This window comes from Amblyomma maculatum, chromosome 5 (assembly GCF_055883805.1).
Source record: "Amblyomma maculatum isolate TAMU_Amacu chromosome 5, ASM5588380v1, whole genome shotgun sequence".
Classification (NCBI taxonomy): Eukaryota; Metazoa; Arthropoda; class Arachnida; order Ixodida; family Ixodidae; genus Amblyomma; species Amblyomma maculatum.
In genome coordinates, this window is record NC_139348.1 from 66,916,458 (window position 1) to 66,988,546 (window position 72,089).

Genomic DNA, 72,089 nt, shown 5'->3' on the forward strand with positions numbered 1-72,089 from the left:
CGGTGAACCAGGGCCTTCTGTCTTACCAGGTCGGAACAGCCGAGCAGGGCTGCCTCCCAGTTTTTCCTGGTGGAGTTGGGTTTGGGAGAGATGTTCAGGGTTGACTGGCATGCCGTAACATGTGGAAGATGTCCGAATACCTCCGCACAGTGCGGGAATTTTCCTGTGCAGGCAGGACCAAAGTGTTTCAAACGTGTGTGCGTTCCGCCACCTTTGTAAGGCCCTTACAAGACTTGGGATAAATCGCATGGCCGAATTGAAATATTCCAGTAATTTCTCGAAACGTGAGGGCCGGATTGGATTCGGGATCTGTATCAAAAGGGTCTGAAGGTGTTGCCGTAGAGTGAGCGCTCGGCCGGCGGCGTCTGCCATTCCTTGCCTTTGAGGCCGATGTGAGCTGGGGCCCATACAATCGTTCTAGACGCGGGGGCCTGGAGGTAGTCATTGTTTTGAAGGATGCTGTGCGCAAGAGAGAAATATACCCCTGTTTATTATTTTTGCAGGCCCCTCTCGAGTCGGCGATGATGATTCACGAGCCCTGGTCGGCGGCCGCTAAAGCGATGGCAACTTTTTCCGCATATGTTACGTCTTGAGCTCGGAACGTAGGCCATTCACCACAATTTGTCGATGGACGACTGCGGCCGCGTACCACCCCCCACGGTGAAGGCCAGAGGCGTCCACGTAGAAAATTCCGTGTTTGTTCCCATAGTGAGGGGCCAGTGCCTCCGCCCGCGCAAGGCACCTGCCACTGTGGTCGGCACGTGTCATGTTGGCTGGAAGAGGGCGTAGTGCAGGGCGTATCTCTATATTTCAAAAATGCGTACGCGCTCTTCCGTAAGTGGTGGGTGGTGGATGTGTAGTCGGGCTAATAGGCGGCGTCCCGACGGCATTTTGAAAACCTTGTGTATTGATTGGCTAGTGCATCTCCCGGAGCTCCGCGAAAGTTTTAACCATCCCCAGGCACATGAGGCGCCGGGTGGATGTGTTGATCGGGAGATCAAGGGCATGCTTGTACATCTTTCCGAGAATCACTTCGAGGGCGTTCTCATCAAACCTGCGCACGTGGAGGTAAGGAGTCGAGGAGGACTTGACTGGTCGCGAATGCATGCGCCAGCCGCAAAGCGCCTCTGCACCGTAACCCCCCGCGTTTGTTGGTAACCCGGCGGGCCCTACGGCCCGCCTTGTCCACCAACTTGCACAGTTTTCATAGTGTGGTATCAGCCCGTCGATGTTTGTGGATAAGGAGACCAAGTACTCTAACTCATAGTGCTCGGGTATCGGGCCGCTGGCCAGGGATAGTTCCATTTTGCTGGGGCACTTAGACGACGGGCGAATGTGCGCACATTCGGATTTGGACGGTGAGCATTGAATGCCGCGGCGGCGGGCATAAGCAACCACGATCTCCTCCGCTTGCTGCAGGTTAGCCTCAATATCTCCAACCGATCCGTGTTTGACCCTGATGGTTATGTCGTAGGCGTGCAGCGCGTGCTGAATGCCTTTAACCTTCGCTAGCTGAGCCGAGAGTTTTATCATGGCCAGATTGAAAAATAATGGCGAGACGACCGCGCCCTGTGTGGTGCCTCTCGTTCCCGGTTTACATGGGCCGTTTCTTCGTATTGCATTCGGAAGAAACATTCTTGATCCGGGAGAAATTGCTTGATATACTGAAATGTGTTATGTCCACAGTTCGTCTGGGAGAGATGTTGCTGGATGATTACGTCTGTGACATTGTCGAAAGCCCTTTTCAAGTCAAGTGCGCGAACTGCCTTATCGTTCAAAGAATATTCGACACGGTTGAGAATTCCTGGCTAGAGTTGAAGCAGAACATCCTGAGTGGACCTTTGCGTGCGGATACCGATCCTGGTGTCTGCGAATGTATGTTCAATTTCCAGAAACCCAGAACGCTTGTCCCGCACCATGGTCTCTATCAGCTTTCCCTCAGAAGACGTAGCGGGGGAAATTTCAGTATGGCCTGGAGGTTTTATTCCTCTAGACGGACTGTGCGTTGCTCCACAACGAGATCAAGGAGGTTGATTCTGCCCGCTACGAATCGCATCTTATGTTGAAATCTGAGTTCTGTATGTGCTGAAGGGCATTGTTTAGGGGAACGAGGTGTTCTAGACTCTCCGAGAACACTACAACGTTTATGTAGGCCTCAGCGTAGTAAACGGAGCGTCTCCAAGTAAAATCTCTATTACTCGCTGAAAAGGCGCAGGTGAATTACGCAAACCGAACGGCAGCCGTACAAACCTCAAACAAACCTTGATTTCAAGTAAAAGCAGGTTTCTCAATGTCCAGACGGTCAATCGGGATATGCATGATATCTCTGCTACCCTCGAGAGAAGTGAAAAACTGGTGATCAAAGTGAATACATGACCGAAGTCGACTGGTGGATAGGGGTAGTAGTCTGACTATTGCAGCGTTCTGCTGCCGATAACTGATGCACAATCCTGCTGTCCCATCTTGCTTAGGCGTGAGAACAACATGGAATGCCCAGGGGCTTTTTTAGAGACGCAACACACCGGTGGCTAGCATTTCGTAGAGGGCACCATCCAAGTGTGTTCGCTTGTGGACACTCGAGGGCCTTAGGTGAATCGGATCGGGTGGGCACCGCCAGTGTTTCCTGTCAGTCAGAACGTTTGCTGTTGTGCTCATCAATGCGACATACCACACCGCCGGCTTCTGGACTGGCGCCTGCTCGTCGAGAGCGCAGCTGCGGGGCGTGCACTTGAGAGCCGGAGCGCGGTGCGTGACTTTTCGTTCATTTCCCTTGACCCTGGATCGCGGATCGCCTGGCTGGCGCGAATTTCAAGTCGCCGACGCAACCCCGCCCGCAGGACGACTCCGGATGTCCCGCGTCGGGAAGGCGAGCAGCACTATTCCGAACCACAGATCATCCACGGTGTGTGGAGGTGTGTGTTTGCCTGTGTGCGAGCGCTGAGCTATTGTGTAAAGGAGCCGCGGAGGCCAGGAAGCTCATTCCCACGGGACTCGGGCTGTCCGGCAAGGACGTACGTGACCACGGCGGCGGATTTGAACTCTGGAATGTGCACGCGTGATGTTGTGCGTACAGGATCACGGGAGTGAGGAGGAACTGTGCTGAAGCCTATTGGCCCCTGCCCAGAGAGTTTACTGCGTCTCTATTGGCGCAATGATAGGGCTTTGTTTAGGGAGTCTATTTAACGAGCTGTCAGGGGTAATTTCAAAGGAGAAGAGACTAGTTACAATAAAGTTGCTGTAAACCTGGTTCGACTCCGGGTAGTACTCCAAGGTGCCCAGCAGGTACAACTCAACAGACCGCCGGTCAGCGCAACCGAGCACGGCGGGTGAGAGGAGAACCCTTTCGAATGCCAGCAGCTGAACAGACCGTCGCCCTCTGGACGAGCACGGCAGGTGACAGCGTGGAGAGCGGCTTCGAAACTTAACTGGCGCAGTCGACAGGATCTGCTGTGGCTGAACTGGAGTCTACGGGAACGACGACAGGGACACTACGAGCCTCGTCAACGACGACGCCTGACCGTGACAACCGTTTGGAAAGACAATTCGTAAAGGCGCTCCCAGCGTCTTGAATCCAGCGCAAGGAGACCCACCCCAAGGGACACCAGCGGCAGTCAGGCGAGTACCCCTTTGGCATCTGCGGGCGCATGCTATGTCAAAGCCCTGGGTTTTGAGGAGCGATTGCGCTAAGGAAGGGGGAAAAATGGCAGAGGGGGATCAGAGTGAAGAGTTGGCAGCCGCCGGCAAGGCAGGCGAAGATGAGGTAGACTCCGCACTGGAGGCTACGTCAGAGCAGTTGGCACTACTGCAATTGCAACTAAAAATTGTAGAGGCCCAGAAAGAGAATCAAAAATTGGTTCTAGAAACAGAGCGATTGGGCTATGGGCAGAGCGTGGAGCTTAGCGACAGCGGCAGCACCGTCGCGGCGAATGCTGGAACAGATGAAGATAGAAGGCTAAAATACGCGAGCCTATTGAAAGGCGTCCTGGCACCAATGCCGAATCAAGAGCAATTAGTGCCTGGATGGTTTGAGGAGGTGGAGGCGACCTTATGCTCGTACGACGTCCCGACCGAGTGGTGGGCTGGACTGGTTTTACCGAGGCTGAGCGAAAGGGCGCGAGGGCTCCTCGTACGGTTATCAGCAGGCGAGAGGAAAAACTTCGCTTCTTTGAAAGACAAAATTCTTCGCGGACTGCGACTGTCAGTCGCAGGATACAAGCGATTATTCTCGTCAAGCAGCAAAGAGGCAGGAGAAACCTGGGAACAGTTCTCCGTACGACTAGAGAATTATCTCAACTACTACCTAGACAATTGTAAAGTACGCACCATTGAGGAGTTCCAACAGCTGGCGGTGACAGACCGAATGAAGAAATGCTTAAGCACCAATGCAAGAGCACACGTTGCCTTGAGTGAGAAAGGAGGCTTTCTCAAATCTAGTGACCTCGTAGAGCTCACAGAGAACTTCGAAGAGAGTCGGAGGTGTAGGTCAGCGGTAGAACTAGCTGCGTCCGCAACGGCATACCACCATGCCGAGAAGCGATCCGCTACGTCATCTCAATTAGGAGGCAGCACGGCTGAGAGGCGTCCCGGGCGACAGTACTATAAATGTCACGAGAGGCCACTTTGCAAGAGAATGCCCGAGAAAAGAAACGGCCTCAACAAAAGGTGGAAGTAGCAGTCGCAGAGGCGAAAGGCAGGTTGTTGCTCGAGTGGAAATTCCAGTTAGCGAGGAGATGGTGACAGAGAGTGTCAGGCAACAGAACGAGGCAGGCGACAAACGTATTGTCACAATAGAGAGCACGGGTCAGCAGCTCAGAGCTTTGGTTGATTCGGGTGCCGATGTAACTGTCCTTCGTAAGTCAGTTTGCCTCGAGTATGAAGGCGCGGGGTCAACACTGAAGCTGAGAGGAGCGTTTGGGAGTGAGGTAGTCGCCGAGCTGGCTTACGTGCCATAAAGGCAACGGCGGGTGCTCCCCTAGTGTCGTTCAACCCGTCCGAACGAGGAGTGCTGTGTGCGCTTAGCGATGAGCTAGTCGCATGCGTAGATCCACTGACTACGCCAGATGACTACAAATAGCCTCTCGGGGAGAGAGCACTAACACCAGCAGATGAGTTAGTAGCTCTGGAATCAGATACAGATGAACCAGACGGGCCAGATACGGGACACGCTGATGCTGTGGCGTGCGTCGTCGAGGCGGAGCCTGCTGCCAGCCAAACCGAAACGAACCAAACAGTACGGCAGCTGTTCCGGAACGCTCAGCTTGCCGATGAATCGCTAAAATAAGCATGGGAACAGACTAAAGAGGGCTCGCATGGCATGCTTATACGAGACGAGCTGCTCTTCCATCGAGAGCCAGTTGCTGGACACGAGTATTGTCAATTGGTACTATCTTCGGAACGGCGCGCGGAAGTTTTAAGGTTGGCGCATGATTCAGCGTGGGCAGGGCACCTGGGCGAACGTAAAACGCTTCAGAGAATAAAGGGGTCGTTTTACTGGCCAGGCTTAGCCAGAGATGTCAAGCAACACTGTCGTACGTGCCATTCATGCCAGGTAAAGGCCCCTGCGCGCACTCTCGATCGTGTGCCGATCACACCCCTCTCTAGACCAGACAGCCCGTTTCAAATCATCAACGTCGATTGCATAGGGCCAATTGAACCACCGTCTGCGCGAGGGCAGCGTTACGCGTTGTGCGTTGTTGATGTTAACGCTCGGTGGCCAGAGGTCGTATGCTTGCGCGCGCTGACAGCGAAGGCTACGTGCGAGGCGTTGCTAGAGATCTTTGCACGCATGGGTATACCGGAAACGGTGTGCTGCGATCAAGGCACAAATTTCACGGCTCAGTTAACTAGAGAGATGCTGTCCAGGCTTGGAACATGCCCAACGTTCTCCACGCCCGACCACCCACAGAGCAATGGACTGGTTGAGAGCTGGAACGGTACCTTCAAATCCATGTTATTCCGTATTGTGGAGGAGCATGGCAGTGATTGGGAAAGATTTGTCCCATTTTTGCTGTGGGCATACAGAGAGGTACCTAACGAAACGACGGGCCGCTCTCCGTTTGAGCTGATATACGGGAGGGTGCCAGTGGGGCCTCTTTCCATCTTGCAGAAATCGTGGAGTGGGGACTGGTCCGTCCCGGACTCTCTAACAATCCCAGCTGAGGAATATCTTTCGGAGCTGCGCAAACGGTTAGCTGAGGCGCATGCAATAGCTGAAGGTAATTGCACAGATGCTCAGAGAAAGTACGCGAGTCGCTACAATCTCCGCGCGACGGATAAACAGTTCGCGGAAGGGGACGAAGTGTTGTGGCTGGAGAAGGAAGGCCAAGGCAAATTGATGGGAAGGTGGATAGGACCGGTCAAAGTTGTACAAAGGTTGCGGCCCTTCAGTTACCTAATCGAGTTGGAAGGCGGCACACGTCGGGCTGTGCACGCCAACAAACTCCGAGCTTACCACGCACGCGTCAATGTTGTAGGCACAGTTTTCGAAGGGGACAGTGACTTCGGCGATGTGCCCACATTCCCAACACCGTCTGACGAAGGAAGTAGCGTGTCGGGCGAAGCTTTGAGCCACCTTACTCCATCGCAACGGGAGGAGCTGACCGTGGTGCTCGCTAAGAACGGACAAGTGTTTGGTAGTAAACCGGGCAAGTGCACCGCTGGCATGCACAGAATAAGGCTGAAGGCAGGATCTGAAGTGGTAGCCGGACAAGCGTACAAGGTACCAATGATGTTTCGGAAGGAAGTGGAAAGGCAGATTAACGAACTGTGTGAGTGGGGTCTGATTTTTCCGGTAGAGAGCGCCCATGCCCATTCCATAGTCTGTGTATCTAAGAAGTACGGCGGCATAAGGCTCCGCTGCGACGATCGCAGGCTGAACAGAGTTACGGAACCGGACGCATTCCCCATGAGCATACCTTCAGAACTTTTGTTTCTGGTGGCAAAGGCGCGTTACATCACCCTCATTGACATGCTGAGGGGATATTGGCAAATACCTTTAGATGAGCAGTCTCAAACATTGACGGCGTTCGTAACGCCGGTCGGGCAATACTCTTGGAAAGAGATGCCTTTCGGGCTTCGGAACGCTAGCTCCACGTTCCAGCGAATCATTAACGAGGTATTAGCACCACACAGAGAGAATTCCTGCGCTTACATTGATGATCTCGCCATATTCTCCGAGACGTGGGAGGATCACCTGAGGCACAGCGATAATGTTCTAAGTTCCGTAGCAGCTGCTGGATTCACTGTGAATGCAGCTCAATGCCGATTCGCAAGAGGGGAGGTAAAGTTTCTTGGTCACATAGTAGGATCGGGTAAGCAAAGCGTGAATCCTGCAAATGTCAGCGCTATCCAGGAGATTCCCCCGCCACACACGAAGCGGCAGCTGAGGAGTTTTCTCGGGTTGGCAAACTACTATAGACAGTATGTCCTTGACTACTCGCGTATTGTTCTCCCGTTGACTAACCTGACGAAAAGGAGGACCCCTCATCGGCTACCTTGGGACAGCGAGGCACAGAATGCGTTCGAGAGCATTAAAGAGTGTTTAGGACGCGCGACATCGCTATATGCACCAGATCCTAGTAAGGAGTTTATACTATCCACCGATGCCTCCGACTACGCCATAGGAGCATGTCTCGCACAGTGCGACGAGGAGGGGAACGAACGCCCGATCGCATTTCGAAGCAAGAAGCTCAGTCCGACCCAGACTCGGTGGGCCACAATCGAGAAGGAAGCCTACGCGATCATATGGGCACTGAATAAGCTCGAGGCTTGGCTATTTGGAGCACAGGTGCGTGTGGTAACGACCACAACCCCCTTAAGTACCTTAGGCTTACCAGCCTGCATAGTGCCCAGCTAACTTGCTGGGCTCTCGCTCTCCAAAGGTTCAATCTTACAATCGAACATAAAAGGGGCACTCAAAATGCCACTGCCGATGCTATGTCAAGGCTGGTGGCGGCCAACTAAATGGAGCCTAGCGCATCGAGGGAAGGTAAATGGCCTAGGAATGTTTTGGGCTTTGTAATTGCGTGTGGGCGCGGATGGCGGGGGTATTGAACCTGACGCCAGCTGCGTCGCGGTGTTCGCTTGTGTGTTGTGTGTGGCTGCAGTATAAAGACTTATGCAGCACACTTAGTGGGGAGGTGTTGTGCTCATCAACACAACATACCACACCGCCGGCTTCTGGACTGGCGCCTGCTCGTCGAGAGCGCAGCTGCGGGGCGTGCACTTGAGAGCCGGAACGCGGTGCGTGACTTTTCATTCATTTCCCGTGACACTGGATCGCGGATCGCCTGGCTGGCGCGGATTTCAAGTCGCCGACGCAAGCCAGCCCGCAAGACGACTCCGGATGGCCCGCGCCGGCCTGGCGAGCAGCACTATTCCGAACCACAGATCATCCACGGTGTGTGGAGGTGTGTGTTTGTCTGTATGCGAGCGTTGGGCTCTTGTGTAAAGGAGCCGCAGAGGCCAGGAAGCTCATTCCCACGGGACGCGGGCTGTCCGGCAAGGACGTACGTGACCACAGCGGCGGATTTGAACTCTGGAATGTGCACGCGTGATGTGCGTACAGGATGACGGGAGTGAGGAGGAACTGTGCTGGAGCCTATTGGCCCCGCCCAGAGAGTTTACTGCATCCCTATTGGCGCAATGATAGGGCTTTGTTTAGGGAGTCTATTTAACGAGCTGTCAGGGGTAATTTCAAAGGAGGAGCGACCAGTTACAATAAAGTTGCTATAAAACTGGTTCGACTCCGGGTAGTACTCCAAGGTGCCCAGCAGGTACAACTCAACAGACCGCCGGTCAGCGCAACCGAGCACGGCGGGTGAGAGAACCCTTTCGAATGCCAGCAGCTGAACAGACCGTCGAACTCTGGACGAGCACGGCGGGTGACAGCGTGGAGAGCGGCTTCGAAACTTAACTTTTACCTTTCGAGGGTCCTCCGTGAACACTGTAATGAAGGGCGAAGTGTCCTCTCTATTCTACATATTTCAGCTGGTGATCCCCTAAGGACTTCAAACCATTGAGAATACTACTTCCAGGGGCGCCCCTTCGGGGTGGTGCAGGGATAAGACGCCCGACTACTGTCCGGAATACCCGTGGCACGGGCAGAAGCACATTAGTTTTGTTTTGGTAGCCTCACCATAATATATGTCCGGAATACCCAGGTTGGAACCCGACCTCGGCAGCTGCGTTTCGATGGAGGCGAAACGAAGAGGCGTGCGTGTGCTGTGCGATGTCAGCCAAGTTAAAGATCCCCAGGTGGCCGAAATTTCCGGCGTTCTCCACTATGGTGTTTCTCATAGCCTCAGTCGCTTTGGGACGTTAAACCTCACAAAAACAAACCAAACTACTTCCAGGGGCGGTTACTGAAGGGCTGTTTGTGGCAAGCAACTGTGACTGCAAAGCACGTGACTGGGCTGTGAATATAAATGCTGCAGTATTCGTGCCATACTGATAAGTCCGTTTTGAAGGTCTATCAAGATTCCCGCCTTGGTTATGAAATTATGGCCCGCTATCACAGGATAGGAAAGGCCGAGAAGGTGTAGAAAACGTTGTCTGATCTTTCGCCGATAGGTAGTGGCTGTCAAACGGGCTGCTGAGGTTACGGACCTACTTGAAATGACGCCATACGAAGGTTACTGTTTACACTCTGCAAGTGCAAGCGTTTCATATCCCAGTCGATTTTGACTTTTTCGCCAAAAACTGAAATTGTATAGCCTCTATCTAAAACGGCAGTCACTTCTATTCCGGTCACACGCACGGCAACCAGCGACGAATTATTAAGGTGGGCCTAATTACAAAGAGAGGTGGATGGAACAGTGCTCACCGTTTGCTCCTGAAGCGCTTTGGTTAATGCCAATGGCCTCCACGTTGAATTTGGTCGTATGGGCAATTCTCGTCTCTGAAAAGCTGGAAGTTATTCGCGTTTGTGTTTTATGGCAGCAGGGTAGTGCGGTGGGAAAAATATCTGGCTTCGTCCTGTGATTAAGCCCTAGCAGTCCCGTAATCGAGAGCGCGTGACGGAGACTTGGGCTCTACGCTTTACCCACAACACGTTGCAGCCACACCACCATCAGCGGCAGTGCGCGAACGAAATGCTGCACCCCTAACTCTGTGAGAGGGAGGGAGCTGGCGCACGTTCTACCCACAACTCCGATAGCTGCAGGAGACGGATGGCACGTTGCACCCACAACTTCGTTAGTGGCAGGAGGCGACGACCCGTGGCACCCAAAACTTCGTTAGCGGGAGGGAGCAGACGACATGTTGCACTAGCAAATGCGACAGCAGGAAGGAGGGGGCGTACAGCATGTTGCACCCGCCACTACGCGGCAATCGGCAGGGGCTGCCGATGATCCGAGCCATGCACAGGATGGCTTGAGGCAAGTCTCTGAGGGTGAGTTGGCTTGTTCTAAAACTACACTAGGAAAGACGACAGGATGCGGGCCGCTTCTCTAGCCCTGTCGTCTAAGTCCGTGAACTGGCGGCAGCAGAGGTATGGCTGGTATCTTGTACGGCGCCGATGTATGGTATGACCCACTTACTCTGGCTCCGGAGCTCCAGGGTCTGCCCGCTCATGCAGCCTTCGGGAACTGCGTAAAACTCGAGCAGACCCTCGTTTTCGCCTTGCATCCTGGTGCAAAGCTCGTCTTTTATGCCGATGACCTAGTCAGGCGGCAAAACCTCTTCTCAAAATGCTCATAAATCCTGCTTTGTTGTAAATGGCCGCTGTCGACGCCTGCAGGTTACTGCGGAAATTACTAAGGCTACAGAAATCATGCGGTTGAAGAGCACTCTCCGAAATTGTCATTGTCAGTTGACAGTCATCAATTTCATGAATGAAATCGCAAACAGATGTCTAGTCAGCACACGCAAAGTCGGCTGCAACTGAATATCGCGGTGCATGCGAGTGGGCGCTATTCAAACTCGCTCGGCTCCCAACATTTCTCTAAAATATACCTTCAGTTCAAGTAACTTGATTAGTAGGTGAAGCATTTGGCTATCAAAGTCTGAGGGTTCGTTTACCCTTTTTCTAACTGCTCTTGTGCGGAACCCACACGGTTGGGCGGCTGAACTGCATCTGTCAATTGGGTGATTAATCACGGTACATTGACAAAGTCCGACACGGTTACTCATGCAACCGCATAAAATTAGAATTGCCACACTCGCGTGGCAAAACAAAGCTCGAGCAGAGATCACGTTGGGCGCCAGATGAAGGCTCCGCTTTCTAGTAAACGGGTTCGAGAGAAGTCTTCTCGCCCGACGAGTTACACATTCACAGTTTTCACAAAAAACACCGGTTTATTCGGGATCAGCAAAAAGACAACATCGGAAGACACTGTAGAGTCTTGTTATGTTGTTGTTATGGATACATTCGAGGCTTGCGGCAGCGCTCTGCCGCAATTTCAAAAAGAATGGAGACTGTGCTATTACACGGACCGGCAAGGCATAACAAACTAGGCGCGAATAAGGCGATGCAGCATGACAAATTTACTCCTAGCGGTAACAGAGACATTGCTTGCCGCGTGGCAACAACTCACGCAAACAGCCAAACCCTTCTTCTTCTTCTTTTTCTTCTTCTGCCTTGATATATGGCACATATCCACGAAGTGGGATTGGACAGGGTTCCGTGTGGACTGCCAAATGTCCCACACAAACTGAATTAGTGCAATAAAGTAATTGACAACTAAACGAAAACATAAGACTTAAGATCACAAAATTGATTGAAGAAGAAAATACGAAGCAAAAATTTGGAATTTTGTAAATTTGGAATACAATTAGCAAGGGAATCTGTCCGTAGCTGTGATGTAGTTATGTAAGCACTGACAAATTTGAGGCAACGCAAATCATTTCACACTGACACAGAAGGAAAGTAGAAGCGGGACCGTCAACGTAAATCCCAAGCGTTCAATTGGAGTTTCTAAATGCACCCTCCTTTAATGTGAAAACCTTGGGCAAGCGAGAAGGAAGTGATCAATATTTTCATTCTCACGGGAAGCCTCACCTATGTTTGTGGGGCTGATCCCACATCTACATAAAGATTTAGGCGAGCAATCCTGCATCTCATGAGAGTCATCGTTACCTCACACTTCCGTGATTTGCATGAACGAACTTTCCATTAGTATATTAGATGCTGGTATTCGGCTGTAGATAGCAAAGGATCATTGCATGAAGCGGCTAGGTATTGATAACGCTGGAAACGGAACATTCCAAAAATGGTGATATTAGGTATGGTACATGAAACAGATGCAACAAGAGATGATTTAGCCAGAAAATCTGCCGCTTCGTTCTGGAAAATACCACTGTGACCAGGGACCCAAATAAAGCGTATTTCTTTCGCCCATCCCGGTATGAAATACTTTCGTGAGCGGCTCAACAGAGCATCCCGTGCTGACTCCAGGGACAACAAAACAGGAAGAGAGTCTGATAGAAAAATTATTTTTGATTGACTGCAGGGAAGCTTTAGTAGTGCTAGTCCAATTGCCATAAACGCTGCTAGAAATATCGGTGTGTAATCCGGGACATGCATCAAAAAACTCCAAGAAAGAGACTGAAAAATTTCCAATTGTTGCTTTCTGCGCAGTCACAGACGCATCAGTGGCAATTACAGTGTGATGAGGAAACCTTTCAAGGTGATCACATAGGAGATTGGATATTAGACTTGAAGGTAAGTGCTTCACATTAGATTGAAATATAGAATGATAATTTATATCCACAAAGGACGTTAAGCAACCAAGAGGGCATATAGAACCAAGGTCCACACCAATGTTTGCTAAAATGCTCTACGTGAAAACAACCTGGTGCATGCAGATCCTTGGCCACTGGTGAGTGAGAAAGAGGGCGGGGTTTGACTCAAAAATAGGTATAGCCACACCGGGTGTAGCCGCAAATGATCGCAAGAATGATCTAATAGTTAGAAGGCGGAAACGGGAGTTAATGTCCGGAATGCGCGCCTCAAAGTAGAGAACAGTAGTAGAGACTGACTGTGGAAGCCCTAGGCAGAGGCGCAGCGCCCGTCTTTCTAAAAGCAGCAAAGGATGCAGCTTATATTTTGGACATCCAGAAAAAAGAATGGAGCCAAATTCAAGAATCGGTCTCACATAGGCTTTGTACAAACGTAGAAGAGTATCGCAACGCATACAAAATTTCCTATTACTTATCCGTATGAGACTACCAAGGGCACGCTCACCTTTCCGAACATTAGACTTGATGTGAGGCCTCCAATACATACTAGCATCATACGTAATGCCTAAATACCGCACAGATTCCACTTGATGTATGACATCTGAGCGGTAGTTTAACGAAACATATAAGGAGGTTTTGGTTTTAAAAACTAGCACACTACTTTTGGACACATTTAAAACCAATTTAATTTTGTCCAGCCAGACCTCAAGTGCATTTAGGTAAGGCTGTAGTGAACGCTGGAGGTCATGAATATCTTTTGCAGAGGCGAAGAATGCTATGTCATCTGCCTATACATATACAGGGACATCAGGATGAACCCGAATATCGCACATTAATATATTAAAAAGAAGTGGTGAGAGCACAGAGCCCTGAGGCACTCCTCTTGTCGGTGCATAGGTGTCTGAGATTAATCAGCCATCAATGCAAAATAATTGTCGCCCTTTAAAAAATTTCCTGATCCACGCAAAAATGTAGAACGGAGGGCATGATAATGACAACATGTTTAGTATAATGGAATGTTTAATGCTGTCATAGGCCTTAGCAATATCATATTGAGCGTCACTAACGCTAATACCTCCTTGTTGCACATTGCAAGGTGAATCCTGCTGTCTAAATCTATATGTGCAGACCACATCGAGCGTCCATTGGGGAAATACATCTGGGAAGAACTTAAAGCATTAACCTCTGAAATATGCTTTGAGAGTCGGCCATGCACAATTCTTTCTATTAATTTTACTAGATTCAATGTCAAAGCTATCGGCCGAATGTTTTCAACATGAAATTCTTTACCGGGGCTTTGAAGAGCAATGTAATTTTCGCCACTTTCCAAACGTGCGGCAGCAATGCAGATTATAATGATTCGTTAACCAGATCCAGGAGATCCTGAGTGAATTCATTTGCTAAAATTTTGAGCATACTTACCGTAACCCCGTCCCAACCTGGAGCCGAGTTTTGCATGGAAGATATCACAGATAGGAGTTTTGACCTATCAACCTCAACATAGTTTGAGCAGGAAAGGGGAGCGTGCAAGGCAACTCTGCACTACTCCTGGTAACGTAATGCTAGCCCTTATGCAATTTGTTCCAACTCATCCTTTGCCTCCTGTGGAGACAACACTACTGAACTTAATGACTGAGAAATGTGTGTTTCTATTTCGTTCCATGAAACGACACAAAGCCTTCCTTTTCTTTGGGTTTGACAAATAAGTATTTAAATTTTCGTTGTACTCGTCCTTTGCCTGCGCTATGGTTCTTTTAAATGACGCCGAACAAAATTTGTAGTTTATCCAGTTTACTGGGCCCTGGTTATAAGAAAGGCTTTTCCATGCTGCTTTCCTAGAGTGGAAGGCTTTCTCACACGCATCATTCCACCATGGGGATGGCGACCATTTGTTTACTGCAGACCGCACATTGAACTGGGAATCTACAGTAGCATTTGCAATTGAGGAAAATACCTGTTTTACTTTGTCGGTCCTACTTGAACAAAGATTTGATTTGAGGGAGAAGCGTAGCGAAGCTGCATATTTGGCGTTGTTTACTAGTTTACGGTCAAAGTGCTATCTCGTGTTGGGCTCATCATGGTGGTGAATGTTATTCGAAAGTGGTCAATAGATGTACCACTGTCTACTGTTGACCATCCTCTTATACCTATCCCACCTGCTGCCAGGGAGAAATCGATGACAGATTGCGAATTTCCGCGCATGAAGGTTATAGCCCGAGAATCGCAGCAGCGCACAGCATTTGCCGACATCCACGTCCATAACAGCTGTCCACCTGCGTCGGAGTAGTTATCCCAAAGAGTATGATGTGAGTTAAAAACGCCTGCAATAACGACCCTATTAGAATTTGTAAGTAATCTGTCCAAATAGTCTATGCTACGTACACCTGTGAGGCAGTAGCCGTTAGCGACTGTGACAGGGCTACACTGCGGCAATGTAATATCTACAGCCAAACTCTCACACTCAGGATTCATTGTTGTTTTGCATACTTTTGCCCGGTGACATAATGTTGACGATATCAAAGTTGATAAGCCACCGCCCCTACCGTTTACACGATCCGCACGGAAAACATGAAATTTCTTAAAGGTAAATGACTTTGCGGGAGAGAGCCACGTTTCGTGCAAGAGCACTATGTCTGGCTTATGTGTTGAAAGAAGATATAAATCTGGAAGGGAAGATACAATAGAGCGACAATTCCACTGAAGAACTTCTACACCTTTTAATTGAAGCCCCAACAAAATTGAAGCCCCAACAGCCTCTTTTAACACAATGGACTGCGGTAAAACTTTGGAAGGCCCTTTTTTATTTTTGGTCTCGGAAATAGAGGACTTAGAGGGTGAGCAGAAGCGCGGCGCTTCTGAGTAGGGCATGCCATTTCAACATCATTAGAGCAAACAGCTTTGCGAGAAAGGCTTACAGGGACACTGTTAATAGGTTGCACTTGAGCCAGCACTAGAGGAGAAGCTGCATTTAAGCTTTCAGCACAGGTTTGAGATGAAATAGAAGCTGGAGTCATCACAGGTTGAGGTGGGCAAGATGACTACCAACAATCCCAGACAAGGCTTCAGTAAAGCTGGTAAGCATACACTCAACCCTGACAGAAAGGGCTTTTTCAACCGTTGTCACAATTGCGGTAGACAACGTGGCCTCAAAGTTTGGAGTAGAAGGGCGCACACAGTTGGCATAAGTGTGTCTTTTCCGATCAAGAAGGGCATACGCATCTGCTTGAGAGCAGCAATTCTCTTGAAATAATTCTAGTAACGCCTGCTCCTGAGAACGTTTCTCACAACTGGCGTCATCAGCCAAGTGCTCGTTACTACATAGGCAACAGCTAGGTTTTGCAGCGGTTCAGCTATTAGAAGTGTCCTTCCCCACACACCCTGCACCTAGTCGCAGATTTACACGCTCTTCCACTATGTGCAAATCGCCAACAGTTGGTACATTGAAGGGGGCGAGGACGTATCGGGTCAATGCGATAGACAATTGGCCAAATGTTTAACTCAGGTGGACACATGAGACCGGCCAAAGTTGTTATATCTGACTCTGTAGCAACACGCAACCCGGCCACCATGCGAAAGTAGCTATACACTGAAAGAACACCAGATCCTGCGTTCTGAAATTCCTCCAACATTTCTTGAGCAGTAGATGCAGGATCCACTTCACGCATAATACCCTTAGTACAAGCCAGCTATTCAGGAATAGAGGCTTTGACAGGAATCGAGGTAAAAGAACTGCAGCGTAGCAGATCTGACACACAATTAATGTTTGCAGATTTGGAAAGTATACCTAGTCTCCCGAAAGGTCGCACCTCAGAGATATCAAGGTAGTGTTCCGTCAGACTTTTGAGTTGCTGCTGAATAGTTTTCGGATTTTTCATTTTCAGCATTCCATATCGCCCATTGGGATGAGTGCGACAGGAATCACATCGACACCATTTTTAGCAAATGAGTCAAGAGGCAAGCTTTCAATCGGCAGGCTGGTGAACCAATCTGCCGAGCCCCCTCCCGGGGATGTGAGACATGCCTGTGCGCAAAGTAAAGAAGCCTTTACATTACCAAATCCTAGAAAGCTAGCCTGAACCCTGACCGAAACCCCCCTGAACGTGGAAAGGCCTCACCGCGAAGAAGCACCACGCACCGAACACCTTGAGGACTTCCTGGTTAATGCCAAGCGGACGCCGGCTCCGCTCTTTGAATGTCGCTCGCCGAACATCCAGAACACCTAGAAATCCTTGCTGTCTTGCTTGAACCTCACAGCCAGCTCAGCTGGTCATCAGCTGGACTCAACAACTTCTTTGGACGTCATGGCAGAGCAATAATAGGACTTCGGGAGGCTCTTCTTCCGCCTTCATCCTGGTACGGCTCCGCTCCGCCTAAAGGTCATTGATAATGTAACTCCGCCGCCCGTATTTACCAAGGATGCATCGTGCCGCGTGTTGACAGCATGACCGCGTCCCAGCCGCGCTCTCTCGGAATTCTCTAGGCGTAGCTGAGAGCGCGCGTAGTTCAAAAGCCAAAAGATAGTCGGGAGCCTGACTGGGAATCAGCCTATTGCGATGTGGCCTGCGGGCTAGAAGTGCGCCGCCGCGGTCATAGCAGTGGTAGATGGGAACCACTCCCAGAAGGTAATTGGATCTATTAATACGCTTAACGCTTAAAAAGCTGCCGCGGTCATAGCAGTGGTAGATGGGAACCACTCCCAGAAGGTAATTGGATCTATTAATACGCTTAACGCTTAAAAAGCTGCAGAGGCTGCGATAGCGGCAGCATGTACAGGCACTAAAGCCAGAACTATCCTTTCTGATAATAAGGCGGCTGTTAGGAACTTCGGCAAAGGCCTAATTTCCAAGCAGGCAGCCAGTCTACTGAGAAAGAACCCGCTAAACCGGGAGGTTTCAGTCATCTGGGTTCCAGCTCACGAGGGTCTTCCAGGCAATGAGGCTGCCCATCGCCTCGCTCGAGATGTATACACCCGAGCGGCAATAGAGACCGCGCTGCCCGGAGACAAAGACCCCCTCATCACCGACAAGGAGCTCTCTGAGAGTCCCAGACTAATCAGAAGGATCTATCCACCACCAGATAGGTCTCTATTACCCTCAGAATGCAGGGCCTGGCGAAAACTTCAGGCCAATTGTTTCTTCCATCATGTTACTCTGCATAATGAGTTGACAGGGGGCCCAGAGGCTTGCAATCTCTGCAACGTACCTCTCAGGTAAAATCACCTAATCTGGCAATGCCCAGATTTTCTGGGAGCTAAAGAAGCTGATCCCCTTGATCAAATTATCTGGGAGTCCTACATCCGTAGCCCAAATATGGATGAACAAAAGATCGTCCTACGCCTGGCGGAGGAGGCTTACTCCAAGACCTTCTCTGCGGCCACGGCGCAGGAAAGCCGGCAAGGAGACCCTCCCACTGGCTGAGCCCCTGCCCCGAGAACCACGTCGGCGTAAATAAAGTCTTCTCACTCACTCGCCTCACAAGGTGATGTTCAGACTAGCATAGCGAAATATTTTTCTGCGCGAAACATGACAGTTGTTATTGTTCATCATTAGTAAAATTTGAATTTTCTGTTTAGCTAATGAGCAAAACAAACAATTTGATCAGCGATACCTTTCAAAGACGACGAGGCATGTTCATTAGATCTTCGTCAAGAGATAAAATTGCATAGTCTCCAAGTATGCAAACAAATATTTCGCCACAGGAAAGCGTACGCACTAATGTTATCACAGAAAACTTTTTCTCATTTACTACACAAGCAAAACTAACCTGACTAGGAAGCTAATCTATAAACGCAATTTCTAAGTAATGCTAAATTACATCTGATCTCATAGCACTACGAACTGCTTTTCCATGGGGATGTGTTTCGTTACCTAGAATATCGTGAGACAAGTTGAGCTTTTCTGAAAACCGTTCTTTTTACGATTCCTTTTTATTTAAGCAACCTTTCATCTATTTAGAAACAAACGCACCTTTTGAAAACAGAGAGAAGAGTCTTTCTTATGTTGTTTGTCCCATATTTATTCAAATTTCAAGCCAGCTCTGTTCGCCATAAAAATGACGCAAAAATGCCTTCCTTCAACGCCGGAATTGTGCCCCCAACTTAACAAAAGTAGCCCGGACTACAGTGAAAAACTTGTCGGCAACGGTCTTGACATCGATGATGACTTTCAGATTCGCCCACAAGTAAACGGTAGTCTGGTACAGCAGGTATTTGAGGCTCTCGAGAGGAATTTGCCCTGAACGCTGCCCGAGCTCATTTTCTGCATAAAGAAAGAGATCGCTATCATCACTATAGTACATGTTAAGATCGTATGTAAATATGGTGAAGCCGTGAGCACTACTGCGATTACTGCGCTGACTTCAGGATGGCGATAGTAAAAGACGGATGAGGGTGAGGCAGATGAAGGTCGTAAAGTGAAGCGGTGACTTTGTGAGTAACGCGCCACTCCTGAAACGCATGTTTTCGGTAGGATACAGGTAAACATTCACATTTTGTGCTAAATTTGTCAGCAGCTGGTAATCTTGCAGGAAAAGTGCTGTCCTGAAGGAACCGCGTAATATTTATATGTCAATTTTGGCATAAATTATGTTCTCTTTGGCATTGGACAACGTATTCGAGTAACCAGAGCTACGCATCTAGCAGGTCAAAAGCTTTCCGGATCATAAATTCATGCTGTGTTTGTCAACGCTGAATCCGTCAGTTCGAATCACTTTTCTGAGAGCAGTTGTCACCATTATTCAAAATACGATTAAACTGCATGCACATATTTTACTTACTCCGATATTCGGAGTGCTTCTTTTTAGATGAAATTCTTTCATAAAAGGCAAACTCTCATTGAGAAGATAGAAATGGGTACAACCTGTGGCATGCTCGGTGTTTTAAAAACACCTCTGGATACGCCTTGGTCCGCTTGAACACGCTGCTCTTAAGTACATGTTGCAGGAATACTAAAACACAAACGCTCTTGTTTTTGCAGGCGATGCGTACCGTAAGAAGGCGCTGCCAGTTCTTAGCGCGATGCCAGAGCAGCATGCAGCTATTTATTTACTACTATTGTAGCTCAACAACGTTCTCGAATACTGTGTTCCAATTTCCGGTACTATTCACCATCTCAACAGGCGATTTTGCGTCACCTCATCACCACCGTTACTCTTAGCACCCCCACCAACAAAACCAGGCACACTGCAGGCCAAGATGTCTCTCATAACCCTCTAAATAATCTGTTAATATGCCAGCTGTACGCGCATAGCCCACGTAAACCTCCTCAAATAATTCGCGCACCTAACGTTGTGGTGCCCCCTGCTATGGTTGTCCTACCTTGTTTTATTATAAAGTCTACCTCCGTCAGCGGCCATCGGTTTTCTCGTCTTGTATTGCGTGCTAGACATATATCAATGTCGTGTTCTTGACCTGAACTAAAATATCATAAAATGTTTCTGCCTTGGTCCACTGTATAAGCTCCCTACCTAATTCTTACATCCACCTTTTCGCGTTCAATACTCCTGTGCATTGTATATGAATTTAAGGTAAACATTTTGTTACCTTCCCCATATGCGAGTACCGGTACGATACATGCTTCGTCTTGAGGAATAATTGTAAGCTGTCATTCATGATGTGAGAGTGGTTGTCAAATACATTCTTTCCCAGTCTGATAGTTCCAATTGGTTCCCTCTCGTAGTTCGGATCTCCTGCCACAATACACGTATCCCTTTACTGCTTGAATTGATTCCTCCCTATTTAAAATACTTGTATTTCGCTAGGCTATTGTTGAGCGGTCTTCGGCATATTAACGTAACCCCACCTTTATCGGTTTATGAAGCTAAGAAGCTATCACGCACTCCCGTTGGCTTAATATATATGCACACCATTTCGCAGTCTGGCAACTGGGCTCCGATTTTAAATGTTTTAACCGTGTTAAAAAATTACATTAGTTACACTCCACGCTGCCAATTGGCGATCCGAGCGGCATGAAATCTCTCACAACTTCAAAACCTCTTTTGGAATCTACTCCCGGAGTTCCGCAATAAGACAGAGGGTCCGACACATTCGTCGAGATGCTGCAGCTCACTCCCTGTTCCCTCTTCACTTGTCAGGTCTGATTAGTAATCCGCAAGAGACCACATGCTGGGAGTTCCAATCCCCTACAGAAGAGTTGGGATCTCTCGCATTTCTTCTTGAAACTTTTGACGCCTGGTTTCGGTGACTGGTTGAGAACGCAGGTTTTGGCTCCCTTTGTCGATTTTTTTTTAAAGGAATAATTGCTTGTATGTTTAATGTCTTGAAAAGCACTATCACATGGGCGCATAACATTATTTTGACTTCTTTTTTTTCTAGTACGAACTGTCAATTTACCAGGAAACAAATGCGCACTATTGCGCCTTCATATTAGTGCGAATGGCTTCGGTGGAATAAGCGTCAACATTTTTCTTACTTTTACTAACTGCACTGTGAAGCTATTCGTGGCTGGAACAAGAATAGGCTGTGTCGCATGGTTTGCGCGCTACAGCAAGCAGCAAAATAACTGTCATGGAACCTCTGGGGCGAACCATTTCTCGTGATCCTTTTTTCTCAGTGAACGGGGCCACCTAACCAAACACCCCAAGCGGACGTCGACAAGTTATACATACAGGGATCCGTAGCATAACAAGAGGATATTGAGGCCCGCTGTCGAAAAAGGGGCCCACTGCATTGCGGACAATGCGTTCAAAGGGATATGAGCGGTAATATAAAGAATAATGTCCCGATGTATCCTACTAACCTTCCTTATGCGCTGAATTTATTCTTAGGTCAATAGGCGGCTAAGTTTTGTATGCATGATAGAGCTACTGAGCTCATTTGGCTTTATCTGAATGAAGAAATTTGCACCGAGACTATATTTCCGTTTCTTTTTATCTGCAACTGTAAACAATCACATTTATAAAGCAACGGAAAGAGGGAATCCCGTGCAGTGAAGCCACCAAAAGCTGCTGCGATCCACAAAAAAATATTTTAAAGCCACGCCTTCAGCGAGAAAGCCGACCTTGTATCTCGTCGGGTAACATGCCGGAAAATTCTAATTAGTAGGCAATGTCATGATGACGATCTCAAACGGGATTTTCAAAGCCCCCAAAGCGCTTACTTGCAAGGAAAGGAATTAAAATGTCCGCTTCTGTATTATTCAAGCCATGTCATTATCCAAGGTCCTTCGAGATTTATATCTACCAGTCGGGATGCAAGTGTCGCTTGGTGGCGCATATTTGTCTCGGTTTATTGACGGCACTTCCCTGCGACCATGGTGAGAAATATCAAGCCTCAGAAATTCACTTCGCTCCTGCCAATGACCGAACTTAGTATCCAAGAACACCTTTCTTTTCCCGATGCGATTTTTTCTTACAGTTAACAAAAAACATGGCCACTTATATCTTCGGCAGGATAGCTAATGACAGAAGCTGACGGAGCCGGAATGTCGGGCGCCATGCTTCCCGTAAAATTCTTTCTTCTGCCGATGGATAGAGGTAAGCAGCACGTGGTCAGCCAAGCTCTTTTCACTACCGTACACACTGCGCGAGCGTGCCAAGTACGAAGTACACATTAAACAAAAGGTGCTCACCATTATTGACCTTCAAGCCATCCTCACGTGCATTGGGTGAATTTCTCTGACCTAGGTAACTGTAACCGAGATTATTAAACTATGATATTTCCTTATCATAACCAGCCTGAAAAAAACCGCTCTCTGAGTAGAGGCCCCTCCTAGACTCCTCTAAGTAATTGCCAGCCATCATTAGAATTTCGAAAGGTAGATTCGTGACTATATTGAAGACAATAACCCAACCTTCAGAACATAATAAATTTTCTCTCATGAAATTATAATGAGTGTGAAACGTTTTCAATTACTGCACAAATATGTTTTGCAGAAACTTCTGCGCCTCCCGAGAGGATATCTGAGGGTATATTGACTGGTATAGAGGAATAGTAACTTTTTAGAAAATGTGCTTCACCAAATTTTATCTATATGTCGTCCCCTTGAAAAATCACAATAATATTGCCACGAAGATGAGAAGTATGTAATTTTTGTTTTGAATAACTCCCAGCCTGTGGCCTTACACAGTACGCAGCCGACGGATCGATCATGCGCTCTTTCTTTTTCATACTCTGCAGTGAAAGGCGCGCATTTATCATTGTATTTGTGGTGTCAGGTGCACTGAGCTAGCGTGGAATGTTCGGAGGCAAATTCAAGCTTTTTCCTTATAATTAGGGAACTTTTTCATTATTTCGTTTATTTTCATGTTCCTACCCAGATTTCAGGTTTAACGCAGCCGCATACAAAGGATATACGTATTTCGATTATTGACAATGACGATTGCTCCTTTCGACGCAGCCGTGTTGCTGAATTCTTTTGCGGGCTTACGTAGGCGCAATAATATGTTTATTTCAAACTCTAGTACTTTCTTTTGTGCCTACCTGGCTTTGCGCTAATAAATTACAATTTTAGCGTTTTACAATGCTTCTCGCATGGTCTACACACTACGCGGCACTGCGAACAGTGGCCGGAAAATTTCTTTAACAGCTATCTGCACCATTTTTAGCAAATATGATTTTACCGGACCCTCGACATCAGCCTTCCTTTCTTGGATATGGTCCTTCCCGCTGTAACACGACTCAAGGGCGCAAAACAACTGCTGTTACCTTGAAATATAAAGTGTTCTATTGCCCGGCATCATTTCACAGGTCACAAGAGATAATACGTGTTCTTTGGTTGCAGTCGAGTGTTAGGCGGCTTATTTTTCAGCCGAATGTACGTTGCTTCAGCCTTCGTCTACTGCTGACTATTTTATAATCACTCACTCAGCTAGTGAATATATAGCCGGCTATACATAACAGCCAGAACAAAATGGAATGTGATAGCACGCGCACGATATGCGCAAATGTATCGAGTTATGCCTTTTTATATGCGCATGTAATATTTCTCCGTTGGATGTAATGCAATATTTGTCTACGGCAAGACGTGCTAGGAATACTGCCAGATTTCTGTTGCCAGAACTCTCAGTTTCAATCAACCGATGCGTGAAAATTGTTAGATGGCGTGCTCCGCTTACTTTCGTCAGCTCCTGCTTGTCATATAAAAACCCATACAAACCTCTTTTCGGAGCAGCGCTCACTTTCTTGCTTATGTTACGGAGATGAGAGGCCTGGCGCACACGAGACATTGGGCTGTTTGAGAAGAAAAAGAAAGGACGCTGACATCCACACAATAAGAGTGCGAAGGCTATAAGGCATAAATGCATTTTATGCTGCAATGTCTAAACTACGCCGAATATCACTGCTGGTGGACAAGGAATGTTGGTAATAAAACAAGCTCCTCTCTACCGACTCCTCTTCATGTACCAGCCTTTCGAAGACGCATACTTAGTTCATCATTCTACACTTAATACAATAAAGGACGTGATAGACAGCTCAATCACCAATTGCGGAAAGTAAACTCAATGCATTGCATTAACGGTTGGACGCAGTACTTTTTCATATGGTATGTTAGATTTGAACTGCATGTCTGGCGTTGTACTGGACGCACAAAAAGCATGGAAAACTCTTCAAGCGCATTCTTTTATGTAATAAGGCTTCTCATTGGTTCACCTTTTCCACGCACCGAGGCTTCCTTTTTCCGAGTGCTAAGCCTTTCATACGTGCAATAGTTTTTGGATATGTTTTCTCCAGTTCACGATAGGTAGAGTAATCGGATGGAGCTCAGCCTACAGCGGATATAGTGCCAAGTGTTCTTTCCGACAATCTGCATTTCATCCAGAAATACGTCAAACTTTATGTCCTATTAATACTTCGGTATAGCACTTTCATCTTGCCAATAGCTATAGTGCAGTACCGAAACGTTGAACGGCAGAGGCACTTAAGCGGCGTTTTTAAATATTTATAGCAATAGCATCAGTGGCTCCTGTGCTGCTGCCATTGAGGATTGTTGTTCGCGTACATTCACATCGCTACTGATTTAAGTACTAGCCTCCTTAATTGTGCTATCTCATCTGGTAAAATTATGTTCCAAGAACATGCATCTACAATATATGCAAACATATGTATATATAGTTACTTATATTTGCTAGCTAAACATAATGTTTAGATTGCAACAACGACGGCAAAATTTATATCCGTAGCGCTATAGGTCCTGTTCTCCAGAATTTCCGACATCGATGTTGTGAGCGAAACGTCGCCATTATGTCCTTGACTGCTAGTAACCGGCTGGTTACATGCCAACGCGGTTATTCGGCGCTGTGTTGTATTAAGTTATGATAACGTATCACGTAAATGAGACAAAAGAAGCCATCAACTTTTCATTGGAGAGGGTGAGGTGGGAATCAGACCCACGTTTGGATGAGACAAGCGCTTGCCATGCATGTACTTTTATGCCGTTTGGAAAGGTTGGGGCTTTATATTGATTTGGGCGGGTGATCTTTTAAAATGAGAAACTTTACTACTGTATGGGCTGTATGGGCTGTAAGGGCTGTATGGGTAGATAGCGGAACCAGATTTAGTAATGGTAAATAGGGGAGGAGCAAAGTGCATGTCCCCTTCGTGGATCACTGCCTTGTCGGGGCGGAGCTAGGGGCTTGCGAAACTCGATGAAGTCCTGAGCTCTGCTTTGTAGGGCCACCCAAGATAGACAGGTCACGGCGAGAGTTCTGACAATGTGATTCACTGGAGAAGGTAATGGCAACCCACGCCAGTATTTCCTGCCAAGAAAACCCTATTGCCAGTCACAATGCATTTAACGATATGGCGCCAGAAGATGAGCCCCCAGGTTGGAAGGCGTCCCATATGTTACTGGGGATGAACAAAGGGCGATTCCTAGTAGCTCCAGGACGAATGAACCGGCTAGGCTACAGCCAAAAGGTCGCTCAGTTGTGGATGTGTCGGGAAGCGACCGGAAAGTCCGACAAATTCTAAAGTTAAAGCTCAGCTACTTCGGTCATCTGATGAGAAGAGAGGAGTCGCTGGAGAAATATTTGATGTCGGAAAACGTTGAGGGTCGCCGGAGAAGGGGTAGGCAGCTAACGCGATGGTTAGATTGCATCCTCGAGGCGCTGCGGAAAGCGTGGCGTGACATGGTCCATAGGGTCACGAAGAGTCGGACACGACTGAACGACTGAACTGAACTGAACTAAAAGTGCATGTGCAGGAAAGTGGCTTCAGAAGAGGTCCCGCAGAATGCTGCTCGATATCCTCAATGGCGGAACTGATATGTTCGGCGTATTATATTTGAAGCGGTCATTATCTGGTGTCAAAACGTCCCATTTTTCTTTTTTTTTTTTGGCCTTCTTCGAAGCCCCATTCACTTTGTTTTCCCCTACGCAATATATACCCGAAAAGTTTTCTTAAAGCATGTCGGTGATGATACAATTGGCTTTACTCTACTTGACAAATGCGACATTCTCTCAAATCTTCTTTGGGATTTTCCCTCTGCACGCCGCACTAAGGCCCTTTGGGTCGCGAGCTCGCCGCTGGTGAGCCGACTCTCCCATTGCTCCGCACTCGGGTCTTCGTGTTGGTGGAATGCTTTGTTGCGTTCGCATTCCCACGTGATATGATAAAGTGTAGGTGTGGCATCGCACCAAGGGCAGGTGGCTCTGTATTGTGTCGGGAACATTTTATTAAGTATGTGTAGGTTAGGAAAGGAGTTGGTCTGTAATCTGCGCCAGCCGGTCGCTTCCTCCTTTGTTAGGGCCTTGTGTGGTGGTGGATATCTAATTCTAGCTCCCCTATGCAAGTGCAAGATCTCTGCGTATCCCCCCTCGCAAGCACGCGCGACTGATGCAGTACGACTCAGTGGAGCCTTGGAATAGGGGCCCAACCTTGCTGACGAGAAGCCTCAAGTCGCCAGCGCCAGACAAGACGACGGAGACTTCACAACCGCGACACCCTTGAAATATCCAATAAAGTTTTCACTCACTCACTCACTCTGCACGCCGCTCTCGCAAGCCAGAATATTTTTATGCACCTTACTCGGAAGAACTCAATCACTCAGTCAAAAGCTGGAAAAGACGATAGACAAAGCGAAGGTAATAATGAATTACAGGTGAAGGTTTACTACCACTTTCAAGATGCCGCAGTTTGTCCAGACAGCGTGCTTACTTCCACAGGGCACCCGGTTGTATAGCATGTGCAAATAATATTTCCATGGGCCGCTCTAAGGCAGCTTGCAGCGACTTGTGCGCGTTTGACCGAGCACTCGAGGATAATCATGCTAGGCTTCCTTACCTTGTATTCATCAAAAGCGCGGCATTCCTGTTGTGAATGAGGCCGAGCCGCAAACGGGACGCAATATTAGAGCGCACACGAATGTGCCGCCGTTTTGTGTTGCTTGACGCATTCTGGGCTTTCACTTGAGGCGTCGCATTCGTGAAACTGCGCCGCCCTGTTGGTGTCACCTGTACCTGCATGAAAATGTGGTAGCGGTGGCAATGTTCACTTATGAGATCAAGACTACTTATTGTGTGTGATCGCATTTTCGTGATGGAGAAAATACGGGCTGGTTGATACTTTTTGAAGAAGGGAATAATACTACGCTACGACAACGGGCCGTGCGTTTGTCCATATGTTGGTCTCGTCTTCGTAACACTTATTTGGTCATACATTGTTGCAATTTTAATAACCTTGAACACAGAAGACGAACGACACGAAGCACAAGTTCACAAACTATCAACTAAGCTGCATCCATGTCTTATCTGCTTACCGTATCTCATCTGGAAAATAAGGGCCATGAGTAAGCACGTAACAGTGATGCTATCCAAGAAACAGAATTTTTGGAAAAGCAAAAAAGGACAAATGATTACTCGTGTCTAATGTCACACGCAAACTAAGGGACAATAAGTTGCGGCACCTGAGTTTGTGGAAAAAGTAATTATGTGCAGTTGGGCAAATAGGGAGAAATAAATGTGCTGAGTCGCGAGGGGGCATGCATTCCAAATTCTGAGAAAAATAATCAGACGACAAACTAGCGAGGCAACGAAGAATGTTTTCTAACAAATCAGGTCCCGCAACTTTGTCCCTGATTCTACGTAGCGCGTATATATATATATATACCACAACAAAAATTGGGTTGATAGTTTGCGCACCTGCATTTTGTGCCGTGCTTCCTGTGTACACAAGTTTCTCATTCATGCAACGATGTATGAGTAAGTAAATAACCAAATAACCCAATTGTATGAAACCATTGTGTTGTTTTATTCCCATCTTGAGCATTTTCCTCTGCATATTCGCAATAAAAATTGGCTGGGCTTAGCTTTGGTTATGCCTGCTAGGTTGCCAAAGCAATACATCTTGGCTACGCCTTAGCACGGCTTGTGGTTATTCACTGGTAAATGAACACGTGGATACAGAGCCAGCTTCGCTGTTTAGACCATCGATCATGTTTCAGTCTGTGTAATCGTCAGATGAGCAGGATTGACGATAAGATCGACGTGCCCGCCTAGCTGTACCTTGAGCACGCCGTCGAGCAAGACGCTCTTCACGCTGTTCAACTGTCTCCGTAGCTCGCCGTTGCTTTCTAGCAGCAGCGAGGCGACACGTCTTCTCTTGCAGCGGCATGGCGTTGACTTGGCAGATGATGAACGCGTGTATATCCCCCCGGCTCCGCCACCTACCTCTGTATTGTGACGTCAAAGCGAGCGCAGCGCCTCCAACAGTAGGAACGCAAGCGCCGCGTCTTCACGCGTGGCTACCAGCCGCCGCTACGCGACGGCTCGACTTGCTAGCCCGTCTCTCGCTCCTGTATGACATCAGAGGGCTAGAGCTCAGTGACTCTAGTGGGAGGAGCGCGGCGCGCTGTGGCTACCGGCCGCCGCTACGCGATGGCTCGTCTTGCTAGCCCGTCTCTCGCTCCTGTATGACGTCAGAGGTCTCAGCGAGCTCAGCGACCTTAGTGGGTGGAGCGCGCCGCGCAGTGGCTACCAGCCGCCGCTACGCGACGGCTCGACTTGCTATCCCGTCTCTCGCTCCTGTATGACTTCAGAGGTCTAGAGCGCAGCGACTCTAGTGGGAGGAGCGCAGCGCGCAGTGGCTACCGGCCGCCCCTACGAGACGACTTAACTTGGTAGTCCGTCTCTCACCCCAGTGTGCCGTCAGAGGTCATTCTAAAGGTCAAACGTGGCTACCGGCCGCCGCTACGCGAAAGGTCGTTCATGAGCCGAGTATTGCATTCGAAATAAAATTAGTCCGACCTCACTTTAGAATGTTTACTCTAGGCTACCAGAGTAGTTCGACACGGAAAGTGGCGCATTTTTGATGCACAGATAAAAATTATATCCTGTGCGTTAGGTTTCTGGACATGTTTGCTCGGTTACTAGAGCTGAAACGTTCTTTGTTCATGGATTAAAAACAGCTCGGTTTTCCGCCGGTCACTGGAAAAGGTTCTCATTCTTAAGGCAACCATTTGTGAGTTATACAGCGCGACTGGTTTAAATGTATCTGAAAAATTTACTGCTACGATGAAGCATTTCTGTCGACCTGTATCTGTGTTGGTTAAGATATTTGAGCATTTTTACAGCACATTTTTATATACCTCGTGCTTCAAGACGTGTTGATAGCTCCGGCATAAAAAGTCGTTCTGTACAACTGCAATTACGACGAGAGTTTCTAGAAATCAGCGTTTGCCTGCATTACTGTTTATATGCTGTTGGCAAGACAGGTCTAAAACAAAAATAATGATCGGTTCATAGGAAGGGAAAGGCGCAGTATCTGTCACACTTTCTATGTGGACGCCTGAACCACGCCGTAAGGGAAGGATGAAGCCCCACCAGGGTGGTGCAGTGGTAAGATGCCCGACTACTGTCCGGAGTTCCCGGGTTCGAACTCGACCACGACGGCTGCGTTTCGATGGAGGCGAAACGAAGTGGCGTCCGTGTGCTGTGCGATTTCAGCGCACGTTAAAGATCCCCAGGTGGTCGAAACTACTCCGTAGCCCTCCACTACGGCTCCCCTTTCTCTCCTTCCACTTTCAAGACAGGTTTCCAAATTTCAAATTAAAGAACCAGTACTATCACAGAAGCAAGGTTCGGGCAGAATGCTTCTGTGAGACTGAGATATGCGAAAACTGTCTTAAAGACAAATTTTTCCCAAATTATATGCGAGATGTGTTAGCAATTCTTTTCCACGTACCTTCATCCTCTTGAATGAGCCCACAATTGCAGCGCCGCGCTAGCGTAAATTCACATCACAAAACAAACTTTCTGCTACTGCCTCACCAACAAAAAAGAACTAATGATCTTTAACCCCATGGTTTTTTTTCGGGATTATTGTTGTTTTCGGCATCACAGTTCTCGTATTTGTCTGCGCTGTACAGAATGACAAAGAAGAATCAGTAGGGAAGTAATTATTGAAGAGGCCTTTTTGTTAGTTGGTTGGATTTGCCTACGTATTTGAGGTTTTAACGTCCCGAAGTGAATCAGGCTATGAGAGACGCCATAATGGAGGGCTCTGGAAATTTCGACTGCCTGCGGTTCTTTATCATGCAGTGGCATCATGTTGAACACGGGCCCCTTGCTTTCCCCTTTGTTGAAAAGCAACCAGCGCGGCCCGTATTTGACCCTTAATTTTGCAGTGCAATAGTTGAGCGCCCTTACCACAGCATCGGCCTGGTTTGGTATATGAATATGCATGAGACGGAATCGCTTGCAGCATGCATAAAAAGGAGCCTCTGATCAATGTTCCAAATATAGATTACATTCACATTCGTGGATTTATCTATTGTGAACACATGTTTTGAGAGCGACCTAGCCGAATTGGGCCACGCGAACTGTGAGCATTTAAATGCACTCTGCTCTGCGCTAAGCATCATTAAGGCACTTCGTGAAGTCCGGCAAAATAGGGCGATTTAGACGCGGTGCACGCATCTGGACCACTAGCCGTCCAGGTTGGCCAAGCAAGTCTTATTCTGATGTGTCATTGTCCCGACCTATTATCGATTATAAGCACTTACCTTTCTAGGACATCAGTAATGAAAGCGTTTATTCTGGGCCACATCGTCGCTGGCAACTGGGGACCAGTAAAACGTTAACAATTCATTTACATGTACTGAGACCTATTTTAAGTTTATAAATGCCTGCATAGTGAACAAAACAATTTCGTGCGTGCTAATAGCATGCAAGCCATAACTGACACTTAGAGAAGAAATATGTGTCTAAAATGAAAATTCAAGTTCTAGAGGGTTAAAATAACTAGGGATGCAATATTTAAAATTATGGGTCTCGAGAGAAAGCACTTCACACTAGTCAACTCACTGCACCACCCTGGTAATATGGGTGGGCGAAAAATAGGACGAGCATAAAAAAGAACAACATTTATATGAAAAAAAAAACTGACCGACAGGGAGCAATTTTGCGTTTACAGCAGTGGTTAACTAAATAAGAGAAAACAAATGTAAAAATTGTCGGCAGCTACAACCAGACTGTTCGAGAACGAAAGCTTTCAGGTACCGTCCATGTAGTTATGCATCCATCTATCCATCGCAAAAATTAACGAAAAAAATAGTGAGTAATGTTTCAAATTGTCCACACTCTATTTGACATGGAGCAGATAGCGGGGAACTGTAACCACACATGTCTAGTTTGTGGTTTTCTTCTCAGAGGATTAGTAATTGGAGTCACAATAATATACACAGCTTGAAAAAATGAGGAACGGAAGTGAGTACGCAACAGAGTGCGCAAAAACATGTGGGGTCACAGCTTCTGCTCAAGGACTTCGTACCTTGACATGGTGCTTTAGATTATAGGCCGGGGACGTTGCCTCGAGCAAACGGGAATCATCCAGTGTGGCACTAGGAGTCGCGGTCCGGCCCCTGCTCATTTTTTCCCAGTGTCCGAGACCTCGATCTGTCGACCTGGATGAGCAGAAACCGTAACTTTGGGTGAGTTGGACATACATACTTGACATAAAAGGTAGGAAACTGCTTAATGCACTTCGGTGAAGCATTTTTGTACATTACCTGTCTTTACAATAGCTCTTTTTACGGATGAGAGCCGTTGTACGACATTGCTTCACCGTAGAGATGGGTCGCCCAGGAGCGCGCCGGATCATTTGAGCGGCGGCTCACCAAAAGTGAGCGGGCGGCTCTTTTGGAGAGCCGGCTCTCTCGTTTTGTGGTCCTATTCGTGCCGAATGATTCCTTGGGAGCCGGATCTTCTCCTCGGTTCGACTTCGGCGCCATCTATTAGTGATGCGAGATAGCAACAGCCCTCCCGCCCTTAATTGCAAACATCCCCTCGCATCCCCTCGCCTTCGGCTGTCTTTTCAACAACTCTTTCTAAAAAATGAAATCGAGCGGTGGCTCACTGAGCGATCACTCTTTTGGAGAGCCGTCGTTCATTGAGCCGTCAGGAGCCGTGCTGCCAGCGTTGGGCTTTCTGCTTGCCTCGACTTCAGCGCTATCTCTTAGCATTACGAGAAAGCAACTTCAGTGGAAAGGCATGGATGGATCGAGCCGGCATATAAAGAAAAGAAAAACGTCTACCATTTGCATTGTCCTCCGCACGCCATCGACTGCCGTCGGTCGGAGCCCGGTCGGCTGCTTTGCCAGTGTGTCGAGGCTCCACGCAGGCGACCTAGCAGTCGCAATTATGCGCGTATGCTTCGGTGGTAGCCGCCGGTTTGTGCGTCTTTTGTTTTGCTTTCCATGCGTGCTATGCGTAGTTTTTTCAATTTGCATTGCAACAAGGCGACTGTGGAATGCACAGCCCCTTGCGCAGCCAGCCCAGCAGAAAACAAAATCCAATTCGGACTGCCGCTTGTCGTCTGCACTAAACGAAGAACAGATGCATTGGAAATATTAAACCCACACCTCACAGCATAAATGGCGAGCAATACGGCTTGAAATAGACACAAAATTAATGACTGAATTACAGTTGCCGTGTGTATATGGCGAAAAAAGGTTGAATATCTTTTAATTAGGGAACTGGAGAAGGAACCTGTTGTCCGGTAGAAAGGGAGCAACGGGGGAATCCGGTGGCTGGGCGCCGTGGGCCTTGAGCAAACTGTCGCAAAGTTGAACAAGAGGGTTTTCAGAATATACAAAAAATCGAATCCAAGAAAACAAAACGGCCCCGCCGGGGTGGTGCAGTCCTTGACACTTCTAAATAAATTCGTGCGGCTAGGATGGCGGAGTGGGCTTAGGGAATTTTTTTCCGGCAGATTGTCAGCAGATTTCTGTTCCTGCCTGACATTCATGATCCATTTTTATTCACTGCCTGCCAAATTAGGTCCGGACGTGCAATACCAGATTTTGTTGTGCCAGCCAAATGTTACACGGGAGGCATTTTTCGTTACCCTAGAGAAGGTGTTCAAAGTGTGCGATTTTTTTCTGCAAGATTTTCAAAAGGATATTTGTCAACTGTGAAAAAGAAAACGTTGTACAGTTAAGAGGGGATCAAGGCACTGGTAGTGGGCACTGGCAGCGAGCAAGACCGGAGTGGTGGTGGCACAGCTTGTAGACAGCTAGTCCGCAAAACCCCTTCCACATTATCAGCGATCTGTCCGCATAATCGGAACTTCTTTACAATCTGTCCCCCGTAGAAATGAGGAGCCAACCTGGCGACTCAAGGAGACGAAAGGATAGCGGGATCGTAATAAGGCTTCAAACGGTCGACGTGAACAATCTCACCCCCACGGCGGCCAGCAGTTACACTAGGTAATTCACGGGAGAAGTCTGTTGGAGGACTAGATAGGATCCGTGGTACTTGGCAGTAAACTTGCTGGTCAGACCTGGTGGTGTCGATGGGAGCCAGAGCCATACGTGAGCCCTGGGAGATAATTGGTGCACAGAGTGGCTGCTGTCGCTGTGCACTTTCTTCTGGGCTTGCTCGTCCGAAGTAAGCGAGCGAGCCAGCTTGCGACATTCTTCGGCGTGCCTGGCAGCTGCTGAAAGTGATGTATACTCTGAGATATCAGGACAATAGGGGAGGGTGGTGTCGAGTGGAGACGAAGGTTCACGCCCGTACAGCAGAGAAAATGGCGAGAATCCGGTAGTTGCTTGAACAGCGGTGTTGTAGGCATAGTTTATGAATGGGACAATCTTGTCCCAATTGGAGGGGTCGGAGGCGATGTACTCGGACATCATGTCCCCCAGTATGGGGTTGAAGAGCTCTGTGAGACCGCTGGTTAGAGGGTGGTACGCGCTGGCTGTCCGGTGGATGGTCTGACATTGTCGTAGGAGCGCTTCGACAACCTCGGAGAGGAAAGACTTGCCTCGATCACAGATATTCACGAGGAGCTCGGTGCCGCAGAATAAAATAATGAAGAAGAAAGGACGCGATATGGGGTCCAGTGGCATCCTGAAGTGCTGCTGTCTCCGCATAGCGAGTAAGGGGATCGACGGCCACGATGATCCCACGGTTCCCTGCAGGTGTATATGGCAGAGGTCCATACAAATTGGTGCCAACACGATCGAATGGTCGGTATAGGCACGGAAGATGCTGTAGTGGAGCCGGCTGATGGAGAGGAGAAGGCTTGCGACGCTGGCAATCGATGCATGAACACACATGCTTACATGCCGCGCCAGTACAAGCGTTGTCGCAACCGTTCATAAGTTTTAAATACACCCAAATGACCACACTGCGGATCGTTATGGCGAGATGCGCGTATATCACTACAGATGTGGCGAGGTGTGACGAGCAGCCACTTACGGCCATGTTGCATATAATTGCGTCGATAGAGGAGACAGTCACGAAGGGCGAAATGCTGCGTTTGACGACGAAGGGCGCGAGAAGCCGATGAAAGTGACGAGTTCGCAAGAAGTTCGATGGGTGATGTTAGCCATCGATACTTGCACTGTTCTGATGGCATGTCGTCGACGGACAGGGAAGACAAGGCGATGCTGGAGGTAGGGGACAGCGGAGCGTCAGGCGGCATCGGCGAGCGAGATAAAGCGTCTGCGTCGGGGTGCTTGCGCCCTGTACGATGGATAACTCAGATATCATACTCTTTCAGTCTAAGCGAACAGCGGGCGAGACAGCTGGTGGGGTCTTTTAGTGAAGACAACCAACACAAACCGTGGTGGTCTGTAACAACATCGAATGGGCGCCCATACAAGTATGGCCGAAATTTCTAAAGCGTCCGAACAATGGCCAAGCATTCCTTTTCTGTCACCGAGTAGTTGGTCTCGACCTTGCTCAACGTTCGACTTGCGTACGCCACAACGTTTTCATCAACACCGGGTTTTCGTTGGGCAAGCACAGCGCCGAGGCCGGCGTCGCTGGCATCGGTGTGCACTTCGGTAGGAGCAGCCGGGTCAAAATGGCGCAATACGGAGGGTGAGGTAAGTATCGTGCGCAATTTCATAAAAGCAGGATCGCAAGCTGGTAACCAGGCAGAAAGATCTTTGTGAGAGCTCAGAAGTCGCGTCAGAGGGGCAATGATGGTCGCAATGTTCCGAACGAAAGGCCTAAAATAGCATAAGCCTATAAAGCTGCGTAGACGGCTTGTAGACAGCTAGTCCGCAAAAGAACTTCCTGTTTCTCGGCGATCTGTCCGCTTAATTGCAACTTCTTTACAGTACAAATATTTGTGTGACGTTGTTCTTCCGGAGCCTATCTGTAGGGCAATATACAGGGGAGGCCCTGTCGGGAATGTACTAAAGAGGGTAAAGAGAATGAAGGTGCCGGCAGCGGCTAAAACTTTGTTTTAGGTTGCACACTGGAACTTTGCCAGTGAAAGTGTGTTTTTTAAGAAATAGGCTTATTTCTTGCGTGGGGCTCACACTGCTTAATTTGTAAACAGCCAGAAATGATAGATCATGTATTTCTTCGCTGTTGGGAAGGGGTTTATGTTTGGGACGTACTTCAAAGAACCATAAAGAAAGATTAACCTATTAATCCTTACGGAATACGGTACTTACCCACTCAATATGAGGAGGTGGTTCCATATGATTTAGTCATGTTAATGGGCCTCCACAGTATAGGGCGTTCACGCATGGCAGCATATCACTGGGATCCTGTTGCGCGTCCTGCACGAATTGTTTTCCGCGAGGCTCTCCATTGGTTTATCGAGATTGTGACGTTTGTCGATGATAATTCTGAGTGGTTGCCAAAGGTAGAACCTTTGATGGATCTTAAGGAATTTTAGAACGACGAAGCCAGCCCCTGGCAGGCTTATTATATCAATGTCTTGTGTGTGTTTGTATTGTCTAGCAAAAGTCAGGCAATAAAGAAAAAAAGCCGGGGTGGTGCAGTGGTAAGAAGCACGACTACTGTGCCCGAGTACCCGGGTTCGAACCCGACCTCGGAGGCTGCGTTTCGATGGAGGCGAAGCGAATAGGCGTCCGTGTGCTGTGCGATGTCAGTGCACGCTAAGATCCCCGGGGGAGTCGAAATTACTCCGTTGCCCTCCACTACGACTCCTCTTTCTGTCTTTTCACTTTAACTCCCACCTTCCTTCCGTACCCCTTAGGGCACTGTTCAGGTGTCCACAGAAACAAGTGTGACAGATACTGCGCCTTTTCCTTCCTATGAACAAATTATTATTACCAGTAAAACAAAAGGGGGGGGGTGCCAAAGTTCTAATTTAGAAAGGAGAAAAAGGACTCTCCCAGACTTGAGCTAGACCGCGCACAATGCTTTAAAAAAGGGCCATGCATTTACATTTTACTTCAGACTCCTCCTGAATCCATTTTCTCCGGAAATATAATACGGAGCTCGAATCAGTTTATTATTTTTTTTTTCATATATACAATTCACTGTCTATATCTTTCTATATCATCACTATGTTTATTAAAAGTTAGTCCAAATGATATTTTGGCTCTTTTTACAGAATGAAGCCTCAGGTATTTATTAGGGATAATTCTCAGAGTGGTGCATGATGGTCAGTGTTATTCAGATATGTTTGAAACGATATCCTCTCTAGGGAATGGGTGCAACTGCAAAATATAGTGGACCTAAGGAGCAAAAATCGCGTCTAAAAAACGGACGATGGTTGGTCACCATGAAGGGAGATAGAATAAAGGCACAATTATTTCCGCAATTTCATTCAGTTTCGGGAGGTCGAACCGGTGCGGATCAGTGAATGAAAGACAGAGCCGTCTTTCTCTCTCTCTCTCTCTACAACAGACCACCGCTCACTCCTGACCAAAGTAGATAAGAGAGCAGGTGAACCGTTCAAATGAGCCGGCTCACTAAAGTGAGTTGAGCTGTTCTGAACCGCTCACTAAAGCGAGCCACTTTGTCCATCTATACTTCACCGATGGGATTAAGAAGCACTCCCATCATTTGACAGAAAGTAGCCTATGCCTTAAACTCTCGCGTCTCAACTCCGTGGTCTGCCACGTCACCTGTTAGTTTCAGCAGCCGAAACCCTACACAGAAAACAGAAAATTGAGGCATGTTGGAGAGCCGAAGCTCGGTAGGAGTTTATGGCGAATGGCAAGGAGCTCAAGGAAACTAAGGTGGCAGTGATACCCTATATACACGCGGTTTCTGATAACCTAAAAGATCGGAGCATGCGCTAAGTCAGACTGGTATGGTAGGCTCCCGTCAAGCTTTCAAACTTTTTCACGGAATCGTGCCCTGGCAAGAAAGCCAAGCCGCAATGCACTACATCAAACATATCAACAGATTTTAAGCCTCTCTCAGGAGGAGTTGTCTAAAATGTTCTCCTCGTGTGTGGTACATGACGCATAAGCGAAGCAGGAAACTGCATTAATGAGTGTGCGAGTGAGCATCGCACTAATTAAGGCAATTGGAATAGATGACACTTTCCAAGCAGTGCCGGTCCCCAAAATATAGAGCGCTCATGATATTCTCATTCACCTGCAGGCACAGTGACCAGCTAAACCCGGGAAATAATACAAGCCCAGGAAATAATAATAGCAGACAAAAAAGTGTCAGTGTTGCATCGAATGTTCTTTCGGATAAAGAACCGTGTTTGTTAACTGAGTGTGAGTGGTCACGAGGTAGCAGTGGCCATTAAGGGTTCTCTGCTGCCTCTCGTACAAGATCTAGGGCTCGTTGCATACAGGTTCTATTTTTCGTGCCTCTGTGGTGTCTTTGTTGCCTGTTTAGCTCTCTATTTAATGCGACGCGGTGTTGAACGGTAGTTATTAATATTCATTGTTCACTTTCTGCCTTGCTATTGCTGATTGTTCACTTCTAATTCCCATGTGTTAAACTCGACGCGGTGGTTTGCCATGTTTTTTTTTTTTTTTTACTGTTTAAATTTTGGTTCTATCGACGCGCTTTTAAACAGTGTTTCTTAAATGAATTCTTAAATTGATCGTGTTATTGGTGGTGTTTATCTTCAAGTACGTATGTGTTATGGTCGTTGTAGTGTTTTCTTTTTTGCTTGCCGATTTCCATGCTCATGCTTTTTGAGTTGTCATATCTTTCCGCCTTGTAGGTAAACTCGTGTTAGGTTTAAATGTAGCGTCATATTGTTTTTATTCTTTCTGACCATATTTCTTATTGCCTTTCTCTCTTGCTGGCCATCTTGTGGTCCATTCGTTTTATATTTCAGGTGTTGCTTCCAAACTGAATGATTTTCCATGTGCAGTGAACCGTTCCTTCCTTGCTAGCAGATTTAGTGCTTATGCACGAGATTTATTTCTTATCTCATTTAGCCTTCACTGTGTGGCCGCGAGTTGCATTCTACCTATTTAGGGGCGTGTTAGCTTGTGTAAATTCGGCGTTTCGTCAGACTATTAACAAAAGCTGAAAGTTGGCACCCTTGACCTTGTGCTTTCTATGCCGTTGTCTCCTTCTGCCGCTCCGTTCATTTCAAGTATGGATCAGTAAAGCCTCAACATTAAAGAAACCGATTGTATCAGGTTATTGTATCAGGTTCCAATATTTGAAAAAGGGCCCTGACGTTTCGGCCCCAGGGCTACATTGGTGTTTTGGGGGGACATTAGATATGGGGAAGACTACTTCAGTTTGCTAACTATATGTATTTATGATTCAACAGTTTTACGCTAGGGGGTACGTCGTATCTGCAGGATGATAATTGTCGTCCAAATACTGTAGCCGAGGAAACAATAATAAATAGTGCAGCTTTGCTTACAGGCCCCAAAATGTCACCCTGACACTAGGGTTCACGTTTTAGCAAAGCGCTAACCTGCTTTCGCTACAGGATAGCTACATCCAGATACTTTTTTCCTGTTTTAGTCATTGCCTGCGACCGGCCCCTTGACAACTTCGCTTCTGCCCATGCTCCACTGAGAGCCGCGGCGTCATTACATAGTTTGGTTGGTTTGGTTTGTGGGGTTTAACGTCCCAAAGCGGCTCGGGCTATGAGACGCCGTAGTGGAGGACTCCGGAAATTTCGACCACCTGGGGTTCTTTAACGTGCACTGACATCGCGCAGCACACAAGCGCCTTGCTTTTCGCCTTCATCGAAAAGCGGCCGCCGAGGCCGAGATTCGATCCCGCATCCTTGGGAACAGTAGTCGAGCGCCGTAACTACTGCGCCATTCCGGCGGGATTCATTACATAGTGGGCGCAGTCTTTTTAGTAGCAGTCAGACTTCAGAGCGGAAAAGCGCTGATATCTACGCCGAATACGACAGATGGTGCTCTTACGATATGAATTCACCTATCTGGATGACATCAGGGGGCCTTCAACGTGGGCTACATATTTTTAAGTTTTCTTTCTTTGCTATACTGTTCTGAGGACGGGCGCTTTTTCAAAAACTACTGTGAACCCCCTCATGTAAATATCAAATACTAAATTAACGTATTTAATGATCGGCGAGGTAATTCAACTACTCCGCTACTGACCTGCTGGCATCCGCCGTAGACCGCCACCTCCCGGGTGATATTCCTCCAAGACCAAATAAATAGCAATACCCGTCAACTTTGTTTAACCTGTAATTGCTTGGACGCTAGCAAAAAAGCACCCGTTGTGCTGTGTATTTAGTTCAACGATAATCTAGTTGAATGGGCTTGCACCCTCTGCGATAAGACCGACAGGTGAGAACGAACCAACACAGGCAGCATCAGCGCATTCGGCGCGGTCGCGTATAGAAGCAAAATTGCGCAATCGGGCAGGGGCCTAGAGGCGGTGCTTCGTGTCGTCTGCTACAGCACGGAATCGCATCGTCTGTCTGTACTGAGAGGCATACCTGTGTACTGGCAGTGGCCAAACGCGCCGGGACGGCGTTATCGCTGTTAACTCACTCCCGGGTTTACTCAGTTCTATGGAAGGCTATCAATTGGCACATCATACTAGCTTGAACATGGCGATGTCTTATCTGCAGACAATGCTGACAAGCTCCTGCAAATGAGTGCGAAGCTAAGCCGCTGGTCTGTCTTTGTGAGTGGTGCTCGGATGGTTTGACAAAGCTCGTTCCATGACACATTATGTTCGTCGTCTGACAATCGACACGCAATCAATTTTAAAAGTACGAAAGCCATTTTTCTCTTTTCTTGCTTAAACATTATGCTGTCGCAGTGCTAGAAACACTGGCAGTGTAAGAACAGTGCGCGTTCACGCTGCAGCAGACAATACGAAGACACCGCCTCCAGGCCCCTGTGTGCCAATTTGCTTCGATGCGCCGCCGCGCCGGATGCTTTGACGCTCTGCGGAGCGCGGCCACGCTTCGCAATGCTCGCAGATATTTAAGACCACCCTGTACATTCCCAAAGCAACTCAGCTTATGAGGAGGAAATGCCGGTTTCGAGGACTTGGAAAATTTAGACCACATGAGTTTCTTTAGCATGCACTCACCTCGCGCAGCGGACGGGTGCCATTCCTATTGTCCACGATTGATGAAGAAGTCGTCGGGTTGATCTCTGTGCAGCGGTCAGAGACTATAGGGAACCTGAACTGGCTAGCGGCGCTGCATTTGTTCCCCAGTATGCTTAAAACATGTTGCTGTTAGCCGCTTGGTTCGCGATAAATGGTCGAGCATATCCATGTGATAGATAAAGTCTTTGCTAGGCTCTCTCGATGTAGCCCATTTATGTGACACACGCAACGCAAAGCTCCCACGTAGCATGCAATATGATACCTGTAAGCTCATTCAGGTGGCGTGAAATCGCCCTACTAAAATGCCTATAAGTATTTGCTGTTCCAACTGGGACATATTTTACGGCGCGGCGATCGACAAAGCAAACTTCACTGCAGGTTGTCATATCCCTCCTGTTTTACACCCAAACAATAACCAGTGTCACATGGCCACGTCTCTGCGTGCGTATCCTCCTAGGATGAAAACGCAACCTACCTTTCCAACTCTATTTGTTGCACGCTCTGCTGGTCGAACGCAGTCGAGTCGTTAAATTATTTTTAAATTGGCGCATGTGATAATATATCAGGATAGTGTTTCGCTTGCTTTGGATGAGTACTAATAGCTTTCGGTGGAAAGGTAGTTGCCATTCGCTGAACAGCGTCTACGACGTCACTTGCCTTGCAACTTATGCAAAAGTAAGCCATAATATTTAAACTCCCAATAATGACTTAATTATAATCTGAATAATGATGGTAAATTTCTGATAATAGGGATGAAACTTTGGTGCCTCTGTCTCGAAAGCACCGTGCTACCTCTGTATCTTGAAGTTATACGCGAGCACAAGATATTATATTGGCCAACATAACCAATGTGCGGAGACATGGATTTAGAGTGTTTTTTTTGGGCCTACTGCCGCGCTGTATTTAGAGTAATTTGTTCTTGCCTACTGCCGCGCTAGCTGGATGAAAAGAACGAAAGCGAAAGAGATGCAAATCGGTTAATGTAAAAAAGAAATGTAAACAAGTCGACAATGAATGGTTTACCCAGGCTGACCGCTAAGAATTTTCAGGCTGAGGAATACCCGCTCGCTTTCGCACTGACATATCGTTCCGATTAGTAATGCGTCCTCGAAGTTCCTATAAGAGAATTTAGGAATAGGTGATTCGGCTTGTAGGCACTGTAAGTGTGCGTGACAAAGTTCTGATAATTTTCGGTTCATTTACCGATTCTTGAAGTAAAATGGCGGAGGCTTGCACCGCACGGTGCACAATGGCTAGAGAGGATATGACTCCCCAACATCAACCACCAGCCTCATCAAAGGTTAAATACCTTTAGAAACATACCGCCTAGGCAAAGACATGCACTATATATAAAAGTAGCCTAATTGACGCCACGCGCTCTCATCTGGATGCCAACTGGTTGTCTCCAGTGTCGTTGGTTGCGAGCATCACTTCGCTCTGTTGTATTCACCATTTCGTCTGTCCAGCCATTATTGAGCATGTTAGGCACGAGCGGACCCAACACGCGTATTACATTGAAGGTCAGCGATGAGAAACCGTACCTCGCACATAAGTCTAAACATAACTTTAATTTAGTGAACGTTATCTTACAGTAACAGGTCAGTTCGCCCACATATATATATATTGATTGTAGTCTTCTGTTAACTATCTGTTAGCTTCCATTCGTGTGCGTTTTGCGAGCGACTAACTTTTTCAAGCACGCCGTCCACACCCACTTTCATATTTCTTTGGCAGGGCAGCAACAGTGCTTACTGCTTGTTTCCCGTTAACTTCGTACTGTGTCTCAGACTGCTTGTTTTGCCGTCTTTCGGTTTTTCACGTCCATAAATGTTCGCCTCGATACGCGATATGTTAAGCATGACGATGCATGCGTTGACTTTTTCGAACAAAAAGACGTTTAGGCATATTGACTCCGATTTGAAGAGCACAGTGCGCACGGAAGTGTAATTTCACGTGCACAGCTGTCGCACAGATTTCCATGTCTACCTGTGGTCTTCCTATAAAAACCCGACTTGTCCAAATTTAAGCAATGAACACCGATGACTTCAGTTTCGATGCGTGTCAAGGACTCCTATAAGTTCGAGACCACACATGCGTTCCCAATGAAAATGTAGCCCAGCGAGAATTATGGATCGTAAACAAGAAGTCTGAACTGAGGTTGATCTATAAATGTATGTTTCGTTGCATTTGCCCCGCTAGCTGTACGCAAAAGGCATGTACGATGCGGCACCACCGGTGTTACTTCCTTATGATCGGTCGCCAACGAATCAATGCTCAAAGCGTTGAACCATCTAGACCGACAAGCACAACAGGACTTCTTGAACATCATGACTTAATAATTTGAAAACATCTTGAATTTCGTCAAATCGCAAACTCAAGCAAGAACTCCACTTGAGGCTCAGCGTATTACATGCCTAGTCTCACATGTAGTACATACAATTGAGATGTTCCTGAGCGGCTATGGCGACATAAATTCACTGTTTAACCAATCCTTATCGATTAATCGATCCATTCATCCATCATACTATGTGTGCGACCATTACGGTCCATCACTGCAGAGTCGGCTAATCCAAATGTTCGATACCTATTGGCAGGACTGCGCGAACCTCGCAACAGCGACAAGTTGCGGGGCATACCTGAATTGAATGGTCCAAAGGGTGCAGAACCCTGGGCGTTTTCGCTGGAAGAACCGCCGACGACTGGCAGCAGAACGGCCCAAGGATGTTCGTTGGCTTCGTTCTTACGTGTGGGCTCGCGCTGTATGAGAATGTGGCGCAGTTTGCACGCTTCGTCTTCGTTTGAGCGTAATCAAAATGGTACGGTCGTTGTCAAAACTTAACAGCCCACGAGTCTGTTTCTAATAAATATTGTCGCCTGCCCTTAGGTTAAAGGTAAAATTGTACTCTCAGCATCAGAAGTTTTGCAGAATCTCTATCGCGGGGCGGAGCGATGGAAAACTGCATTGCTGCGCCCTTTGGCGAAATTGCGTCCTATGACAAGGCTAACAGAAATTGCCTCTGAAGCATGTTTTGTCCATGCCTTTCATTTTGTTAGCTATGAAACATATCTCATCGCTTGCTTTCCCTTGATGCGTTTATCAGACTCACGGCAGAATCTGAGACGTTGTTTTAAATTCGCTGCAATGAGCACAGAATATCTTGTAGCCGTCTTGATATTGCCGCGAAACCTTCAAAACTGTATTTGTTGTATTTTAAAACCCCCGGCATGCGGGCTTATCACTGTGATCCTGGCACGCGTATCAATTCTGTACCCATGTTTGTTCATGCCTCGTTGTCGCGCTACGATGCGTTATCATTTTCTTTGTCGCGAACGATGCGCCGAGATCTGTCTCAAAGATTCTGATCTGCGTATGTTTCTGCAATTTTCCAGGTTGTGCTTGTAGCAGTTTGCGAATTTATCTAGATTGTTCTAAGCAGCCTTTAAATTGAGCAATGACGAGTGTGACGGGCATTCTGTGTTCGACGATGAACCCGTTTGTTGCTATCGCCGCCGCCGAGTTGCTTAGTTCTTTTGCTAGCGCAAGTCAGCCCAATAAAAAGTTTCTTCAGTGCAATCATCGACTCTTCATTTGTGTCATCGACCTTGTCACCACCACGTGACATGTCTATATTAGTCACAGATATCAAGAGCTACCAAAGATATCTGCAAGGTTTGGTTAGGCGTCGTTTGATGCTAGTCTAGAAGACCTCTTCGGCAAGATGTCTGAAAGCCCTTTTTAAGAATTTTTATGTCTGCAGCTACACAAGAGAGTTAATAGCCAGCTTACGCAAAATGTCTTTCAGAGTTCTGCTTCTGAAGTCTACCAGACTTCCTCACAAGACGTTTCAGGGTCAAATATATGCATCTATAGTGCAATATGTCCACACTTCAACTCTTGCACTGTGTCCAATGTTTGTTCTAGCAATTTTTCAGCTTGCAAAATGCTGTAACCAAAGTGCATGCTCTTCTGATTTAAGCGTGTAATCTAGGTTATTTCCAGCATGCAGGACCAATATGGCACCAAACAATGCTGTTTAGGCAATGGGTATCTGTACAGAATGTACAAAAGCCGCTCACACCTTCCTTTCTTCATCGGTTATCGTCACACCATGCAGTGTTCGACCTCACTGGGCGCAGTCCAGTTAGTCGGAAGACTCCAAACCACGAGTGTTCACTCTGGCAAAATAAGCTAGCAATGTATCCGCGTGAGATAAAAGCCAGTAGTAGTTCACACAGAGGAACAATGTGCTGCGCCGACGTTAATACGGAATGTACGGAAGGCCAGCAACGCACGCTTCGCCATTCCCAAACTTCGCGCGCCTTGGCCCTTTTGCACCTCTCCTCATTACGAGGGAAAATAGTGCACCAAAATAATTACGCAAGACGCGCAAGTTGTATTTACCGTATTGAAACAAGCACGTGTTAAGTAACAGTTGCATTACACTTGCATAGCCTTTTTTATGAATTATACCGCAGATCTTTGTATTGTTTTTGCAGTTATTGTATCGCTGCGCGTCGTTGCCGATGCCGCCGACCATTTCGTCCTGTCACGTCGTGTCTGCACGTTGTTTTGTAGCTGTGTTGCGAATGTATCCCACACAGCGGCTGCTACTTGTGGCTCCAAGGCAAGCTTCGCTGGGAGAGTAAGAAATAGGCTCTTCTAAATGAGTCACCTAATGGAGCAGTAAAGTGACTGAGTGTTTTGTTTTAGACAAAAAGCTGTAAGGACCGCTGTTTGCTTCCGCGGGCGCAGGCTGCATGGGCGAGCAAGATAGCGCGCGCGGATTGTTTAGTTGGTACGAAAGGCGGTGTTTTATGGCGCATATAGTTTTGTGCATGCAGGAAGGTTTTGCGCTTATAATTCGACACGTCGCGTTTCGTGAACTGCCACTAGCGGCGGATCTCGCGATGTAATTGTTCAAAATGAGCTTTGCAATTCGTCATCTTTCGTGGCACTTTCGCAGGAAACACAACTGGGCACGAAAGTCTGCATTCTTTGTGTAGCCTTCAGTCTGCAGAAAGATGCAGAGTGTACGCACCGTCGAGTGGAAGCCGTGCATTGTTTATGACAGCCTGCAGAGCCTGCGCGCAAAGTTATGCCGCGATTGCGAAAAAAAACGATCGCAATAAGCCGGCTTAGAGGCGAGGTTAAGGTGCGTTCTAACCACAGCGACTCTCCCTGCTGCTGGCTAAATACTCTCGGCCTTTTCACAGACACCAAGTTGAAACACATGGTGAGATAGGAGCGGTGTGCAAACATTCGGCAGGGAGTTAATTTTAATCGTTCATAAAATTTTTGCAGCCATGCATTACATGTTCACAATAGTACCTAGTTCGTAGATATGCAGTGATTAAGTTATGTTACATTTTCATATAATCAGGAAGCACAATTTAGTTCTTTTATTTCCTGAACTGCACGTTGTGAAACATTGTACTATGTAATGTGCTGGTGCCCTATTTGTTTTGGTTTTGGGGGTTTTTAATACGCAGAAATGTTTTAAAGAAATTAAGTTTCAGTTGAATTGGTACAGAAGGAGGTCGAAAGCAAAGTTTTCAGGCGGGCCTCCTATTACAAAAAGCCTAGTATAAATACACAAAAAATTATAAATTTCATTCGCTTCCTTGCTTCAGGACCAATAAACTCTTCCTGTCCAGAACTGGGAAAGAAAATAGAGTGTACTGAATCTTAACTGACTTTTAGGGCCTATACGTGTTATAGTATGGCTTCAGTGTATGCCTTCTGGCTGTCCTCAACAACAAAGCTGATAGCATATGGACTCCTCGCGAAGCGAAGGTGTTTGGCAGCAAATGTGAAGTGCCCACCTTTAAGTTAATGCCCCTCTTTCGCATTGTGCTGTTGAGTTTTTCTGATTCTCTTGTTTGTGTGTCTGTGGAAGTTTTCATGTAAACAAAAATTGCCAAACAACTCAAGCAGTGAGCTATGCGTTCCTTTGTTTTGCTCTCTGTGTGCACGCTCAATGTTTAAAATATTGCTTTCATTTGTTCTGGGAAATACTGGTGATGGATACATTAGCGTGATTTTTTTCCACTCTACATATGTTGAGTGAAGCCCTTGGCAAATTCAGAGGCGTACATCTTAACCAGGATAGAGAGTGACTCTCAATAAGAAAGAAAAGAATCTATAAATCAGGAACATGGTGGTTCTCTTCAGGTACGCTGGTTGGTGAAGACAAGGACATGTTTTAGCCTTCGAGGTCAAGGAGTTCTTAATGCCCATATAATATACTCAACACTATTTTTGCTGCTACTGCTTGTCTTGGTTAACCATATTTGTATTGGCTACTCAACTTTCAACCATGTGTGACGTATTTTGAGGAATCTGCATCAGGTTTTGTACTCAGTGGTTTGCTTTATTAAACTTCAAAAGCAATCAATAAAGCAGTTGAACACCTCCCTATTGCAAAAACCAGTGCCATTAGATCCAGTGTCTCATTGCTATACCTTGATTAGGGGCACAGTGACAAACACTGGACACTGGCATACTGTACACTGCCATACTGGGACACTGGACACTGGCATACTGGGACCCTGGCATACTGGGACACTGGCATATTGGGACACTAGACAGTGGCATACTGGGACACTGGCATGCTGGGCACTAGCATGCCAGTGGGCACTGGGCACTGGCACCCAGGCTAGAATTCCATAATGAAGGGCTTGCATATGGCAGGACTGGGTGCTCGAAAGATGGCAATTTTTTGATATGTTGCACTAATTTATTCATTTGGCAACTTTACTCCTCTTTCCTTGTCTGACTGTTTCTGAGAAAATGTCGAAGAAGCACAGCAATGACAGCAATGCAGACAAATGCTATAATCTGCATTTTCTGAACTACCTGTTTTATTCTACAGGGTGTCCAAGCGAACTTTAGACAAGGGTTACAAATAGAACATTTGAGGTAGTCCTGGAAAATGAACTGCAGAGATCCCATCCACCTTGCATATCACAGGCCTTTTTTTCAATTTGCAAGTAACTGAATGTAAATTAGTAACTATTGCATGTAGACAACAAATGCGATTTGCAAAGATGAAGGGCGCCTTCTGATACCCCCATTTCATTTATTTTCAATAAAGAAAGCCGCATGTGTATCTTTTTCCAAGCTCAAAAGAAAGCCCATGAAATACCAAAAATATCACGTGACTGGTGCATTTGCGCGCGACGACTGTGCTGCTCTCAACCAGGCTGTATTGAACACTATCAGCTGTGGCCGTGGCTCCATGGTCCAACTGCAGCGGCAGACCAATGTCTGCGATGTTGTTTTGTCCGTTTCAGGCAGTCGAGTCGGCACATGTGATAGTGCAAATAGCAGCGATCTCACACCAAGCTGACTGCAATCATTGCAACATATCATCCCACCACTGGAACTGGGTTGTTGTCACGACCGCAACTAATTTCGTTTGCTCAAGCCACGATTGAGAGAAGCACATTAGGGGCGCGCGAATGTGGGTCACATGATACTTTGAGTATTTATCGGGTTTTCTATAGCGCTTGAAAGATGGATACACGCTAGACTTTATCGGAAATAAATAAATGGGGGTTTGAGAACGTGCTCTTCAACTTAGCCAGTCATATTTATTGTCTAAATGCAATATAGTTAATAAAGCAAAAAAATTCCTAATTAACTATTAGTTGATTCCAAACAAAAATAGCCTGTGGTGCACCAGATGGCTGGAAGCTGTATACAAGTGGTTTTTCTGGCCTACCTCAAATGTCTTACATTTTACCTCTTGGTTAGCGAAACACCCTGTACAGTTGCCAACATATTTTTCTGACTCCAATAATTCGGACTAGCGGGATATTTCGGATTTGGATCTGGAACAGTCACACACCCCATAGGAGCCTATACATTTTCACGGCCGATATTTCGGACGCTATGTCTAAACTTTCGTTTTGTCGGACCAAATTTGGCCCCATGGCACCGAACTTGGTCCCAAGCAATCCCAAGCAAAAACAATCTCCACAATATTGCTGCAGCAATACTGTGGAGATTGTGTTTTGGCCGAAAGCTTTATTTTTCGGAATGATACGAGCAGACATCGTTGTCGCGAACAGCCCAGTTTTCTGCAACCGTAAAAGCTTAGGCGAAGCGAGTCATTTCGGACGAACTAGCTTGGCTCTGTGTGCATACTAGTTGGCGTCAGAGACAGTAACAGTAAGGAAATCCTCAGGCTTGTCATCGGGGTAGCCTAGAGCGTGCTGTCGGATCCGCCACGGGAAAAAGAAGGGGGCAACTAGGGCAGCATATTTGGTAGGCTTTCGTTAGATCTTTTTTTTTTTTTTTCACTTGAGTTCCACCTCACATTATTTGCCACCGTCGTTAACCATGAAAACGGAAACTGAATGCTATCGCGATTATTGCTTTGCACGGCGCGTGCATGGTCATGACGAAAGTGTGGCAAAAGCATGACTGGCCTAGATATTGTTATATTGTGTACCATGCTGGCATTCAGCAAGCGAAAAACGAAGTGTCTGGGTGTGTGGACGAAGACAACGCTGACTGTTGAGTTGTGTGGTTAAACGGTGCCCATCTATTCCAGAGTGGTGTTGCCGATCGGTGCGTGATTTCCACTCGTAACAATATTCTAACTGGAGGGCTTCAGTTGTGACAGCTTAGCACGACCAGCTTCTGCAGGGCACCACTGCACATGCAGTGACCACTTTGGGTGAGTTAGATGCTTCCCGTCGGTGCACACACCTACAGTGTCGGGACAAGTTAGCGCGCCCGCACTGGCGGCTGGGCCCAGCATATCAGATCGCGCTATCATGTGCGCATGAGCGGTGCGTAGAAGCTGATCACAGTAACGGGTCGTGTTATGCCTTAACTCGATCACATTATTCACTTATAAACATAACATATAGGGAGCGGCAAAGTTCGTGATTTTTGTAAAGCTGATTTTTCGCAGAAAAGTTTTTTTTTTTCAAGTTCACTGATTTATCGGACTGTGCGATTATTCGAAACATTTTCCGGGTCCCGCAGAGTCCGAAAAGATGGTTGGCGACTATATAATGCTCCAAATGGTCTCCCCATCTTAAGTTCAAGAACAAGTCAAAACTGATTTTTTCGACATCAACTATAAACAAAGCAGGAATACTACTTGGCCATCAAGCCTTATGCTTTCTCAGGCGTTGCCTGAAGCTTTGCGCCATTTTCCGGCGTACGGCGGCAGGACTCCCAGTTAGGCATCGCTATTTCATTTCTTTGGCTGTCCACAGATAGCGCGCCATTTCTAGTGCCACTTTCACCTCATTTTTTGTTTTTATTGTGAACGCGAACTTTTTTCTGGGATCTTGAATCCAATTCCAAGATCCACCTGGAAGTGAAATAAAGAACAGTGCATGAGAAAAAAGGTAAGTTGCTGGTATCCAAGAACAATGTAAATCTGATAAATTCAAGTTACAATATCTCACACACACAAAAGGTTAGGCTATTTTCAGGCTGCAGTTTTTTTAGCTATGATACTTGCTTTGCATGCTGTTTGGTTTATGACGTTAACAGCCCAAACGCTCACGCTATAAGGGATGTCACACTGGAAGGTTTCGGGTAATTTCGGGCAAGAGGTTCATTATACGTGGACAAATATTTAAGTGTACAATGGCCAAATAAGTCCACTCCATCGAAACGTGACCAGGCTCCAACTTGAGTACCAGAATCTCAGCAGCAGCACAGCAGTCAAGCACCACCACCAAAATGGGGCATTGCATAACATGATTTTGAACAGGGTAGCAAAGAGCACTCAGTCAATGATGCTATCTGAGACGCTTTATTTCTATATTTTAGCGTAATATTGCCGCATTTCTTAGAATGTAGCTCACACACACCTGTTCAACGCTTGAGCTATGTCACCAGCAGTGGAGTGTAACCAAGCAAAAGAAATTCACTAGCCAAAGAACGTATCAGCAGCATGCGATAGTTTGCACGACACATTGCCCGCGTTGGTCACGCCACTGCCAGTACTGCCTGCCAAGCAGAGCAATGCAACCAATGGCGATGCATCTGTGCTGCTGCTAAACGAGCTGCCCAAGCAGAAGCTCACTGCCACTGATGCTAGAATCCAGATGTATGCGCCGCCAAAGCAGCATCTCGCTAAATGCTGCTGCTGAGAGAACATTGCCGTTCGTTTCACTCAAGCACAAGCTAGTCGCCGCCTCCAAGTGAACCCTTCCTACTCCAGATGCTTGCAGTAACCAATCGTAGTAACCATCAAGGAGAGTAGCCGGGCCAGTTCGTACATGATCACAAAAAAAGAGCGCACTTTCGACAGGACACAGGGAGTAAGACAACCGCACTGCGCTTCACTAACAACTAAAGGAAATTTGTTGCATGCTTGCAATAAATAGGAAAAAGGCCCTGAAAATGAAGCCATGGAACCGTCCTCTTGTCACTCCTTACCATCGTTGCTGGTCCAGAGAGCTGATTTCCTGTCTTATTAGCGTCCATGATAGGGTGCATATATATGGGGGTGATTATAATGCAGCAAGCATTATAATCACCCCCATATACCGGGTGTCCCAACTAACTTGAACCAAGGGATACAAAATAATACATTCGAGGTAGGTCAGTGAAACCAATTGCATTCAACTGCCAGCCTCCTTGCGCACTACAGGCGATTTTTTGTTTTGCAATTACTTAATTAGCTAATTATGTAAATTTTTCTAATTGATTAAATATCGACTTTAGACCAAACATGTGAATTGGAAACTTGTAGAGCACCTTCAGAAACTCCCATTCCATTAATTGCGATAAAGAAAGTCTCACGTGTATCTTTTTTCTGGGCTCAAAAGAAAGCCCGCGAAATACAAATAATACCACGTGACTAGTGCATTTGTGCGCCGCGATTGTGGTGCTCTCAGTCGTGGTTTGAGCGAACGAAATCAGCTGCGGCCGTGTCTCCTTTGCCCCGTTAAAGCGGCAGGCCGATATGCCTGCGATGGCTTCTTCGCCCGCGTCCGACAGCCGGCCCACGTGATGGTGCAAGTAGCACCGAAAGTGGGGATTCTAACAAACCCTCCTTCTCTCCCATCAGCGAACTTTACGGCAAACGGATGAACGATAAGGTATCAGCCACTGAATCTGCGCATACAGGCTTGGGTAAAGGGGCGAGATGACATGTGACTCGACTAAAATTAGCGCTGCACCTTCATTTGCCGGTTCTTTGTCGTCATCCGCCGGTCGTAATGTAGGCTGCTGCGGTGCGCAGGCCTGGCCAAGATCGCGGTGACGACGGGCGAGCTCGAGCTCGCTCCAACCATCGCCAACATTTCTGCCTGCCGCTGCAACGGGACCATCGGGTCACGGCCGCAGCTGATTTGGTTCGCTCAAACCACGACTGAGAGCACCACAATCGCTGAGCTCAAATGCGCTAGTCACGTGGTATTATTTGTATTTCGCGGGCTTTCTTTTGAGCCCGGAAAAAAAGATACACGTGAGACTTTCTTTATCGCAATTAATGGAATGGGGGTTTCTGAAGGTGCTCTACAACTTTCCAATTCACATTTTTGGTCTAAGGTGAATATTTATTAAATGAGAAAAATTAACATAATTAGCCAATTAACTAATTGCAAAACAAAAAATTGCCTGTAGTGAGCAAGCAGGCTGGTAGTTGTATGCAACTGGTTTTACTGACCTACCTCAAATATATTATTTTGTAACCCTTGGTTCAAGTTAGCTGGGACACCCGGTATATGCAGAAACAGTTTGGGCCTTCCTGAAATCTTCCGCACTAGAAGGGCGGTACTGTTTGATTAGTTCAACCGGTAAGACTGCTCGTTCGCCGTCTTCGATATACTGCACGCATGTAAACATGCTGACTTTTCTTCGGAGCCTGCACACAATAAACAGAACTCAGCATAACAAAATGCCCCGGCTGGTGCTGTGTAAAGCTGTGCGCTAAGCCTGCTAAGCTGTTGGATAAGCCAAGGCTAAGCGCTAAGCTAGCTAAGCCTGCATGGGGGCATGCATGGCCTGCACCTAGAGCAGGGCAGCAGGTCATGACCTAAAGCTTCTCTTATTTTCTTTTTTTGTCCATAGGCCTGTAGTTGCGCTCAGTATATGTGTACGTATTTTAAAACGCTAGAATCGTGTTTTTATTTGTGCATAACAGTTTCTTTCTTTTTTTCAAAAAGTACTCTGCACAATAAGGGCTAAAATATGCAGGTCATCTGCGACCACTAATTTAGCTATATCTTTTTTAAGTTGTTTCGGTTTCGGAAACGAATATTGTGTTTTTCAAGCCTAATTAGTGCATGCACCAATGCACATTTAACTTTTTTTCGTCAAGTTTATTGCCTCGGGTCATGAGAGGAATGTTATGAAGGATGAAGGATATGGCAAAATAAGAACAGAACATCTTTATTTTGTTCAGTCAGCGGGTGGAGACCCTCAGTCCAGGGTTTCGTTGGCCGATGCTGCAGTGCAAATAAATAAAAAAAAGGTTGATTTATGCAATGAAGCCTGCAAGAGAACTACGGAGCGTTCTTTTTTTTTCTCTATGCTAGTGCGATAGCTACGATGGGGTTAGCTCCAGTTGAATATTTTCAGCTGTGAAGGACCAGCAGTGCCAATTAATTCAGGTGCAGAACGTTTTTTGGGGGTGTAATTATGGTGTTTCCATTTTAATATATGTCTAGCATATAACAGACACACATTCACGCATGTTTCATTTGTTTTCATCTTGCTTTGCACCTGTAACCATATGTAAAAAAAAAATACCTTGGCATTCACCTGCACGCGCTCATTAACCAAATATAGTCATATTGTAAAGAAACCATCCGCGAGGATGCAGCGTGAGGGGTCATTTCGAAACCCGGCCGCGGTTACTATCATGAATAAAATTCTTACACAAAAAATAATAATCATATGCAGTGGCGTCGCGAGAGGGGTGCCGCTGGATGAGAGGGAGGAAGAGATGGGGAGCAAAATGAATTAATTATTGTGTAAAGACGCGATAAGGCGCGCATTGGTGCAGCTGAGACACTCACCGGTAAGAGTAGAATGATCATTATTTGTTTGTTTGTTTTTTTGTGAGGATCCAGTACTTGAAAACACATGCTTATTCCTGGGACTCTACGCCATTTTAACGCTGCTGGACCTGTGTACGTACTATAATGAGCAATATGAGCAGGAACATGCGAGCGCATGGCAAATAGCCTGGAAACCCACTTTGCTGCCAAACGGCTGCTGATTGCGAGGCGCTAGCGATGATAAGGCGCGAGCGCAGATTGCGAAAAGTGGTGTCTGTAGTTAATTCTGCGCTTAATACCGCTGTTTACTATCTTTTTTTTTTCTTTTTCCATGTGGGTGTGCGGGTGTCAAGCATGCTCTAAACGAAAAGTTTCTGGTCAACGTTTTAAATTGGCCCAAAAATAAAATAAAGGGTTAACAGCGGTATTTGTCGCAGAACAGCAGACTGCACTGTCCGCTATCTGCACTCCATAATAACCGATAGCTGCGGGAGCCTTGCAATCAGCTGCCGCTTTGCAGCAACGCTAGCAAGGCGGGAGTGCCGACAGGAACCGCGGCGCCTTTTCTACTTTGTTTCCAGCAGCATAACGCCACAAGTGGGTTTCGAGGGCGATGCGCTCGCGTGTTCTTGCTCATATTGCTCATGATAGTATGTGTGTGTACCTACCAGCAACCCGATACCGATGGGAAAGGAGCGTGTTAGACGACATCCGTCGGCGGCCGCGCCGCCGCATCGCCTCTTTTTGTGCATGTGTAGTTCGCTCTCCTTTCCAAAGCGAGGACCGCTGGCAGTATCTCTTTCCGGCACTATTTTGCCTTGTTCATTTATGTCCTGTCTTTCTCGCTCTTCGACCCAATCACACATCCACCTCACTCTTTCAAAGCGCCGAAAGGCACGGAATGCCATTTGCTCAGTGGAATGGAAAGTCTGATCACTGCAGAGGAAGTAAAAGGTAAGCTGCGATCCGGTGCTTTAAAAGAAGAGACGGGGGGTGGCCGCGCCTAAGTGCGGATGATTGCCGACGCCTGATTAGGCGGCAACAATAGCGGTTGCTAAACCAGGACCGAAATCTCTCATGCGCCGCAGAGAGCATAGAGGAGTGAAAAGCATGCACAGAGCATAAGAAACAAATAACGAGGATGGCTGCAGGAAGGCTTATATAGAACCCTAGATATATCGGACGAGATATATCGAGGGTAAACCTCACATACCGATTCCCACCAGTTATGCACAATCCCGAACGTTGCATGATTATAGAGGATGATTATTATATAGATGCTATAATATAGGAATAACGCTATTATGCGGGCAGAGCAAAGGATTATCAAACCCGTCTGCGCGACCGTTCTTCAATGCGAATTAAGCTTCGACTGGCAAAGGCTGCCGCCGAGACCCAAGAATAACTCTCGGCCTGCGCTTATATGCAGACCAGACATATGTCCATGCATAGTTTATCGATCCATCCGTGCATCCTAACAATCTCTCTCTTGGGAGAAATAAAATCTATTTCCACCTCTCTTCCTCTCTCTCTCTCTCGATATTTACTCGATGTAATCAATAGACATATCGCGCGCGCAATTGCCGCAGCCGGTGCAATTGCGCGCGCGATAGGTCTCCAGACTTGAGTGGAACTGAGCTGTACAACGGAGACGCACGTCTGCGATGTGATCTTCCTGGAATCATAGTCACCGATTACGTCCAATGCAGATTATAAGTAGAGGTGTAACTCACAGCAGGCCGTACATACCTACGAAGGCGGAAAATTGAAGAAAGCCGTTTTAGGTTATTTGTGTCCGTGTGATATGGGGGCCGCGTGGCACATAAGCTGCGCGCAAATCCAGATGCGCGCTGCCAATTAAGTGCGTGCTTCGATCAGTGTGACAGTGCGACTATATATATATATATATATATATATATATATATATATATATATATATATATATATAAACAGGATGTCACACAACTTTCCCGATTATCTACTTTATTCTTATATATATATATATATATATATATATATATATATATATATATATATATATATATATATATATATATATATATATATATATTGACAATTCAAGGGCTTTGAGGGCGGGCTCATTATTATAAAATTTTTCAGGAGCTAACAGACTACGAGTCCAAGGCAACTGTTGGCGACATATGAGGATATATATGGGGTAGGAAAGATGCGCCTTCCCAGGCGAAAATGACGAGTTTTATCGTGGAGCTAGAGAAAGCCCTCACTCGCGTCCGCGGGTAACGAAGTACTCACCGCCCGGCCGACGAAACCTCGGGCACATCGTGAGCCTTCTCGTTCCCGGAATTGCCCGAATCGCCGGAACCTATACCAGTTCTATCGTCCTACCATGGACTGGACGGTAGCTTTTAAGGATATTCCTAGCGGCAGCCGACAGACGGCCCATTCCAAAGTTCCGTATGGCTGTTTTGGAGTCACTGAATATAGCATATCTGCTTCGGGCCAGCGCAAAACCCATGACGCGAGCGGCTTAACCCGACGCGAGTATACTACTTTTTGTCGGCGACAATGAAGTTCATATTTGAAACCCTCATGATCAGGGGGCCGAAATTAGTCCGGAGCCCTCCACTATCTCTTTCCGCTTTCATTCCCACCGTCCCTCCTTCCCTCAGGCGCAGGTCAGCTGTCCACAGAACAAGCAAGTGTGACAATGCGTGCGCTTGAATTCCTTTCCTGTGAAGAAATTAAAATTGATGCCTGAACACTTTACGACTCGAGCTTACCTGCCCATTTATTTTGTATTCTGTGTGAGTTATTACCTATTTTTAAAATATTATTATTATTAGTAGTAGTTGTAGTGGTAGTAGTAGTAGTAGCGGTAGTAATAGTAGTAGTAGTAGTACAGCGGCACTGGCTACTTTTTTACAGCCAAGAAATACCTCGTACAGTGCCTCAAGGAGCACTGCCTCGTATTATATGTCTCTACCATGGCAGGGGCGTGAATAATTCAGTGTGTCTGCCAGTGGGCTGCCATTTAACTTGTGTCTGCTCAGTTTTATATATCCTCCTTGTGACTGCTTTGTGGCGTGCGAACAGTCGAAAAAGCTTTTGTTGTGGCACTGGTCATCCTGCAAATAGTACCGCTACGGGAAGCGCTGAATCCCGTATGGCATAATGGCAAGCGTTCAACGGAAACGACGCAAAGAATATTTGCATCGCAGTAAAGACGGCGAAGCCTTCTGTTTGCCCAAAACGACATTTTACAGGCGTGAAAGGAAGGCCGATTTGCCAACAGTGCAGACTACGCAGCAAGGTCAGACCGCTACATTGCCCGGACCTTGTAACGATAGTGATAGTGCTCCAGCGGTTACGAACAGTCATGCCCCTAGAGACTGCAATTACCAAGTCGACCAAGACACTGACTCAGTAGGTGAGGCGACGAAGCGCCTCGATCTTCGGACTTTGCAGCACACAGCTCCGTGGGTGAATGTGATCCGCGTATGGACAGCTTCAGCGAAGAATTGTTGGGAGCAGCGTTCGCTGCATTTAGCTCCGAAAAGGTGCTCAACCTCGGCACGTCGAAGGTAGGGGTACTTTCAATGGCCTTGTCATTTGCAGTGGCTCATGGCCCTACTTGGGTGGCATTAGGCGACCTCTGCGTGTGTTGCAAACGCCAGCGGCCGCCGTTCGCCTGCCAACAGGTCGGCGGCGGCGAACCCGTTAGAGCCCAACGAGACTGATGGCTGGGGCAGAAAGAACTGGGTTTATTGTGTGGCTTGGGTTTTTATACCAAGTCAAAGAAAAAGAAGAACGAAAGGAAAGCTGCAAGCAGAGGCTGCCGTGACGCTTGGTGATGACGAGCAGAGCGGAGGCGGGCACACGTGGCGCTGATGAAGCATTTAGCAGTTCGCAGCATCCCCCTTTTCTTGGAATCCATATCTTACTACTGGCCTCCTGACACGTGTTGACCGCCGCAGCACCGGACCCTCGATGTCGCTGGCCGTGGGAGCCTCCCTTCTCTCCAGCTCCACGTCTGAGTGATCCGCAGGTACTCCAGGGCAAGCAGGGGGAGTTGAAGCAGCAATGGGTGCATCGGTGCTTTTTCTGCGGAGCTGGTCCATGTGACGGTGAACAACCCCGTTGTCTGTCTCCACTTTCACGACACGCGAGCCCGTGGTTTCCTTGACCTTGCCCGGCGTCCATTTCTCGCCGCTGCTATAGTTGCGGATGTATACCGGATCTCCTGGGGCAAAGCTCCAGCCGGCGTCTTCCCGTGACTGGGCCTAGTCGACTGTCTTGCACCTGGGCGGGAAGCACATATCTAGTCTCGTGCGCAATCTGTACCCGAGCAACATTTCGGATGGCGAGCGCCCTGAGGGTAGCGGCGTGCCTCTATAGCTGCACAATATTCTTGCCAGGGCCTTCGTTATATCCCCTTCTGAGCACTTTTTAAGTCCATCTTTAATGGTTCGTACAGCGCGTTCAGCCAAACCATTGCTTTGTGGGTGATACGGCGGTGTTCGAATGTGTGTCACGCCGTTCCGCTCCATAAATTGGGCAAATTCCCAACCGATAAAAGGCGTCCCATTGTCAGAGACAACTGTGCGGGGTAGACCAAACTGACTGAAAATTGTCCGGAGGGCCTTGACTGTGGTGCAGGAAGTGGCGTTGGATAGGGGTATGGCCTCAATCCACTTGCTATGCTAGTCTACGATGACCAGGATCATCTTGTTTTGAATAGGTCCCGCAAAATCAATGTGCAACCGCGACCATCTTTCCTGCGTCTCTGGCCAGCTAACAGGTGCGTGGGTAGGCGGCATTGGAAGCGCTTGAACGCAGGTTTGACACCCAGCAGCCACCCGTTTAATATCTGTGTCGAGACTGGGCCACCAGAAAGTAGACCGCGCAACGGTCTTCATGGAAGAAGCCCCTTGGTGTGCTGCGTGTAATAACTTCAAAAATCTTCCTCTGGCTGCTACCGGAATCACAACACGGTGGCCCCAGTAGAGCAGGTTCTGACTAACGGACAGCTCGTGTCGCCTTTTCGAGTATTCCGCCATCTCCCTCCCTTCCATAACCAAGTGCCTCGGCCAACCCTCCAAGACACACCTACAGACCTTCGAGAGCACTGCGTCTGCTTGCGTGAGCACTTGCAACTCCTTTAGGGGCACGGCAGGCTGGTCCCAGGCGTCCAAAGTCAACACGTACTCTGCCTCGTCCTCCGAATCCTCGGGAACCTGCTGAGATGGTAGCGGTAGGCGGCTTAAGGCATCCGCGACGAACATGTGCTTACCAGGCTTCTACTGCAACTTATACTTGTATGCGCCAAGCAGAATGGCCCATCTCTGTACTCGAGCAGCTGCCATGACGGACGTTTGCCTGTCATGCTTTAGGAGACCCAACAAGGGCTTATGGTCTGTAATGAGCGTGAACTCCCGCCCGAGTAAATAGTCTCGAAAACGCTGCATACCGAAAACTAAAGCCAGGGCCTCCCGCTCAATGTGAGAATAATTCCTTTCAGCGGCGTTTAACGAGCGCGAGCGAAATCCGATCGGACGATGTTCGCCATCTATGCGATGGGGAAGCGTGGCCCCAACACCATAGGGTGATGCATCGCATTCTAAAAATAGTTCTTGTTTCGGGTCGAAGTGCGTGAGCACCGGGGCCGTGGACAGCGCCTCCTTCGCTAAGGAAAATGCATCTTCTTCCTTAGAACTCCACACCCACTTAACACCCTTTTCGAGCAACCGGTACAGGGGGGCTAGCAACGTAGCCATGTCAGGCAAAAACTTGTAGAACGTTACCATGCCCAGAAACGAGCGCAGCTCGCTCACATTTTGGGGGGAGGGGGCTGATTTTATGGCATCAACAGCTTTTTCAGTCGGATGCAGTCCGTCCGCATCAATACGGTGACCGAGATAAGTGGCAGACGTCTCGTGAAATCGACACTTGTCAGCACGCAGCTTGATGCGATGCTCACGAAAGCGCTGAAGAACCGCCCTGAGGTGATTGCTTTCGCCATCGTGGTTTTCCGCAATCAGAACGTCATCGAGGTATGCTTGTACCCCGGGCAAGCCTTGCAGAACAGTTTCGATACGCCTCTGGAATATGGCCGGTGCAGAAGCAATTCTAAAAGGCAAGCGATTGAAACAAAACAACCCTTTTTGGGTGTTGATTACGGCCAACTGGCGGGATTCTTCGTCTAGCTCAATCTGATTGTAGGCATCCGTCAAGTCCAATACGCTGAATTGCTGCCCTCCTCCCAACTGAGCAAAAATATAATCTATAACTGGCAGCGGGTACTGTTCCATTTCACACACTAAGTTCAGCGTAACCTTAAAATCTCCACATATGCGCACTCGCCCATCTTTCTTGAGAACTGGTACAATAGGTGTGGCCCATTCTGCGTGAGTGACCGGTGATATTATGCCAGCTGCCACAAGCCTGTCCAATTCCTCTGAAACTTTATCGCGTAGGGCGTAAGGTACTTTTCTTGCCTTGCAGAACTTCGGCTGTGCTTGTGGCTTGACCTGCAGGTGCACTGGTGGACCTGTCATGCTTCCCAGGGCCTCCGTGAATAAGTCTGCGTAGTCCTCCAGAACGGCAGTCTGTACAGCAGGGGTCAAGCTGCGGTCCTGTGGTGAACGCAAAACATGTAGCACAGCTGCTTCTTTGGTTTCGAGTTTCTGCAGCAAATCCCGGCCACAAAGTAGGGGTCCTTCACAATCTAAGACGATGAGGTTGCAATCGACAGCTGCAGTCTTATAGCGCACCCGCATAGGCAACACTCCGAGTACTGGCAGTCTCCCCAGATAGCAAGACAATTTAATCGTCGGTTTCTGCAACTCTAGCCATTGATTACTGTGTTCTTCGTAGGTTGTCCTAGGAATGACACACACTGGCGATCCGGTATCTACATCCATTCACAGCTTGATGCCATTCCAGCTGAAAGTTTTTCTAATTGGTGGCACCAACAGTTCGTTTGTAGTCACTGACCATAGCTGGGCTGCACTAGTTTCGCTATCGCTCTCTGTATGAGCTGTGACGTACACCGAATGGTTTCTTTCCTTTCGGCACATTCGAGCCAAGTGGCCTTGTGTGCCACAACTGTAACAGCGTCGGTGACGCATCGAGCAGGCGGCATTATCATGACCGCTGTTTCCACAACGCTCGCACTGCTTGTCACTCGCGTTCCGCTTCGCGCGCCAACGCCGCGGCATCTTTAATGCTAGCAAGTCAGAGGAGGCTTCTTCGTGGCTTATCTTCTGCGAATCAAGCTCTGCATGCTCGGATGCTATCGCAAGTGCTGTCGCTTCAGCTAAGGTAAGATCTTTTTTTGCTAGCAATTGTTTTTGCAAGTTCTTCGAACGGACGCCACATACGATGCGGTCTCAACATCCTGTCGAGCATTGTTGCAAAGTTGCAGTTCTGAGCAATTCGTCTTGTACTGACTCCCCTTCGTGCTGTTGCCGGTGAAAGAACTTGAAGCTTTCGGAAATCTCGTTCGGCGTAGGGTCGTAGTACTTGCTTAACTCCTCTACTACTGACTGATAGCTCAAAGAGTTTGGCTTCTGTGGGGCGACTTGTCCACAAAGAATATCAATGGTTCTTGTCCCAAGCGCGGCGACTAGCAAGGCTCTTTTCTTGGCATCGTCAGTTACTTGGTTAGCTTCGAAATAGGCTTCAACTTTGACGAGGTACGATTGCCACTTATCTTTCACGTCGTCGAACTCAGGCAGGTGGTGGCCCATGGCTGCAGGAAGGTCCGAGGCCTGGATACTATCGACAGACCCTTGTGTTATGGGAATCCTCGTCGCCACTGTTGCAAACGCCAGCGGCCGCCGTTCGCCTGCCAACGGGTCGGCGGCGGCGAACCCGTTAGAGCCCAACGAGACTGATGGCTGGGGCAGAAAGAACTGGGTTTATTATGTGGCTTGGGTTTCTATACCAAGCCAAAGAAAAAGAAGAACGAAAGGAAAGCTGCAAGCAGAGGCTGCCGTGACGCTTGGTGATGACGAGCTGAGCGGAGGCGGGCACACGTGGCGCTGATGAAGCATTTAGCAGTTCGCAGCAGCGTGCTTATTAATAATATCACAGGCAACGACGTTTTGCCCCGCAACAAATACGGATTCAGGAAGCTGTGGTCGGTGAGAAAAAACTAACTGGTTCAGTCACGGTATATTTGCAGTGTGTGCAAAGTTTTTATGACTACATGCGGTGACGAAACGATGTGTTCTCATTGTGGAATAAGAGAACCGGTGTCCAAAACACAGGCCCGAGGTTCGTACTTTGTTGCATTGGACCCAGAAAAACAGTTTACTGTACTTAATGAACAAACTAAACAGAGCCTTGAAGAAGGGCTGCACACAAGAAGGAGAAGGTAGATGTAATGACTGACATCACAACTTGATTGTGTTTTGAAGAACCGTGCAATGACGAACATGTGCGACATAATGACTTGACACTGATCATGAACACTGAGGAAAATCCAGTGTTCAAATCGTCCAAAACACTAGTGTGGCCATTGCAGTTCATGCTGAATGAACTGCCCCCAGAAGTTCGTTTTCAGAATCTTGTTTTAGATGGACTGTTGTTCGTTAACACACACCGTGACATGCAGAAGTTCTTAAACAAATTGGTCAGTGGGCTCAATTCAATGAAACCAATCATTTGGAAAAATGGAACTTCGTTGCACCGCTCCAAAGCCTTTGTGGGGTTCTGCGTAGTTGCACCAGCGCGTGCTGCTGTTTTGAACATTGTGCAGTTCAATGGGATTCATGGCTGCCCCTGGTACCTTACCACAGCAACACATCACGAAGGTAAACGTGAACTGTTTTGCTGCACTAATATGATGGAAATGCTAGCACGTATCTGTGATTAAACTTTTATAGGAACAACAATTATCTGAGGGACATATTTTAAGACGAATTGTTAAATAACATGAGCCTTATGCTACTGCAATATTTTTATGTATGGATCAAAACAGCATATGCATGCAGCTCCTCTGATACAATCTACAGCAAGGGCTCGTTTACTGTGCGGAACCAACATTTTGAAGACTTGTACAGCAAAGTTCCTAAAATAGACCTTCAAGGTATTATACTAATTAGTTTCTTTTCAATCTCATGGTAGTGTTACAGACAATTTTAACTTTCATATGGATGCTCACTTCTAATGACATAAACCTGCACGTGCAGTGCCATCCAGTAGCCTAACAAAATGACATATGTACAGACACATAGTCGTAGATGAATCTCACTTATGATTCTGCAGGGTAAGTTGCGCGAAGATACTCTAGTAGTGGAGCATATTTAGCTACTGACATTTTTCACTCTACCTGGCTCAGAACTCTGATTGCATTCCCTCTGATAATTAGTTTGTTTAGTTTAGTTTTTCCTTATACTGTCGCGCTAAGTAATAAAGAATGGGAATTACTACGCGCCAGTAATAAAGAATGGGAATCTCTAGAAATGTATGGTGGCTATCAAACATTATGAAGGTTTTTTCCCACCGCACAGTTGCTAATGTTTCGTTTTATAGCCCTTGTTACTATCTGGCGGGCACTTTTCTTCCATCCTTCATTTCCTCTGCCCTAAGGTTTGTGCCTGTGGTTACGTTAAGGGTTTCGGTGGTTCTTCTTTGCATGTGCTCGAATTCTTGCTCTTATTGTTGCTCAGTTTGTCACGATGTAGTTTTTTTTTATCAATTCATGGTTGTAATGTCTGTTTTGTCTAATGTCACCTCTCCCCGCCGGGGTGGCGCAGTGGTTACTGCGCTCGACTACTGTTCCCAAGGACGCGGGATCGAATCCCGGCCTCGGCGGCAGCTTTTCGATGGAGGTGAAAAGCAAGGCGCCCGTGTGCTGTGCGATGTCAGTGCACGTTAAAGAACCCCAGGTGGTCGAAATTTCCGGAGTCCTCCACTACGGCGTCTCTCATAGCCTGAGTTGCTTTGGGACGTTAAACCCCACAAACCAACCAACTAATGTCACCTCTGCTTGCCTTTGCAGAGGTAGGTTTTAGCCTTCACATAGCCTTGTGAAGAATTCTTCCGCCACTACGGTTTTTATTTCGTGTTTCTATTTTTGATTTTGTAAGGCCTTTTTCATATCATATTCATCACGTTCTTTTTCACGTTTGTATTTTTAGGGTTATCGAATATAATCACATCAGTGCATTTTGTAAACGTGACGTTTTTTTAAGCGGCCCTTATCACATTTGACGCGACTGCAAGTGAAGGCGGCACCAATGGAGCAAATAAAGGAGGAGGGGGAAAAGGGAAAAATTGATATTTATAAATCTGTCCTTTCCGGAATAAATTTCAGTTGCAAGTCCAGCGTGCGTCCTGTCCGCCTACCCGCAGTGCGTGTCCTTCTTGTGTGCTACCACTATACCCGAACTCATAAACTAGTTTCTGTTTCGCAGTCAGATGGATCACTTCACAGAACGTGTGGTGATCAGGCTTAAACAAACCAAGGTTCTACGGTGTGCAGCAGTTCTTCGCTCGTGTTCCCCTTTGAACGTGTTTTATGACAACGGGAACCAAGGAGAGCCGCACTAGTGCTACAATGAGAGCAGCATTCTTTTTTTTCCTGTGCTTGGCGAGCATAAGTTTTCTTCTGCCACTATGTTTGCCCCTCGCCAGACAGGTTTCTGTCGAACCCTTGACAATGAAAGCTACTACGAACGCAGCAAAGATGACCACTTAGTCGTGGCTGCTTTGCCGGTGCAAAATCAATGCACCCCAAACGTTTTAAACTTGAGTGCCCATTGTTGCTCTGTTCTCATTCCACCATCGCTGCCTGTGGGCTTTTGGAACTTGAAGTATTTCAATATCATTCTCATAACAGCTTTCAATTAAAAACAAGTCTTGGTATGCCTTTCACTTCTTCTTTTTCTGCTGATTTTTTACACCATTGCTGACACTACTAGCGTCATCTACTATCGGATTATACGCTCACAACTCAATGATAATTGAAATTCACATGTGGCAGCAGGTGCATCTGGATAGCCCTCGAAATTTTCAATAGCCATTCACTCAATGGACATTGAGATTGTCGACGTGACGGAGATATAAGCCATGTTGAAGTTGAACATGATTTCACCTTAGTGTTTACTTGTGTTGTAATTTATATTTCAGGTTTCAACCTTGTGGCAGGTGTGTGGAATACATGCACTGCTGCAAGGCAAGGCGTCTCCAGGCAGATAATTGAGGCGCTGTTCAGTACAGCAAACTGCTCTGAAAGGTATTATGTGGGTATGTTCTCGTGTTCTGACTATGCATTTTGTCGCTCTCGTTTATTTGTTTACTATACTCTCTTCAAGGACTGCATATATTGAAAATAAGTATTGATTTTAGAGCTATGAAATGTAGAAAGTTCAAAGAAATGCAATGAAAAAATGATGTTGGCTAAGCTAGATATCTCCAAAACGAAAATTCGGTATGAGCCGAGATTGTTGCTGTCTTGTAAAAGGGGAGCTTGTTCGACTAGTTCGGTAATGAGTTAGAATAAAAAGAGCGCGAAACTACGGGATGACAGAAAAGAAGCACAGACACGCTCGTGAAAGCTTTGAAGGGCAGGCCTTCCTGCGGTACAGCACAGTTACAAAGTGGTAATTGATGGCCTATGTTGTGCAGTTACAGTTACGAAGAACATCATCGTTTCTTAAAATTTGATATGTTTATTACCAAAAGCCTCATGATGGCTCACAAGTGCATTGCTTGGAATTCACCGCCATTCAATGCATCTTGGCAGGTTTTGGAGGCAGTGCAGGCCAGCATAGCTTAGCCTTGTTTTTGGTGCCAGCTGTTAACAGGCATAATCGAAGTCGGAATAAGTCTAAAGAGGACTACAATAAGTTGAAGTTAAAGGAAACTGCAATCACGTTTGCTGAGGATATTTGTCAAGCATGTTTTCAATTTAAAATGGTATTTTCTCCCCTGTCTCATCAAGTTAGCGACATAAGAAGAAATAGGGGGAGGGTGCATTACAGATTTTTCTATTCTAAGCACCCCTGTCACTTCAAGCATAGTGATTGTGAAAAAAAAGGTGTGCTTTGAGTCGATTATGTACCATATTTTTTTGTTTGCTCACATCATATGAGACACTCTCAAGGATGGATAAGTGTTTCAACAACTTAAAACCGGAAGGAGAAAAGCATATAATCCTTAATTTTGAGCCAGTGATAAGTAATTGCAGTATACTGGCAAATATAATTTAACTCTGGAAAGAAGTCTGCCCCTCAACTCGCTGCCCTTGCTCACCAGAAAAAACTTTTACACTGCCTTCAACTGCTCACATAAGCTGCCTGTAACACGGGGGGAAATAATATTGGCCCCCTAATTTCAGATTATTTTGTTTATAAATGAAACTTTTACTTGCGTGCAGCTTTGAGATAAATTAGCTATCGTAACAGTATATTGAAGATTATTGAAGTACTATAATGACATGCTGGTGTATGCTTGCTTGCTTGTATTACAGTGTCACTCTTTATACTATATTTTTTTTTATTTCAGAGTCCCTCCTGTCCACATTTGTGGTACGTTGGCAGGCGTTGTATGGTGTAACAGCTGCAACGTTTAACGTGCATCAGTGCCTGCATTTGGCCAAAAGTGTTCGAAATTTAGGACCTTTATGGGCCCATTCTGCCTTCGTTTTTGAAGGGGGCAATGGCAAACTAGTAAAGTCTGTGACAGCTGCTCGTGGCCTTCCTCATCAAATTGTTAGGCGTATGGTGATGGCGCAGCAGCTGGAGAACTTCATTGCCATCGGAGGAATCACAGAAGAAGAAAAAGTGATCTGTAATCGGTTCCTCAGACATCCCCATGCTACAAATGCAGCAGTGGAGAATGGAGCAACACTTCTCAGTTAAAACAAGTGTGCGACCTTGACTGCTTCAGAAAAATTGGCTCTAAATCAGACCCCACATAAGCGGAGCGCTATGAAAGGTTAATATATAGGAAACCAGTTCGGCATACCGCTTTGTACCAAAAGCCAGAAAAAAAAGTTACAGCACCTTTGTGAACACATCAAACGGGTACTTACGAATTGAAAAGGTGGTTCGTGCCCCATTTGAGGCAGGGCATGCTTGTTTCTTACTGTATCGAGAAGTAATTGTTTCAGACTCCATCCATTATCCAGATTACATCAAACCGTGTTTTATGTTTGGAAGTATTAAGACCATGGCAGATCATAAGTAGCTGCATATACATAGAGTTATGCAGATTGCTAAAAGCATTTGTGTGCTGCCTGCCTAATATGAATGAGCGAGATTAGACCTGTAATAGAGTGCTACTATTTAGGCTTGTTTTTTCTTGTTTTACCTGGTTGAGGATTTGGCCTTTCTACATACGTTTTATATTATGTAGCCTTATTATGATTGGCAAGAGTCAATGGCTGTTTAAGCGAGAAGACACATGCCGCTTAGCTAATATGAAGCTGTATGCAACAGGCTTAGACTTTTGTTCCTGTTTTCACATCTTCGTGGTGAGATCTTAACGCGGTGCTCTTACCAGTGAAGCACGTGCAGCGAACTGGAAACCAAAGAAAGATGGCTCACACAATGGTGCAGCTGGCGAATAAATCTTAAAGCTCAAAGCCCTAATAACAGCTTATGTATTTCTTGAAATGCAGAAAGTGCCCGTGGTGTAGTGAAGCAGCTTTATCAGGCAAACACCTTTACTTGTCATAGAGATTATCTTTTGCTCTCACCATGTCTGCACTCCTTCTGACTGATGTAGTTGCCTATGTTTTGCACTTTTCAGCTGCTAATTTGAAACAGTGGTATGTGTAGGCTGAAAGACATTGGCTTTGCAGTGTGAACGGCCCTACCATTAACAAACTAGTGAACTATAGCCACATCATCTGTATGAAGAGCTGGAACGTTTATGAAAAAAAACGAAGTGTGGCTAACATTCGCGAATGAAATGGCTGCAGTGTTTATGAAAACCTAGATGTGTGGCGAACATTCACGAAGGAGAAGTATGCTTGCTGAAAGGTATTACGATGCTCTGAATAAGGTATATTTGTGACCAGGGTTTTGTACATATTAAATTTGTTATTTCTGCCATGTTACATATTTGTGTTTTTGTAACTCTGCTATGCGAGTGTTCTTTAATTGTGTGACCTGTGTTTCTTAGGGTACAACAAAAGAGAAACAGAATTAAAACTTTATTGTCTTGAGTAGTGTAACTGAGTCTTAGTGGAAGAGCCAAGTTGCCGTTAACTGGTGGCTTGTGGTGACTTTTCCAGCGCTGTTTATGGCGCCCAATTGTATATCGAGACTTGGGTACCATTTCTAATAGAGTATAATTATAATTATAATTATAATAGTGTATAGAGTATAATTGGCCTGGACAATATCCAATTCGTGCTGTATAGCTGTAATGTTTCTCTGTATTAAGGTTGCTGTAGGCTGTTGGTTGTTGGTACTCGCATATTTCTGAATGAAAGTTTTACATCCGGCCAGGCTGGTATGTCCTTTATTCTCCTGGAACAAGAGAAAGATGGCTACACAATATGAGAGAGGCACTTAACAAGTGTAGAGGGCGAGCCTCAATTCGCAAGTCGAGCCAGAATTTTGACAAGTGGACTTGTCTTGGTCTGGGCCAGGCGAAGACACGTGGGCTTGCAGAAACATTGTGGCTCAGCTTTCGAACCGAAGCTCCCCTCTACCCTTGTTCAGTGCTCTTCATACTGTTAGTGTTTTAGTGTTGCGTGGATTGCAGCCTACTTGTTTACAGTATATAGACTTTGTGAAGGTGAAGATTTTTTTCAGAACAGTTGAATGCATATGATGCTGCAATTTGTTTTATGCAAAATAAAAAAATAGCATTTTATCTGCACACAAACATCTTGTTGAGGACATTTTAAGATTGTAATAAATATTGCTTGCTCACTCCAGGCACTGCTACATGGTGTGAGGAGCGAAAAAAAGACTATAGAAAGCTACTGGTAGGCCTTGTCATGTTCAGTTCCTAATTTGCACTGAACTGTCAATTGTGCCGAATCAAGTGGTAGCATTGTTCCTGTAGGTGTTAACATAAGGCGTGCCCCACTTGTGTTCGAGGACTCTTACACTGACAGGATTGCCACTAGTTTCTAGCTTCAGCCCAAAATAGGTAAGTAATCAGTGTCCGCCAAGCTTTACGGCAGTCGATGCCAAAATGAACCAGCACCTGCCTTAGCCGCCATGACTGTGGTAGGGCCAGATGACCGCACAGATTCTTAAAGCAAAAGTGCATACTCGGGGCTTTAAATAAAACACAATTCAATCAATCTGCGACCATTCAGTGTTTTTTTTTTTTTGGAAAGCCGTAGGATTTGTCCTACGTTAGGGCCAAAGAAGCTTGCTTCAAAGGCAAGTAGTGGTAACTTGTGGTACCGACAAAATGTAGGAGGTGGTTTAATGAAATATCGTTAGTTTTGAAAGGCTGGTGGTGCGTAATGAGCCACATGGCACCTCGACTCGCCACACGTCAAATGCCTCCACCTTACCCTTCTATTTAACCTGGCCTTGACCCAAATGCATTTGCTTGATCCCTGGAAGTTTCCAAATCTCATCTGCCGAACTGAGTTTCCGTCGGCCCCTGCACACTTCCTTTCGAATCCAGTATCCTGATAGATTGTAGCAAAACAGTAACCGATGGCCGCTAAGGGTCCTTAGAAACTACAGGTTCTCCTTTGCATTATATGTGTCCTGCCTTGCCCCCAATTCGGCATTACAGCTACGATGCAAGTAACTTGCATTTTTCTAGCACTGTACACTTCCTGTCTAAATTATTGGGTTACATATACAATTTCCTGTTCCATTTAGCTATATGCTTGCCCACAGTTTTCATTAGCCTACGCATTTCCTGCCCATGGGGGATTCCCACATCGTGTTAGTGTAGTATACACCGGTATATAGCACCGCGGCATCGCCTTGGACTCTACAGGAAAGGATCGATCACGACATTTACCGCGAAAATAAGCCCCCAAAAAATGACGGCGGCAATCGGTACCGTTCGCTTCGTCGCTTGATTCTGCCTGTCAAAAAATTACTCCATCGTTACTCGGAAACGCACGCATAATTGACCATTCACACGTTTTGCAATCTCTAGCTCTGCCCGGACTTAATTGATCTTTTGACTCGAGCTGTCGATGCAGCGCGCCTAGAAAACCAATTTATTTCTCGAGCGGTTTCGACAAATCCAATGAACGCGAAAGATACGATCGTCCACCTGTTGGTAAACACGCACGGCCAATACTTGAAACGGGCTGCATGATCTACGGAGGGCGAGCACGTACGTACAGTACACTTCATTTTACGGTCAGCTCATGAAGACGAAGCACGAGCGGCGTTGTCCTTTCGCACATACAATTTCGCACATTCGATGTGACAGCTGGTTACGGGATGTGTTCTTTCAGAGCAGGCAACGAACGAAAGCACGTTCCGAGAAAACGACGAAAAAACTAATCGTGATTCTATAAATGTTGATAACCAATGTCCAACACATACGTACGTGAATTGTGCGTTAAGGAAGCCAAAAACATTCGAGTAATCCATTTTGCTCTCTGGAGGTATAACGCGCGATGTCCCGAACAGCCAGCGTCAGGGCAGCATATGTGGTACTAGCGCGCTGGCGCACTGGCCCAGTGAACATCGATTTTCAGCGCCCGAGCCAGTGACTCCAGTAAACTACTCGGTGTGACCCTGCGACATCGGCTACGCTGCACAGCAGCCAGCACAATTTTCCAGCGCACACCAGTGTTCTTTTACTGAGACGAGTGAAGCCCTGCGTTCCGAATACCATTTGACTAGGACCCAGTTGGCGCAGTTTCATTACCAGCGTCAATCCAGTGCAGCCCAGTGGGTCCAGTGGCCTCCGAGTGCCACTGGCAGCGCCACCAGCGTCTTCGAGTGTAATACCAGCGTTACCAGCGCGCTAAATACGCTGGAAAAACACTGGTAGTCACTGGAGCAAGCTGGTTTTTGCAATATGGCTTGCAGGTTGCCACGGCCTCCACGGCAGCGAGCACCTATCGTTTTCCTGCCTGTGCTGCAAGCACAACTGAGTGATCATGCAGTCGTGGGCTACTGACTTATTATGCAGGTATGATTAGACAGTGCCAAACATTTCCGGAGCTACCAACAGTGGGACTTTTTCCTTCTGTTTGAGAGTTCATATACCTAAATCATGCTTTTGATTTTAATCCTCGCAGATATGACATAAAGATGTCCACACCAGTGGAACTTAGTTTTGCCGGTATCACATAAGAGTGGTTGGTGTTAGCCTTGGGACCAAGACCAGGTTCACACCTAAAGGCGCTGCGAAGCCACCATGAACAGTGCCACAATAGGAAACAGCTCGGATCGGGATGCCTTCTGTGCTCAGTTACAACTCAAGATTCAAGCTCTGTAATTTCTCAAAGATAGGCCTCCAACAACTGACAGCGAGGAGCCTCTCAATCAAGTAAACCACAAAAGAATTCCCCCTTTCATGGCAGTAGGTGACAAAAAAGGCATGGCATCTGGTGTTCAGTACCAACAAAGAAAAAAGCTGCCCAGCCACGTGAGCTATGGACAAAGACTGGAGTGGGACCAGTGTTGGGAACGGTGTAATTGGCAGAAAAACCTCCTTTGAGAGATATTTGCCCCCTTCATTCTTAGCTTATAACTTACTGCAGTGATTGTAATAAAACGGTAGCCCTGGCAGTTTCAGTTTTCTCTCTGCCCTCTAGTGGTTGTACAGAATAACAGATGCACAACCCTTGCCAGCACCCTCTCTTTATAATGCCTTCATGTCAGAATTTGTGGCAGTGGCATTCAACACTTATTTTTTTTCTATGCCTTCATGCATAATAACAGGCTATTTGTATACCACACTTTCACACAAGACAAAGGACATCACGAGCACTTACTACAGATGTTCACCAGAAAGCAGCCGAAATATATATAGCCTACTCCGTGATGCACACGAGTACAAGGCAACAGGAAACAGCACCAATTTTATCAAAGTAGGAGTGAGAAATTTTTATATCAGCCTCATAAGAAAAATCAATTTGTTGCTGACAAAGCTAAAACCTGCTTTTTTATATGTAGGGCCTCTTAGAGTTTCATGAGGGCTTGCATCAATTGTACATCGCAGTTCCATGATGTGGAGATTCTGGGTAGAAGCAAACAGACGGCTCGTGAAAATTTGGAAGTCTTTTATATGAAACTAGCCGGTTCGAGCTGTGTTAGCGACGCTTCATTTTTTGGTTTAGGCTGAACAGAAATTTCTCTCATGCCTACTTTAAGATTGGTGCTGTTTCCATGTTTCCTTGTACTCGTGCGCTTCATCTGAGTAGGCCCTATATATCGGCTGCTCTCCGCGGAACAGCTGTAGTAAGTGCTCGTGGTGTCCTCTGTCTTGTGTGCGACTGTGTTATGCTAAATAGCCCGTTTTATGTCTGAAAACCAACTAGCTCAGCAGTTAACTTCCTTATTTTTATACCAGCAGAATGTAAATATCAGCACCATGTGCAACCCTGAACCTTTATTTTGTAATGCCTTCTGTACTTCTTGAAAAGCTGTTTTCCGCACTACAAAAGTTATGGGCGGCATGTGCCATCATGGCTGATCCATGCTGCCCTTATCTTTTGTAGAGCTGCAAACAGCTTGCAAAATGGAATATAGTGGCTGGTGTGTACAATAACTGGGATGCAAACGTTTTGCTTATGGTTCCTGCTATGTTTTCATGTAGAGTGATGTGCGACCCTTACCTGC

The 72,089-nt window shown here is 46.9% G+C and overlaps 1 protein-coding gene across 1 annotated transcript; it reads right to left on the reverse strand.

Moving 5' to 3' along the window:
• Positions 1-18,689: 18,689 nt before the first annotated feature.
• Positions 18,690-43,358, reverse strand: LOC146188443 (uncharacterized). The gene is made up of 5 exons (XM_084603106.1): positions 43,017-43,358; positions 31,403-31,535; positions 26,918-27,093; positions 23,793-23,866; positions 18,690-18,935 (listed from the first exon to the last, which is right to left on the reverse strand). Exons 2-5 carry the CDS (start codon positions 31,499-31,501, stop codon positions 18,751-18,753), a joined length of 534 nt encoding a protein of 177 aa, XP_084459232.1. The 5' UTR covers positions 31,502-31,535; positions 43,017-43,358; the 3' UTR covers positions 18,690-18,750.
• Positions 43,359-72,089: the final 28,731 nt, after the last annotated feature.

Bases quoted from the DNA above. Each gene is read 5' to 3' on its own strand.
- LOC146188443 (XM_084603106.1), bottom strand. From the start codon at position 31,501: ATGAGCAGGGGCCGGACCGCGACTCCTAGTGCCACACTGGATGATTCC. The intron at 27,094-31,402 runs GTACGAAGTCCT...ATTTTCATGCAG, and splicing joins ATCTAAAGCACCATGTCAAG to GTACAGGTGACACCAACAGG. The intron at 18,936-23,792 runs GTTTGTATGGGT...TTCTTTATGCAG, and splicing joins GAGCGCTGCTCCGAAAAGAG to AAAATGAGCTCGGGCAGCGT.